This window comes from Bos mutus, chromosome 14 (assembly GCF_027580195.1).
Source record: "Bos mutus isolate GX-2022 chromosome 14, NWIPB_WYAK_1.1, whole genome shotgun sequence".
Lineage (NCBI taxonomy): Eukaryota > Metazoa > Chordata > Mammalia > Artiodactyla > Bovidae > Bos > Bos mutus.
The window spans coordinates 11,486,743-11,558,831 of NC_091630.1; the positions used below are offsets into that span (position 1 = coordinate 11,486,743).

General features: G+C 40.3%; 2 protein-coding genes and 1 non-coding gene across 5 annotated transcripts; 1 reads left to right on the top strand and 2 right to left on the bottom strand.

The window, feature by feature from the left end:
- The first annotated feature begins 2,175 nt into the window (after positions 1 to 2,175).
- Positions 2,176 to 27,560, top strand: CIBAR1 (CBY1 interacting BAR domain containing 1). Its single transcript, XM_070382957.1, has 9 exons — positions 2,176 to 2,348; positions 2,813 to 3,047; positions 5,608 to 5,676; positions 8,819 to 8,920; positions 11,012 to 11,017; positions 12,876 to 12,980; positions 21,856 to 21,969; positions 25,637 to 25,756; positions 27,422 to 27,560. Exons 1-9 carry the CDS (start codon positions 2,323 to 2,325, stop codon positions 27,509 to 27,511), a joined length of 867 nt encoding a protein of 288 aa, XP_070239058.1. The 5' UTR covers positions 2,176 to 2,322; the 3' UTR covers positions 27,512 to 27,560.
- Positions 26,336 to 39,765, bottom strand: RBM12B (RNA binding motif protein 12B). Of its 3 annotated transcripts, XM_070382956.1 has the most exons (4): positions 39,612 to 39,756; positions 39,365 to 39,434; positions 36,136 to 36,180; positions 26,336 to 35,564 (listed from the first exon to the last, which is right to left on the bottom strand). In XM_070382956.1, the coding sequence occupies exon 4, from the start codon at positions 35,534 to 35,536 to the stop codon at positions 32,582 to 32,584; it is 2,955 nt and encodes a 984-aa protein (XP_070239057.1). In that variant the 5' UTR covers positions 35,537 to 35,564; positions 36,136 to 36,180; positions 39,365 to 39,434; positions 39,612 to 39,756; the 3' UTR covers positions 26,336 to 32,581. The 3 variants fall into 3 exon arrangements, with proteins under 3 accessions (XP_070239057.1, XP_070239055.1, XP_070239056.1); XM_070382954.1 differs by lacking the exon at positions 39,365 to 39,434 and having other exon boundaries at positions 39,612 to 39,765; XM_070382955.1 differs by having other exon boundaries at positions 39,365 to 39,762.
- Positions 39,766 to 57,584: 17,819 nt separating this feature from the next.
- On the bottom strand, positions 57,585 to 57,656 carry TRNAC-GCA (transfer RNA cysteine (anticodon GCA)). The gene has a single exon. It is a non-coding gene; the product is annotated as a tRNA-Cys (tRNA).
- Between the last annotated feature and the right edge of the window lie 14,433 nt (positions 57,657 to 72,089).

Genomic DNA, 72,089 nt, shown 5'->3' on the forward strand with positions numbered 1-72,089 from the left:
GGATACGATTTGGAGGTAGAACAGATGAGAACTGCCAGTGGGGAAAAGAAAGTATGACTGCTGGGTTTTTGACTTGAACAGTCAACTGGAGGGTGGTACCATTTTCTGAAACATGGAAGTTGAGGTCGAAATGGGAAGTGGGAAAGGGGGTGGAGGTGGGTATTTGCCTATATCCTCTCTCTGGACTGTCTTTCTCTCTTTCTTCAACTAGTTACCCCCTTTCCAATCTTTGGATCTCAGCTTGTCATTTTAGCAATGTAGTCCTTTTCCCCAATAGTTCAAAACAAACTTCTATATTCAGTATATGCTTGCTTGGTATCCTGTACTTTTTCTTAGTTCTTGTGTCACATTGCAAAAGTGGCCCCTAACACATTGTCTCTACTGCCCCTACTAACAGCCTTCCCATCAGAACACTTGGGCATGAGACCATCCTAGATCATCCAACCAGGAGCAGACCCACCAGCTGACCAGAAAGGTATGAAAGAGCCCAGCTGAGCAGATTCAAAAGTAGAACCACCCAACCTACTCACAGTATTCTGAGTTAGCCAAAGGACTGCTGTAAGCCGCTAGGTTTTGCAGTGAGTTGCTATGTACAAAAACTGCATACAACAGTTGCAGTCTTACATGTTGCAATGTTATGGTGCAATCTTAGTTGCAATCTCACATACATGCATCTGTTTGTTTGATTAGTCTGTCCCTTGGAGGAGACTGTGGGCTCTGTTATTCCGGTTTTCAGTTACCACGCCATACTCAGAGCCAGCATAATATCTGAAACACATCAGGTATTCAAAGGACAACTTGCTGAATGAATGCAGGGGGAGAAGAGGCATACTTCCTAACAGGAGAGAAGAAAAGTTCTGTAAGAAAGGTAACAAAAGACTGGGGACATCCCTCTGCCCAAAACAAACTTTTATCAGCACATATTGCTGAGGATTACAAGACCAAGATTACCTTTCCTCTGCGTCCAAGAGCTCAAAGTCTAAACTGGGAGACAGTACAAAATCAATGGAATATACCGCCCTGGAAGGGGCTCTAACGCTGCCTGCAAGACGGAGGTGTCCAAGTTGTCACAGGAGGGTTCTTGAAAGACAGAAAGCCGAGATTTAGTCTCCTAGTGTTTATTTGGAAGAGGAGAACAAGCGAAGGCCAAGGACATGGGGTTTTGTTTGTTCAGTTCAGTTCCATCACTCAGTTGTGTCCGACTCTGTGTGACCCCATGGACTGCAGCACGCCAGGCTTCCCTGTCCATCACCAAGTTTCGGAGCTTGCCCAAACTCATGTCCATCTGCCCGGTGATGCCATCCAACCATCTCACCCTCTGTCCTCCCCTTCTCCTCCCGCCTTCAATCTTTCCCAGCATCAAGGGTCTTTCCTAATGAGTCAGTTCTTCGCGTCAGGTGGCCGGAGTACTGGAGTTTCAGCATCAGCTGCAGCTTCAGCATCAGTCCTTCCAATGAATATTGAGGACGGATTTCCTTTAGGATGGACCAATTGGTTCTTGCTGTCCAAGTAACTCTCAAAGAGTCTTCTCCAACACCACAGTTTGTTATCTTGGGGTATATCGCTAAGGTCTATCTGTCTCTTCATTAAACTCTAAGGCCCTTTAGGGCAGGTGGGGTGTGAGGGGCGGATTCTTATCTTTGTATTGATTATTATTCCCAGGGTGGAACATTCTCTTTCCCACAAAAGCAGCTCAGTAAACATTTGCTGAAGAAATGAACAGGGCGGAAAGCGCTGCTCCTTGCAAGAGCCTACACTTTCGGACTTTCGGCCTCCACACGGAGACGTGGACAAGCGGAGCGCAGGTTCTACGACTCAGCCGAAACCCGCCCCACCGGCGTTCGGTTCATCTCCCTCCTCGTTACCGGGTCGTGCTCCCGGCCCAGAGTGCGGGGACAGAGGCGGAAGTTTGGTGGCGGGGCACCTCAGGAGGGACAGAGGCCCGGCGCCACAAACCGTTCGCCAACGTTCCAGAGGCTTTCGCCCGCGGGGGACTCCCGGGCGGACGCGGGAGGGCGCGCCCCGCGCGTGCCCGCATCCGGGCCCTTCCCGCGCTTCCGGGCGCGAGTCGCGGGGGACGCCGGGGGTCAGTGGACGCGCGTGGGCGCGCCCGCGCGTGCCCGCATCCGGGCCCTTCCCGCGCTTCCGGATGCCGGCCGCGGGGGCGCGCGCCGCGTTGCCGTGGAAACTCCGAGGCCCTAGCGGCGGCGGCGGAGGCGGCGGTGGCGCACGGGGCGGGCTCTCGCGCCCCGGCGCACGTCCGGGCGCCGAGACCCTGTCGTTGGGTCTCAGCCCGGGGTCTCCGGCCGTGAGCGAGGCAGCATGTTGAGGCGCAGCTTGGAAAACCGGTAACCGCCGCCGGGGCCCGCAGCGGCCCGGGGTCCCCCGACCATACACACACACACACACACACACGCGAGGGCTCGGGTCGGGGCGCGGAGCCTTCCTCCTTGAGCCACCGGACCGAGTTAGGGCCCTCACATCGGGCTCCAAGCAGCGCCCGCCACGCTCTGGGCCGACCACACTGGGCCGCGGCGGGCCCTGGCGGCGCCTCCCCAACACGGTCCCCGGGCGCCGGCCCAACTCTGCCGCTGATCCAGCGGGGCCGCTCGGGGCGCCTGCACTGCGGGATGTGCAGGCCAGGCCCGGGATGGGGGCCCGGAGGAGACGCAGGGGTTGCTTCAAGGTTTGCGCCCGCGAAGCTGCAAACTGCGCCCCCCGGGAATGTTGGCGTCATCACGTGTAACACGAAGATGAAGTCATCTCATCAGATGAGAATGATTTGCCTTTTTTGTGTCTCCTTTCTCTCTAGGGACGCTCAGACCAGACAACTGCAAGATGCTGTCACCAATGTGGAGAAACATTTCGGAGAGCTGTGCCAGATTTTTGCTGCTTACGTGCGGAAAACCGCCCGACTGCGAGACAAAGCGGACCTCCTGGTGAACGAAATCAACGTATATGCCTCTACCGAGACCCCGCACTTAAAGCAGGGCCTGAAAAACTTTGCTGACGAGTTTGCCAAACTTCAAGATTATCGACAAGCCGAGGTATGGAATGAGGTCACAGCGTCCTGTTAATGAGTGAGCCCTGAAGTGGTGGACGGAGCCGTGAAGACGTGTAATCTACCTAACTGCAGTGGCGATCACACATTTGATGATAAACGTGCATTGTCATGTCGGTAGCATTGTGTGAGTCTTAAGGGAAGCTTCCTGTAATTTTTACCGTTTTCAAACTAACCTCTAGGGTGTCTTGAAGTCCTGAATTTCCCCACCTCATTTGCCAGCTTTTAGCCAAAGGGGTGGCTGTTTACAGGGGATAGTAAACATAGTACCCGAGGCAATAAAAGGAGCATGGCTTGTGTCTTGTATGCAGGTAGGTGTATTTTAAAGTAGTATATCTGGAGATGGAAGATATTGGGAGTGGTACTGTGTATAGATAAGTAGTAACTGGACAAGAGATCTTTGTTGCTGCTTCCGTGCACTGGAAAGTTGAGCTGTTTCATTGAGAGGAGGGGGAAAAAAAAGTGCACTGATTTCTTCTACAATCAACAGTGAAATTTTGTGAAGTTCCCCACTCCACCCAGAAAGGACAGGGGGGAAAAGATGGCGTTGTAATTGTTTAAACTGTTAAATCCCATTCACTTTTTAAAATTTTATTTATTTATTTATTTATTTATTTTTGCCTGTGCTGGGTCTTCATTGCTCCCTGGGTTTTCTCTAGTTGGGGCCAGGAGGGCTACTCTTCCTTGGAGCCAGCAGGCTTATCACACGCAGTAGCTTCTCTTGTCGTGGAGATGGGGCTCTAGGCCCAAGAGCTTCAGTAGTTGTAGCAGGCGGCCTCAGAAGTTGGTGGCATGTGGGCTTAGTGGTTCCTCTGTGTGTGGGATCTTCCCACTCCAGGGATGCAACCCGTGTCCCCTGCATTGGCGCCTGGACCCCTATCTATCCCCTGTGCCACCAGGAAAGCCCAGCCCATGACTGTAACACCTCCTTAGCACTTTCACCTGTATTTATGTTAAGGTTCAAGACTCAGGTCAGAAGTTTTCACTTTAACTTTTAACTTGTCAGAAGCTGCCGGGCTTTTGAGCTGTGTTCCTTCTTTTGTGCGTTTGGTCCTTTTTAAAAGCCTAAAACAAATTTCAGTTATCAAAAAAAACCCTTGAAATCAAAAAGAAGATAATGAAGCTATAACTTGAAGCTATAACTGCCAATGATACAGAAATTTGAGTATTAATTACTTTGGGGAAACTTGTGGGTTCTTCTCATATGGTGTTTTGTGTGTAATAAACTTTCAGCTACGTGTAACTGGGAACTTGACTGTTTCCTAGGTAGTTTATGCTCACAGATAATCCTAAAATCCTACTTTAGCCAATAATTTCAGTGCCCCTTGCTAGAAAATCTTTATGCTATTTATCGAATAGCAAAGTGAATTGATTTACATGTGTTCTCCTCTTTATTTCCCTTGCTTACCAAATGGTGGAGGTGCTAAAGAACAATGAACAAAAAAGGTAGGCTACAAAAAGGAGAACAGAAAAAGATTTAGCTAATCTTTACACTGAATAACCAGTGTATGGATTATTTGAAATGGAATAAATAATCCTGAATATTCATGGATTTGTTTTTAGGATTCCTAATATTTAAATGCTTAGTGAGAACTTGATCTCTATTTTCCTAAAATCTTTTAAAATGAAGTATTCATATACATTCTGTTTATAGAAACTAAACAAAAGTCATTTTAAAGTGATATATATACTCACTGATTATAAAAACATGTATCAGCAAAATAAAGCTTTTTTTCTGCTAGAAAAGTAATACATGTTCATTTTAAACAATTAAATATATGTCATCTTGTATTACCTATCCTGAAAAAGAAAATTTTAATGTCCAGGACTTGTTTTTCTTATATTTATACAAATAGCTATATACTTCCCTTTTTTAAAAAAATCCATTTCTTTAGTGCCTCCCACTAGTGCTATTAGTAAAAGGAGAAATTACTCAAACTCATAAATATTGCAATGTTTAAGAAAACTGTTTAGTTCTACATAAAAGAGAGATTGACCACATAGTTTGACAGCTCAGTAACACTGAGACCATTTATCTTGTTCTTTAAGCTTTGATAATTTACAAATGTCTTCCCAGAAAAAAAAAAAAATTACAGTTAATACAGTGGTCTCTAGGCTTTTTTTCTTTTCAGGATTCACTTGTTTTAAATGTTTCCAGTATGCTATATTTTTCAGCTTCGATTTCCTTATCTGGAAGGTTGGGCTGTTACGTTTCAGATATAATGTATGTAAAGTATCCATTCAAGTGGTAAACACACTGAACATTATAGCTGCAATAAAATCTGAGACACCTTAAAACTTAACAAAGCTCTGATTGCTGCTGCACACCTTCACAGTTTTTAATGTATTTGAGTTTAGATTCTGAGTATTACCAATTTCCAGAAATTATTTTTTTACTTATAAATGTTATTGAAATTTTAAAAATTTCAAATATTAATCAATATAGTGATTATGGTCCAGTTAGACAGCATAGGTTTTATTTCACAATTTAAATTTTGATATGTCTATGTTTCTTTCCAGTTATATTTTATAATAATTCTCAATAGGTTGAAAGACTTGAAGCCAAAGTAGTTGAACCTTTGAAAGCTTATGGAACCATTGTAAAAATGAAGCGAGTAAGTAAATTCATTTTTTTCAATTATTATTAGGTATTCTGGCAAAACATACAAGGTTTCCAATAACTGTCCTTTTAGCGGGGGCTTCCCTTGTAGCTCAGTTGGTAAAGAATCTGCCTGCAGTGCAAGAGAACCGGGTTCGATCCCTCGGTTGGGAAGATGCCCTGGAGAAGGAAATGGCAACCCACTCCAGAATCCTTGCCTGGAAAATCTCATGGACAGAGGAGCCTGGAGGGCTGCCGTCCATGGGGTCACAAAGACTCAGGCACAACTGAGCAACCAACACTTACTTCAGTTCAGTTCAGTCGTTCAGTCGTGTCCAACTCTTTGCGACCCCGTGAATTGCAGCACGCCAGGCCTCCTTGTCCATCACCAACTCCCAGAGTTCACTCAGACTCGCGTCCATTGAGTCAGTGATGCCATCCAGGCATCTCATCCTCTGTCGTCCCCTTCTCCTCCTGCCCCCAATCCCTCCTAGCATCAGGGTCTTTTCCAATGAATCAACTCTTCACATGAGGTGGCCAAAGTACTGGAGTTTCAGCTTTAGCATCATTCCTTCCAAAGAACACCCAGGATTGATCTCCTTTAGAATGGACTGGTTGGATCTCCTTGCAGGCCAAGGGACTCTCAAGAGTCTTCTCCAACACCACAGTTCAAAAGCATCAATTCTTCGGCACTCAGCTTTCTTCACAGTCCAACTCTCACATCCATACATGACCACAGGAAAAACCATAGCCTTGACTAGACGGACCTTTGTTCGCAAAGTCATGTCTCTGCTTTTGAATATGCTATCTAGGTTGGTCATAACTTTCCTTCCAAGGAGTAAGCGTCTTTTAATTTCATGGCTGCAGTCACCATCTGCAGTGATTTTGGAGCCCAGAAAAATAAAGTCTGACACTGTTTCCACTGTTTCCCCATCTATTTCCTATGAAGTGATGGGACCAGATGCCATGATCTTTGTTTTCTGAATGTTGAGCTTTAAGCCAACTTTTTCACTCTTCTCTTTCAATTACATCAAGAGGCTTTTGAGTTCCTCTTCACATTCTGCCATAAGGGTGGTGTCATCTGCATATCTGCGGTTATTGATATTTCTCCCGGCAATCTTGATTCCAGCTTGTGCTTCTTCCAGCCCAGCATTTCTCATGATATATTCTGCATAGAAGTTAAAGAAGCAGGGTGACAATATACAGCCTTGACGTACTCCTTTTCCTATTTGGAACCAGTCTGTTCCATGTCCAGTTCTAACTATTGCTTCCTGACCTGCATATAGGTTTCTCAAGAGGCAGGTCAGGTGGTCTGGTATTCCCATCTCTTGAAGAATTTTCCACAGTTTATTGTGATCCACACAGTCAAAGGCTTTGACATAGTCAATAAAGCAGAAATAGATGTTTTTCTGGAACTGTCTTGCTTTTTCAATGATCCAGTGGATGTTGGCAATTTGATCTCTGGTTCCTCTGCCTTTTCTAAAACCAGCTCGAACATCAGGAAGTTCACGATTCATGTATTGCTGAAGCCTAGCTTGGAGAATTTTGAGCATTACTTTACTAGCGTGTGAGATGAGTGCAATTGTGTGGTAGTTTGAGCATTCTTTGGCATTGCCTTCCTTTGGGATTAGAATGAAAACAGACCTTTTCCAGTCCTGTGGCCACTGCTGAGTTTTCCAAATTTGCTGGCATATTGAATGCAGCACTTCCACAGCATCATCTTTCAGGATTTGAAATAGCTCAACTGGAATTCCATCACCTCCGCTAGCTTTGCTCATAGTGATGCTTTCTAAGGCCCGCTTGACTTCACATTCCAGGATGTCTGGCTCTAGTTGAGTGATCACACCATCGTGATTATCTGGGTCGTGAAGATCTTTTTTGTACAGTTCTTCTGTGTATTCTTGCCACCTCTTCTTAATATCTTCTGCTTCTGTTAGGTCCATACCATTTCTGTCCTTTATCGAGCCTATCTTTGCATGAAATGTTCCCTTGGTATCTCTGATTTTCTTGAAGAGATCTCTAGTCTTTCCCATTCTGTTGTTTTACTCTATTTCTTTGCATTGATCGCTGAGGAAGGCTTTCTTATCTCTTCTTGCTATTCTTTGGAACTCTGCATTCAGATGCTTATATCTTTCCTTTTCTCCTTTGCTTTTCACTTCTCTTCTTTTCACAGCTATTTGTAAGGCCTCCCCAGACAGCCATTTTGCTTTTTTGCATTTCTTTTCCATGGGGATGGTCTTGATTCCTGTCTCCTGTACAATGTCACGATCACAAACCTCAGTCCATAGTCTACTTACTTAGTAAAAGGTACAGAGTAGTGTTCAGTGATTCTTATTACACTGAAGCATTATTTCTTAGAACTTTGAGAATAATGAAGTATTTTTATATACTACTATAGCATCATAGCATTATTTTGTTTATTGTGGAAACTTTAAAGTATTTAATATTTATAGTCATGAAGAATATATGGACAGAAATTGTTTTACTAAATATTCTTATATTTTTGTTTTAAAGCAAGCAGTAACATGCAAACTAAAAGTCAATGTGACAAAGCTTTTTTTAAAAATTTTTTCTTGAAGTACAACACAACAATTTGATGTTTGTATATATTGTGAAATGATTAAATAAGTCTAGTTCACATCTGTCACAATACATAGTTAAAAAATTTTTTTCCTTGTGATGAGAACTTTTAAGACCTAGTTTCCTAACAACTTTCAGAATGCAGTACAGTACTATTAATTCTGGTTACCATGGTAGATATTACATTCCAAAAGTTCTGTATTTAAAATCAATTTTATTGAGGTATAATTTACATGCAGTAAAATTCTCCTGTTTTAAATGTTTTAATAAATGTGTATATACATGTAACTACCACCACAAGCAAAAATTTTTATGTGTGTATATACATATATATGTATGTGTGTGTGTGTGTATATATATATATAATTTTGCACTGCAATTCTGTCACTATTTAATAGGATATTAAATACATACATGCAGATAGTCTTACATACAAAGACACACACTGGTAATGTAGTAATAATTCCAGTGGTAATGATGCCTGGATCAAATAGGGAATGTTTTTGCATTCTTAAAGAAGTGTGTATTTTATTCTTAAGTCAGAGATATTTATTAACAAAAAAAATGTCTTTTTGCAGGATGATCTCAAAGCAACATTAACAGCAAGGAATCGAGAAGCTAAACAGTTAACTCAGTTAGAAAGAACACGTCAGAGAAACCCATCTGATCGACATGTTATTGTATCCTTTGAATTTTGGTCGTTAAAAAAATATTTTGTAAGGTATGCTGTACAAAAGTAAATATATATGAAAATTATGCATTTATACTTTAAATGTGCAAAGAATATGAATATAAAGTTTGAAAAGAAACACAGACATTTAAAATGCTTACTATGGAAGTTAGTTAAAGAGAATATACAACCTAAATCAGTCCTCTTGTGTTGTTTTCCACAATAGATATTCAAAATTTAAAACACTCATACGTATAGACGTTTTATAAAGAGTACATACAAAATTCTAAGATCTTTTACATTAAAAATGATTGATGACTAAATATTAATTATAAAAGTAACTTAAAGATCTGTTATTAATCCTAATATATCAATGCCTTCTCAGCCCTGCATTTGAGAAAAGGAACAAACTATTTTTTTCCCAGTAAAATTCTCTTCGTCTTAAAAAAACAACTACTTTGTGAAACTGCAGTTATAACTTCCAGCCAAAGACCCTTAGGATATTCCAAGGTATTGAGATTCACAGCTTGACACAAGTCTTAATAGGCTTGTCTACTGTTACAGGGCTCTTCTGTTAAGAATGATTATTTCTGAAACTTAGAATGAGCCTATTCAAAACTAAACAAAAAAAGAAAAATAGCACCTGATTAATTATAAGCAACTGCGATAGGTACAACTGTATAGAAAGTACTTACTGTGGGGCTTCCCTGGTGGCTCAGCTGGTAAAGAATCCGCCTGCAATGTGGGAGACCTGGGTTTGATCCAGGGAACCTGGATTTGACCCCTGGGTGGGGAAGATCCCCTGGAGAAGGAAAGGCTACCCACTCCAGTATTCTGGCCTGGAGAATTCCATGGACTGTATAGACCGTGGGGTCGCAAAGAGTCAGACAGGACTGAGCGACTTTCATTTCACTTTCAGCTTACCCTGCTGCCTCCTTTCCCCATGCTTTCTTATGTCTCATGATTTTGACAACCTGATACTAGAAAATAAAGGACAGTCTACATATAAATGCATCCACTATATAGCATCAGAGAATATTTACCAGGATGACCCTTAAAATTACTCTGACTATTGAAACACATTAAAGTTCAGTATGTAAAATAAAGAGGTATAAGAGGCTGGGGTGAAGAAGAATCCTAGTACACTACCTGGACCCCTCCCAAGGCCCCTGGCAGCTTCTGAAAAGTTTCCTGCAGCACAGTTTGAAAAACACCAATCTGGCTCACTCTTTTATAGGCCATTTTGCACTCAGACCAATTTCATTAAATACACTGATACCTTTATTCATAAAGCATTATAATATTTTAATCAAAACTATCTCCTACCCAAATTAGTACGTTATATGATTTTGAAGAATTTTCAACAAAAGGAAGGAATACAGATCTGTGTCCACTTTCCTAAAAATAGGTGTGTAACTTTGGGCAAGTAGTTATGTGGAGTGAAAGGATTTGAGACTTCAAGGAATGAAAAACCGTTGTGGAGGGTGGTAGGAGATTAAGATACAGATGTCGCCGCTGTGGCTTCTGCTTCCTACTCTTCCCTAGTTTAACCAGCTCAACCTACCCTTCCAAATTTTAAAATGAAACTGTCAAAAAACGGGGAAGGAAAACACATGTCAAAATTAAGTGGTCATGGTAAAGAATTTCATGAGTCACATGTATTGAACTGTATTAGAAAAATACTCTGCTTGAATATTTTCATTAGTAAAAGGTTAATACACATCATAACATCTAGAAAGTTTTTCATAATAATAAATCCTATGATAGTTATATTTTTAAAAATCCGAAGCCCAGTAATAAAGTGAACTGTTTTCGATTACTGGTTATGATTAAAAGTTTGCATGTAAAATTATGCAGGAAAACTTTACACCCTCTACAGCAAATGTACACACACAGATATATATGAATATGTTTTAAAGCTTAGTTTCTTGAAATTGTATATCTGAATTAACCTAGTTTTAAGAGTATATAATCAATATAAGTTACAATTAATGTATAGTCTGATTGCAAGAGGATATAATTCTGTCAGAGCATATGATTTTAATTTATTGGAATAAATTGTTCTACTTGAAATGTGTTTTTCCTTTATGAAAAATTTCAGTCACAGGTGGGTAATAAAGTGATGTGTCAAGAGATGGATCCCCATAGTAAACCCTTTTACTTTATTTCCATTTATACATTTTCTTAAAAAGAAAGAAAGAGTGTAAATGTTATAATATTATGTGTCACAAAACTTTACTTACAACTGCAGATTTTTTCTATGCAATAATTATTAAAATGATGATATGTGATACTTTTAAGTGAACATAATACTAACATAGGAAACAAAACATTCTTAGAACTTAATCAGAAAATTGGGCCATGTTTTTAAAACATGTTTTATTCAACAAAAAATTTTCAATATTTCTGGACAACTGTTGTCATTAAGGAAGAGATATTTTAAAGAGAAATACATGCCACTAGCTATATATATTGGAGAAGGAAATGGCAACCCACTCCAGTGTTCTTGCCTGGAGAATCCCAGGGACGGAGGAGCCTGGTGGGCTGCCGTCTGTGGGGTCACACAGAGTCGGACACGACTGAAGTGACTTAGCAGCTATATATATGGCTGTTGAGCTCATGAAATGGCAACTAAAATAACCAGCTTTTTAATTTTAATTAATTTAAACGTAAATAGCTACATGTTGCTAGTGGCTACCATACTGATTGTACAGTGTGAATCTAACCAGTATGAGTACTTTGGAGCAAAGCATTAGACTTTCCATCTAATTTATTAGTTACTGGTGTGTATGTATGTCTATATTTTGTAATTAGACTTTCCATCTAATTTATTAGTTATTGGTGTGTATGTATGTCTATATTTTGTAATAAGCATTAACTAAGTAGTAATAGTGCAATGTTACTAGCTTATAAGAATATTCATACTGAAATAAGCATTTGTAGTGTATGTTCTTTGCTGCTGTTGTTCAGTCACTCGGTCATGTCCGACTCTTCGTGACCCCATGGACTGCAGCACACCAGGCTTCCCTGTCCTTCACTGTCTGCTGAAGTCTGCTTAGACTCATGTCCATTGGGTCAATGATGCTATCCAAGCATCTCATCCTCTGTCACCCCCTCTCCTCTTGCCCTTAATCTTTGCCAGCATTAGGGTCTTTTCCAATCAGGCTGTTCACATCAGGTAGCGAAAGGATTGGAGCTTCAGCATTAGTCCTTCCAATGAATATTCAGGTTGATTTCCTTTAGGATTGACTGGTTTGATCTCCTTGCAGTCCAAGGGACTCTCAAGGGTCTTCTCTAGCACCACAGTTCGAAAGCATCAGTTCTTTGGTGCTCAACCTTCTTTACATGTATATTCTACTCTACCTGATTAGGATATTATAGCAGTAGAAACATTTCATGCATTTGGGGAACTAGTATTAGTATTTGAATTAGAATTTGAAAATAGTATTTGAAAATTAGAATTTGAAATTAGAATTTGAACTAGAATTAGTATTTGAAAATACTAAAGTCACAGGTCTTTTGGCAGGACAAAGGGTTAAAGGGGAGAGAGATAGAGGAAAACGAGAGGATAGTAAATGGCAGAGACTGGAAATATGGGAAAGCAGTAGAAAATATAGAAAATAGTTTTACAGTAAATCAAACAAGGGAGATAGCGGGAAAAAAAATGGTTTGTATAAAGAAAGGGAAGGAATTTTGAGATCATGAATCATATAATCTGATAAATTTAAAGTTTTTTATTCTGTGTTTATCATATAGATCGCTTTATTTTATGTAGTAATATGTATTTTTGAGTGATATACACTTATGGCAAAAAGCCAGTCTTGCATTTACAAATGCATTTATAGTACTACATTTACAAAAAGCCAACACTGTATTTACAAAGGTAGCATTTACAGAAAGACTCAATCAAAAGGATTCTGACGATTTTTGTTTTTTGTGTCTTTGGTTGGGGAATACTTCTGTAGGCAGAAACCGAATTACAAAGAGCTACAATGGATGCTACCCGAACAACTCGTCATCTGGAGGAAACTATTGACAATTTTGAAAAGCAGAAAATAAAGGATATAAAGGTAACAAAATAACTATTAAGGTCCAAAATATGTATTCTAAATTAATTTTTTATTTAAATTTATGAAAAATTTAAATTACTGATTTTCTTTAGCACATAAGTCTGTGTGAGAAAGATATAAACAAAATATATCAAATGTTATTTTCTTATGGAAACAACCATATATAAAGGAACTACATTCCCAACCAGAGGCCAGATATTCAGATGTTATCAAAAATACTATTAACCACAGAAAAATAAAGTCTATTATGTTTTTATGTATCAGGTACTAGTCCAGGCACTTTACATAAATTACCTTTTAATCTTTATAGCAACCCCATAGTGTAGCATCTATGTATACTACGTACCAGTATCTATCTCATTCCTTTTAATGGTAGAATAATATTCCATTGTGTGGATATTACCATGAAAGTGAGGTGATTAAGCAAAGATATAAGGCAGTATCACAGCCCACAGTTCAAAGTCTGAACTATAAGCCAATTACATATTTTAAAAACCTGTGCTTTCCATGACTATACAGTATTGTTGCAGGAAGAGGGACCCCTTCCAGGGCCTGAAACTGGGCTCTTGTCTAACTCTCGGAAAAGAACTGTCTGAGGAGACACATGTGCTGGGAAAGCAAGAAGTTTTATTGGAAGGGGCCCGCGGGTGGAGAGCAGCAGGGTAAGGGAACCCAGGAGAACAGCTCTGTGACATGGCTTGCAGTCTCACGTTTTATGGTGATGGGATTAGTGTCCAGGTCGTCTTTTTTATTCGGACTCAGAGTACTCCCTGGTGGTGCCTGCCTTGTTCAGCCAAGATGGGTGCTAGAGAGAAGGATTCTGGGAGGTGGTCAGACATGTGGTATCTCCTTTTGTCTTTTCCTGAACTCTTCCTATTGTGGTGGCTTATTATTATTATTCCTTATCAGGACCTCCTGTCGTAAAACAACTCATGCAAATAGTTACTATGGTGCCTGGCCAGAGTGGGCAGTTTCAGTCAGTGTGCTTCCCCTAACACTATTACTAATTTTTTTTGGCTTGTAGCTTTCTAATTCCTACATTATCAAATAAATAAGAGTAGCTAACCACATAAACTTGCATCCACCATAGTTGAGTGTCACAGGAAGAATAGCCTTATTTTATTGTAACACATCAGTAGACATTCAGGTTACTGGACTGGAGATGGTATTTTTTTAATTGGAGGATAATTGCTTTACAATGTTGTATTGGTTTCTACCATACAACAATGCAAGTCAGTCATAATTATATATATATGCCCTTCCTCCAGAGCCTCCCTCCTAAATCCCCAAACCTAAAGATGGTCTTCAGTGACTTTTTCATCAATATTTTGGAAGGATTTGGAGGATTACTTAAGACCATGTTGTGTCCTTTAAAAAAGTCATCTAAGGATCCCTTTTCACTCACTGCAAGTTCTTCTGGAACAGCTTTTAAAGAGAAGTATTTTTTGTTATTTTTATAACTTACTAACAAGTTATCCTTCTTTCAAAAGTTATGCCCTTATCAATAAAATCCCCTTATCAGTAAAATTAGCATTATCTGCCACTTAATTGCACCATTCCTCTCTGCAATCAATGAAATATTTATTTGTCCCTTTATATTTTTTAATTTCCTATCATAGTTTCATAGGATTCCAGAACTTTGATTTTTTCTGATAGCCAGTCTCAAAGATCTCTACTTTGGTCCTGAAGGTCAAAGAAAAAAAAAGTAAGCCTGTCAATTCAGCACTCAGAGTGTAATGTAGATCGCTACTGAGGAAGAGCTCTGTAGGAGGCTGTCCTGAGACAGCCCTTTTGCTGACATTGGGGAGCACTGGCAGGGCATAACGTAACTGCCGGCATCCTCTCTTAAATTGAGGGAGAAGGGAAGGAAGGTTGAAATAATTAGCTTTAATCTGAAAAAGGAGATTGGAGACTTGTGAGATATGCCTGATTCATTGCCACCTAACGGCTTCTTTAGCGACCTGGGAGCCCGATTCCTCCCCCTACCGCTGTTCTTCATGCCTGCACACTTCTCTTTCACATATGGCAATCTTTGATCTTTGGGCTCACTTCCATGTTCTGCTTGCATGCTGGCCAACTCTACAGGGGGTTTATAATCCCATGAGCACCACTAGTTACAAAACTGGAGCAGAGACAGTGAATGTAGAATTCCCGACTGCAACCTGGGATTTCCTGACACAGCAGGACAGGGCGTAAGGCACTGCACGGTGGAGGGTGCACGGAGGAAAAACGTGCTTCCACGCTCTGCCTGCAGTCTCATGCTCCTAGAAGAGGGAGGTCTTGTGGCAGTCACAAAAAAAAAAAAGAAAAAATAGGAGAAAACCAAAAAAAAAGGAGAGATAATTCATATACCATACAATTCACCATACAGCTCAGCAGTTTCTAATATGTTCAGATACCTACAACCATCACCACTCAGTTTTGGAACATTCTTATCATCTCAGGGTGAGGCATAGGACACTTTAGCTTTTACCTCCCTGCTCCCACAGCCCCGCGGCCTAAGCAACTATCACTAATCTCATGTCTCTTTGGACTTGGCTGTTCTGAATGTACAATTCATATGAATGGAATCATAAGGTACATGGTTTTCATAACTGGTTCCTTTCACTTAGCGTGCTTTCAAGGTTTATCTATGGTATAACATGTATCAGTATCTATCTCATTCCTTTGTATGGTGGAATAATATTCCATTGTATGGATATTACCATATTCTACCTTTTCACTATCATTATTAATGATATAAACATTCATGTACAAGTTTTTGTTGAGACATATTTTCATTTCTCTTAGACATTTTTCACTTTAGTTCAACCATATACCCTGTTGAATTGCTGGCTCATAAGGTGACTCTGTCTTTAATTGTGTGAGAAACTGCCAGACTGTTTGCCAAAATGGCTATGCCACTGTATTTTCCCACCACTATTATATGAGGCTTCCGATTTCTCTGCATGCTCCCCAATACTTGTTGCTCACCAAGCTTTTTCCTTATAGCCATACTAATGAGTGTAGAGTGGTATCTTATTGTGGTTTTGATTTGTATTTTCCTGCTGATGTTTATGGCCATTTGTATATCTTCCTTGAGAAAAAAATGTCTATTCAGATTATTTTAATTGGATTTCTTTTTTATTTCATTTTTAAGAGTTCTTTTTATATTGTGTGCAAATCTTTTATCGAATGTTTTGCAGTTTTTTCCTTCCATTCTGTGAGTTCTTTTCACTATCTTGATGGTATCCCTTGAAGCACAAAGCTTTTTAATTTTGGTGAAGTCCGGTTTATCTTTGGGCTGCCCTGATAGTTCAGCTCGGAGAAGGCAATGGCACCCCACTCCAGTACTTTTCCCTGGCAAACCCCATGGATGGAGGAGCCTGGTAGGCTGCAGTCCATGGGGTCGCTAGGAGTCAGACACGACTGAGCGACTGCACTTTCACTTTTCACTTTCATGCATTGGAGAAGGAAATGGCAACCCACTCCAGTGTTCTTGCGTGGAGAATCCCAGGGACGGGGGAGCCTGGTGGGCTGCCGTCTATGGGGTTGCACAGAGTTGGACACGACTGAAGCGACTTAGCAGTAGCAGTAGCAAATAGCTCAGCTGGCAAAGAATCTGCCTGTAATGTAGGAGACCGTGGTTCGATTCCTGGGTCTGGAAGTTCCCCTGGAGAAGGGAAAGGCTACCCGCTCCAGTATTCTTGGGCTTCCTTGATGGCTCAGCTGGTAAAGAATCCACCTGCAATGTGGGAGACCTGTGTTCAATCCCTGGGTTGGGAAGATCCCCTGGAGAAGGGAAAGGCTACCCACTCCAGTATTCTGGCCTGGAGAATTCTGTGGACTGTGTCATTATCTAAGAATCCATTGCCAAAACTGAGATTATAAAGATTTATCCTGGTTTTCTTCTAACACTGTCATAGTTTTCACTATTAAGTCTTTGATCCGTTAATTTTTATGTTATCACGTGAACTGAAAGTTAAACCCCATTCTTTTCCATCTGTCAGCACAGTTGTTCCAGCATGATTTATTGAAGAGACTGTTTTTTAAGTCCTGGGACTCTTGTTGAAAGTTAGTTGATGTGTTTTATTTCTGAACTTCCATTTTCTTTTATTTATGTATGGTGGTGGTTTAGTCACTAACATATCTGACTCTTGGAGCCCATGGCCTGTAGCCTGCCAAGCTCCTCTGTCCATGAGATTTCCCAGACAAGAATACTGGAGTAGTTTGCCATTTCCTTCTTCTTATTCCAGTACCATACTGTTTTAACAGTGCTTTGTAGTAAGTTTTAAAATCAGGATGTATAAATTCTCTATTTTGTTCCTTTTTAAGATTCTTTCGATTATTCTGAATCTGTTGTAGTTTGATATGAATTTGGGAATCAACTTAGCAGTTTCTACAAGTCAGCTGGGATTCTGACAGCGTGCGCATGTGCATGCGTGGTCACTCAGTCATGTCCTGCTCTTTGTGACCCCATGGACTGTTGCCTGACAGACTCCCCTGTCCCTGGGATTCTCTAGGCAGGAATACTGGAGTACATAGCCACTCCCTTCTCCAGAGGATTGAACCCAGATCTCCTCCATTGCAAGTAGATTCCGTCTGAGCCACCAAATTCTGATAGGGATTGCGTCAACTCTGTGGATCAGTTCAGGGAGTACTGCCTTCTTAAGATGAACTCTTCTAATCCATGAACATGGGCTGTTTTTCCGTTTAGTTAAAGACTTTAATAATGTATGTTTTGTGCTTTTTAAGCTTTTTCCTCAGTATTTCATAATTACTGATGCTACTATAAATGGAATTGTTTACTTAATTTCATTTCAGTTGTTCATTGCAAATACACAGAATTTTAATTGATTTTTGTTTACTAACCTTATATCTTACAACCCTGTAGAAGTCTTCTATTAACTCTGATAGTTTTTTGCATATTCCTTTGGATTTTCTATATATAAGATCATGTCATCTGTGAAAATGTACACTTTTAATACAAACTCTATCAAAATCCCAGAATTACGAGTTCCAGAAATCCAGTCCAGTCTGTTAGGATTATGAATCTCCATTTTCTGTATCTTTCCTCCTTATCTGTCAAATTGTTCCTTTTCAAAGTTAAGCCTCATTTGAGATGTTTTATGATAAGGATGCACAAATCCTACACCCAAAAGCCTTAAAAATCAGATAAAAAGGGCTACTTTACCACACTCTTAGTTCTGATAAAAACAGTATTCAGGTACTGCTATGTTGATGTTAGCATCTCTGACAAACACTTCTATTTATGAGACAAATTCTTGGAAAAAATCATTGGTGCCACTCATATTTTGGGAGAAACAGACACAGAACATTCTTTTTTTTAAAGAGTGTTCTTATTGTTACCTGTTTTCAGGCAACTGTTTCAGATGGAAGCAGAACTTGTGGGTGCTTAAATCTCTCTGAGGATAGAAATGATTGACAGTAGTGAACACTGCTCATAATGTATTAATTATGAGGTGGGGTTTATCAACAAGTCCATCTGAATTTTAGTAGCAGCGTTAATTAGTAAGGTAGCACAATTCTTAGTAAAAGACTTCATACAAACCTTGCAAAGTGTTTGTCTTTCTGAGAGAAGTTGCTATGAACTTAGTTGTACAGAATGTGGAAGAAAACTCAGAGTTCTATTTGTTTCCCATGTAATAGGAAAAGTCATGAGTTATATATGTTGTCAAGGGAATTTTCTGACCTATGAAAAGGATCTTGATCAGGAGTCATTCCAGGGACAGATAGGGATAGCAGTTCAGTACTGGTAAAGTAGCTGATGTGAACAAGAAACATCTTCAAGATTTAGTTTTTATCGGCTTTATTTTTCTTATAAAATTACCATAAATTTTCATAAAATTGTGGAAGAAAACATAATTCCCTACTGAGAAATAATCAGCATCTTGGTTTATATCCTTCCAGACCTTTTTTCTATGAAACATACACAAGAAATATACTAAGGAGAATGACAACAACAGATATTTCTTAAGACATTACCTATGCCACACATTCTAAGCATTTTATGTGGATAAACTCATTTCTTCCTCACAGTGTCTTATGAAAAAGGCAATACTGTTACCCCTATACAGTTATATTTAAGTGGGACCACACTATATGTAGCATCTCTTTTTAAAATTTAATATATCGTGGATATGTTTGTGCTAAGAAAGATCCATATTGTCCTTTTTTGATATTCCCATATAGTATTTTGCTATACTATATGGAGAATAGTATAGCTATATGGATATATTCATATGTTTAACCATCACCTGTTGATGGACATCTAAGATTATTTTTGCTATTATAGATCTCATTGCATCATTAAACATCGGCCTTTTTGCTGGTTCAGTTGTTTTGGGGTGGGGGGGATAAATTACCGGAAGTAGCATTCTGTTCAAAGAGCATACACACTTTCAATTTGGATAGCTATTTATAACTTCTGTCCACAAATCTTTTGACTAATTTACAATTCTGCAGAACATTACACGAGCACCCAGTGTAACAATGTTGAGTAGTAGTATTTTTAATAGTACCTAATCTGATAGTGAAAAATCAGTATCATCTTAATTTGCAGTTAGTACTATTGAGGAAGAGTGTTTTTTCATATATTTAATGACACTAAATTACTCTCACTTGACCTTAGCTTATATTTTTAGTGTGTTGGCATTTTTGGTTAATTTTTAAAAACTCTTCAGACTGAGAAAATTAACCCATTATACTCAAGAGAAGATATGTTGAAATATATTTTCCCATTTTGTTGTTTATGGTATGTTTTTGCCACCTTATGGTCTTATTTTTGCTGCCAGATCTATTAGTCTTCTCTTTCTGCCTTGGTGTCATGTTTAGAAAGAAGTATTCATCCCCAAGTTTATATAACTATTTGCTGTAATTTCTTCTAGTCTTTGTATGATTTTTTAGTATTTTAAATATTTAAATAGCTTATGCAGTTGGATTTTACATATGGTCTGAAGCAGCTATGTCTAAATTTATTATTTTCAAATGAATAGAAAGTTCTCCTGAAATCATTCAATGAATAGCCTTTACTCTGGAGAGCTGTCATTGTACCTTTATTTGCAAAAATTGTTAACAAGACCTTTAATGACTTTTTTGTTAAATATTCTGCTTTCCAGTTAAACCAGGATGGAGGTTTTAATGTTACATAAGGAACAGTTTCTCATTTATCTGGCTTACTTGTTTAGCAATAAAATTAGCTAACTTGTGCTGAGCACTTACTCTAAGCCAGTAACCATACTATACTTTTACTTGGATTACATTTAATCCTTACGGCAAAACCTATGATTTTGAAATTAAGGAAGAAGAACAGATAAAGTGCTTAATATTACACAGCTGATTTGTTTCAGTCTTGATTTGAAGTCGTGCTAAGTCACTTCAGTCGTGTTCGACTCTGCTTCCCCGTGGACCTAGCTCGCCAGGTTCCTGTCCATGGGATTCTTCGGGCAAGAATACTGGACTGGATTGTCATGACCTCCTCTATGGGATCTTCCCTACCCAGGAATTGAACCTGCATCTCTTATGTCTCCTGCATTGGCAGGCGAGTTCTTTACCACTAACGCCATCTGGGAACCCCTGATTTGAAATCAGGTTTATCTTAATCCAGAGCCCCTATTTTTAACTATTGTACTACCTGCTTTACAGAATACTTGCCAATGAGTAGAGAATTCCATTAACTTCCCCACCCCCCACCAATAAAATTGAAGTACCCACCCAAATGGCCTTCTTGTCAAACAAAATAAAATTGAAAAGCGGAGAAACGAAACTCCTTGAATGCCTGTCTCTTACCATACTGACCCATTGCTGATTAGCACATTACATGTGATCACTGAAAGGTGTATTTATTTGCGGAAAATTATTTCTAAACATGATACTACAAGATAGCTGTATGGCTATCTTCCAAGGTGCAGGACCACTCCTATCTGGGTGGTTAAGACAGGAGAGCAGAAATGAAGGAAATGAGTATTTGACTATTGCTTTTGAGCCTAACCCATTTCATCTGTACTGCCCCTTTAAGGACAATGCTTGCATATTTTCTATCCTATTCTTATTCTGTCCACTTCTCCACGTTAATGCTCCAATTTTTTTATTTTGATAAGAGACAAGATGATAGAAGCATGAGATCCAATTTTTTGAAAACGTATCTGGCTTACATACTTTCCCTGCCTACCAGTTCTCTCACCCCTGCTTAGATCAGTGTGCACATCCTCATTCATTCTCTTTTCTCATAGCCTTCCCGACCAAAAGTTGTCAACATCTTGCTGATAAGAGTTTACCTGCAGTGTATTTGCCAAGGAAATAATTGAGTCCAGGGAAAACAGCACAGTACAATGAGCAGGAGCTATGGCCTTGAAGAATCAGACCCAAGTCTTAATATTGTAGCTATGAGCAATACTGAGCATGTCATATATTTGTAAACTGGAAAGCTCTATGCAAATGTATCGTGCTGTTTTCGGGAGTAGGAATTGTGGCTGGAGAATACAAGCAACATATAAATATGTTAGGATGGAATTCTTGCCTAAAAACATTCTTTTAAACACCAGTTGGAGTTGCTAAAAAAACAGGTTCAGAACTGAACTTCTTTAGCTAATAGTGACATTTAGTGATGTAGTGACAAACATCTTTTTTAAACGTAAATATCTAATAGAAGAACATACTTAAAAATGGAAGTAAATAATAAGATACTAAATATTTTGTGTAATTTTAAAGTTTTGCTGCAAAAGATATTTGCAACTATTTTTATTCCAATTATCGTTTGTACTTCATTTTCCCTGTTGAAAAACCTCTATTTAATAAAATGTCAAGACTATAGTAGAGAATAACTCTACTAAATTCACGAAGCAATTTGTTTACATTCAAATCCTTGTTTTTTCAGACTATATTTTCAGAATTCATCACTATTGAAATGTTATTTCACGGCAAAGCTTTAGAGGTCTACACTGCTGCCTACCAAAATATACAAAAGATTGATGAAGAAGAAGATTTAGAGGTAGGACTGTGTCTATCTAAGCTCAGTTCTTCTATTGATATGGAAATATTTAAAAGAAACCATTTTAGTGTGGGTAAAAATGTCTTAAATTACACTTTGTGGTTTAGATGTCATTTTATGCAGTTCCAAATAGCTGAACCTTTATGACTTTCTAGTTAACTTTTCTAATTAACCATAGTTAAGTTCGAAGAATTAATATCTAGTAAAACATAGAAACAAAGCCATAATGTGAAATAAGGTATCGTTTTGACTAATGGTGTAAGTCACTTATGTGTGTTAAAAACACTCTTTATTGATTTAAGCCAAAATTTGAGTGTTTATGCCACGCACAACACCGAAAGCTTTGCATGGATTTTCTCACTCACTCCTGTAACTCAAGTGCTGTGAGCATTCATTCATTTACAACTAAAGCAGGTGTAGAGGCTTTAGGTAACAACTTGCCCTTGACCACTTAGCTAGTCAGAGAGCAGAATCTGGCTTCTAACTAGTTTTGTGAGACTTAATCTGTAACCTATGAAATGTGTAGATCTGTATATAGGTGGAGGGGAGGTGGTGTCTGTGTGTGGCTGTGTGTGTGTAGGCAGGGGGTGGGTGTGTTTCACTCAGTCGTGTCCAACTCTTTGTGACCCCATGGACTGTAGCCTGCCAGGCTCCAATGTTTGGGATTCTCCAGGCAATACTGGTTCTCCAGGCTTCCTTTGTATTGATAGTTAAATGCAAATATTAACTCTTAAATATTCAAGATGTACTTTGTCCATATATCTCTACAGTAGAAGTGAGAACAGCCATGTATTCTCAAGATACAGCCAAAATTTTTTAATTATATAAGTTAATTCCATAATTTTCAAGGATCCATTTATTTTTTAAGTAATTCTATCTATCGAGATCCCCCAAGGCTTCACTTCCCACTACTCCACTGGTTTCAAGAAACGTGAATTCAGTAAAACCAGACTATACAGCTTGGCCAAAATGAAGTACATGTTTTAGTATATGTTTTCCAATGCCAAAATCTGATCTCACTTTTACCTCAGTAAAGCATACACAATCATATTTCTATTTGTTAATAGAATGGTTTCTATTCCCTACTAAAGCTTTCTTAATTTTCACTTTTTACATCCTATTTTTTTAAAAATTATCATCAAGCTTTTAACTGTTAATTTATAAAATAGCAAATGTTTATAGTGATTACTTTAACCAGCTACTGACCTGTGCATTTTCACTGTATTATTTTAATCCTACCATGAATTTTAATAAAAGTACTTATGTCCTCATTTCTACGGATGAAAAAACTGAGGCAGTGAGGCTAAGGAACTTTCCAGAGGATCCCATAGCTAGTAAAATAGCTGGAAGCCAAACAGTAGTCTGACTACAGACACTGTTTTTATCCTATCTGTGCTGCCAGAAGCATGGTTCTTGGTGAGTGAGATGAACTATTTCCTGTAAGAAACACTGCATTGAGTGGCAGGTTTAAAATTGATCCCCTACTTTCCCTATAAGGTTAAAGTTCCCATTACAAGTATTTTCATTCTCCACTTTCTAACACCCTTGACTTAATGCAGTTTCAAGTTCCTCAAGCCCTCTGGACCCAAAGATTTTCTTTCTCGTTCCACAGGTCTTAGGTATCTTTTTTTGTCACAGCATTTCCTTTACCACTTCTCTTAACACTATTCTTCATCAGCTAGCTAGGTAGCTTGTAGGAGAGATCCATAAACACTCAAAATCTCAGTGTTGTCTAGATGTGTTTTTGAGTATCAACTTGCCCCCTTTTTCCAATGGGGCACTACTGAGCAAGTTAATTTCTTCACACTTCATTGCTTATCTCTAAAACGGAGACACTTGTGTACATTCGTCAACTGTTTACTGAGCATCTGTTATATGCCAGACACTGTTCTGAGTGCTGAGGCTTCAGCACTATAGAGTTGGTCCAAGTTGTCAAAAAGCAGAAACTTAAAAAAGGAGTTCAGGCATTAAAAAAAGATGTTTCATAATATGAAGGAAAAAATGAGAGATAACATACTGTTGTGCAAATGAGTGTATGTGATGGAGGATCCTATCTGGAGAATCAAAGAATGATCTCTTAATCAGAAGTTTGAGGGACAGTTTGAGGGATATGTCGAATCCCTGTCTACAATTTCAGGCAGAGTACAGATAGTTATACAAAGGTCCTGAGGTATAATGCATTATGATACCGTAACTTGTGGAAAGGAGAGGAAAGCAGTCTGGGGAAGAGTTGTGTGGGATAAGCCAAAGTAAAATTACATCAGCTACTAAGGAGAGGAAGGACCCTTTAAATACAAAGTCTCTTGGAAACAAGTAGAGAAAAGATGCAGAGAGGGACAGAGAAATAATTTCCTATTCTTAGGTAGTAGTCCTTACTACATGAGAATTGCTGATTTATTCAGATAGCAGCTAGTATTTTACATCCAGTTATATCAGAAACCATCTTAACTGATTTGTTCTTCACATTAAAAGTACTATCATATTCCCCTTCAAAAGATCACCTCTGTACATTCAGTTCAGAGCATATTCAGATCTTGAGACTCACTCCTAGAAAAGATCTTGGACCATATATTGGAAAATGCAGTATTGCCAATAAATATTCCTGTAAATATGTTCTTTTGCAATAGATTTAATATTTAACTGGTTTAGACTTTTATCCCAAGGGTGGTATATTATCTTCCATTTCCCACTTTTATCTTTGTTAGAAAATCCAAAGAATGTTGTTTTAACAAAAATGTATTTCTTCCAAATACCAGTGACTTCAGTCATCCACTTTTGATATCATACCAGGATGGCAGGGTCCACGTCTAGCACCAAAATATAATTGGGTCTTCAGTAAAACTGTTAAATAACCTAATTATCAATATGCCTGAATTGCCCTAAAACACAAGTCTTAACCTCTTTTGTTAAGTTTCATCCCTTGATTGCTTTTATATGCTGTACTTCTTTAATGTTTAAAAAAAAGGCAGAAAAAAGAGCAAGCTTTTGTTTGTTGAAGTTTTAGCTAAGGGGAAAATGCACTGTTGGAGAGTCATAATCACATTTGCTTTAAAAAAGCAAAATGATAGCATAAAGAGTTGAGGGGAAAATGAGGGAATATGAAGAAATTCACATTTGATAGACTTGCCTGTTTTATGTTACAAAGTGGTATAAAAGATAAGGAAGCTTAAGAGTGCAGTAATAGTTGGACCTACTTTCAGGAAAAAGAACTGACAAGCAATGGCATTCCAGATGCTACTGAGATTGGAATTTCATAGAATGGCTTCATTTACTCTTCTGTGATATACTGGGACAGCACTGTAGTGAATTTAAACTGTTGAGTTGAGGATAGGCAGAACAGAAAGAATCAAAGGTGTGACTTACTGTCTCACTGGCTTGCATGCTCTTTGAAGGCAGGAACTTTTCACGTTTCACAAGTAAAAGCTCTTAAGTGACTGTTTCAGGACCCATCATTTTACGTGGTTCAGTAGAATTTTCTAGCTTACATCTTTTCAATGTAAAATATTTTTTTAATATTTGTTTTAAATTTACAATAAATTAAATAATGTCCCCAGGGCAGGATTGGGGAGGGGAGTTGCTTAAACAAATTCTGAACTAAAGGGAATGTGACTTTCTAGATTTCCAGTTTAGTTATCTAATGTATAACATTGTTTTATCATTGCAACAGGTTTTCCGACATTCTCTGTATCCGCAAGATTATTCATCCCGTTTAGATATTGTAAGAGCAAATTCGAAGTCACCTCTTCAAAGATCATTGTCTGCTAAGTGTGTATCTGGAACAGGACAGGTGAGCTAGAAACAGTAATTTTAAGGAATGTAAGCTACTGCCTTTTGAATTGTTCAGTACTAAAAATGTTTCCCTTAAATCATAGGATCTTGAATAACCTGCTCTTCCCCTCTTCTATATAAAATGATGTAAAACTGCATTAGGTTCTGCTCTATTATTGATATTTCTTTTATTATCTGAAAGATAAATGACTCTCTGAAGCAGAACATTTGGGAGCAGAGGTAGAAGGGATAGGAGAATGCTAATTTACATTTGTTCTGTGCTATAATGTGAAGATCACAGATTGTGAAATCAAGCTGCCTAGGATTTGAATCCCACTAGCATGGCTTACTGGAAATTATACCTAAAAAGGACCTTTCCTGAATGTTATCATAGATCCAGAAGCACGTATCCTTAGGTAAAGCATCAATTTTCTCTTTTCTTCTATATCCAGAAAACCTGAGGTACCTGATATCTAGAGTAGGATAGATAGTAGGCCCTTTTTTCTCAGGGGCCACAGAGAAAATACCAGGTTATGTGGACCACATAGTCTCTGCCCCAACCAAGAGCAGCCACAAATAATACATTAACAAATCAACATGTTGTAATAAAACTTTATTTATAGCAACAAGACAAACTGGGCTTTAGCTTGCCAACTTCTGATTTAGAAAGCTATGATCTTTTGCATATCTAGTCTTCAGAATTTAAAATTGAGCATTCAGTTGTAATGTGACCCAGCACGTTGTTTTATCTTCTAAGCACTTATTTACTGCTTTTAACTTACACTTCTCTCCCCCTAACCAAATTATACTTTTATTATTCCAGTACTAAGTGCCTTGCACATAAATTCCATAAATCTATAGTATATAGTACATAGAGAATTTTGACTATTTAGAGCTAACAGTATCACCTAGGTTAGCCAAGATCTGTGTAACACTTTAGACTACATAATGCCAAGGTTTCTCAACCTCAGCACTGTTAACTTTGAGCCAGATGATTTGGGGCGGAGGGGGCCGGGGCGCGGTGAGGGATCTTGTCCTGTGCATTGTACAGATGCTGAGCAGCATTCCCAGCTTCTACCCACAGTTCAGTAATGCCCTTACCCTCCCCCAGTCGTGACAATCAGGTGTCTCCAGACACTGCAGATGTCCCCTGGGAGGCATAGTCACCCTCTGAAAAGTGCGAAGCAGGATGACCCAAGTGGCAACAATCAGAAATGAAAGCCATGTCATGAATTCAGATTCTCATCTCATTAATTTTAAATCACACTAGGTTCAACGTTTAATATTTTTGCCTAGTTGAAATATCCTTGTGTTCTGCCATCCCTTTGAGGACTCTCATGTTTTTGTGACCTAAGAATTATTTAACTTAAAATATTTTTAATATTTATAATGTACTTTTCTCTGGAAGTATGTTATCAAAGTACTGATATCCAACTGGAGTTCAAATAGCTAACTTCACACTTTTCTTCAAAAAAATAACATGAATGAAAAAATTTTGTGATTGTTTTTAAACCTTTAAGGACAATTCATAATTTAGAATTTTCATTACTAAAGATTATTATTTATGGACATTTTTCTGATATTTGTTCTATGTACTCTTATCTATCAGGGCATTAAAAAAGATACCAGGCATGTAAAAATATTTTTAAGTCAGTGATTTTTAAAACATGTTAACTTTTAACAGGTATTGACCTGTCGACTAAGAAAGGATCACCAAACAGAAGATGATGATGAAGAGGATGAAGACTTAGATGTTACAGAAGAAGAAAATTAAATTACTTAAGTAAATTTTGCATTTCCATTTTCATCTTAAATGACCTGGAATCCAGAATTACTAAAATTACAAAACATAATACTGGCTTGATACGTTAAACCTCAAAATTAAATCCTATTGGAAATGTAGAAATTATTAAAGGAAATTTATGCCAACCAAAAATGGAAGTTTTAAAAAACATCAGTCATTTCAACATTTCTATCTAGCATCATACTATCTTTTTTATAGGTTCCATTGTTTTTAAAAAACAATGTATTTTGGAAGTATTTCACATACACTAACCGAGTTAAATCACAAAAAGAGATTTAACGATTCCACTTCCTTTAGATTAAGACGCCATGCTTTCAACATCAGAAAAGGGTCCTAGGTAGTCATTCTGATTAAATACAAATTTTATTCCATAAAGCTTTCATCAAAAAGACAAGTGTTCTTTTTCCTTTCTTTTTCACTTTTACTATAACCTAAAGTTTCATTATTCAGTATATAAATTTACTCTTCAACAAGAGTATTACAGTCACTCTCAAATAATAGGGCACCATCAGTGTTTTACAACTATACATAAGCATAAATTTTAGCTTTAAAAAGCTACATTCAGCTTAATTCTGGTTTTAAAACAAAACCACTGTCAAACTAAACCACTATATATGGCACCACAACTTTTGGAAAGCTAGAATTTGGTGGAATATTTCCCTTAAAGAATATAGCCAATCATAAATCGGTAAAAAATTATATATTTTATCAGCCTACCATATAATCAGTAAGAGTACACAGTCACTCTCTTTCCTGAAAATAGAAAACAATTTAATCAGAGCCTTTCAGTATATCTGATGCTTTTACTTCTTTGGATGGAGAATTGTACTTCTCATTATTTCATAGATCCAAGTCTGGCATATAAAAATCAGGAAATTGATATTATCTGGGATTACCACAAAAAGCAGTTGTTCATAACAGAAAATACTTTTCTAGAATGCTTTTCTGACTTTTGTTATTCATGGTCTGTTCTTAACAAAGCATTGCTTCCTGAAAATAGCCCTAAGTGATATAGTTACTTAATAAAATACTCAAAACATTTTAAAACTGTAAATAAATATCCCAGGTGGTACTAGTGGTAAAGAACCCACCTGCCAATGCAGGAGATCTAAGAGAGGTTGGTTTGATCCCTGAGTTGGGAAGATGTCCTGGAGAAGGGAATGGCAACCCACTCCAGTATTCCTGCCTGGAGAACCCCATGGACAGAGAAGCCTGAAGGGCTACAGTCCACAGCATCACAGAGTCGGACACAACTAAAGTGACTTAGCACACAGCATGCACAAATAATTTACATTCATAAAAAACTGAGGATGTCATTGCATTTTCTGTATTTAATCTTGGTATTGTAACTAGGCAAAAAAAACAAGGTTGTAGTATTTCTCTTGCAGATTATGATCGCAACTCACTTGAGCATCAGTTGCCCTATTTGTAAAATTAAAATAGTGTCTGATATTTAAAGCAATCAAATTATGATATAAAATGTATGCTCTATTTAAAAAAATATTCTAAGAACAAAAGGACTATTACATGTAATACTTTAACTGTATAATTAATTTTTAGGCCAGCAATAGGTTGGCCAACCTGAAAGCGTTGCTGTTTGGTCGCTATGTTGTGTCCAGTGTTTGTGACTCATGGACTGTAGCCCACCAGGGCTCTCTGTCCATGGGATTTCCCAGGCAAGAATACTGGAACGGATTGCCATTTCCTTCTCCAAGGAATCTGCGTGGCCCAGGGATCAAACCCATATCTCCTCCATTCACAGGTGCATTCACAGGGGGGTTCTTTACCACTAAAGCCACAAGGGAAAGTCTTAAAAGGGTTATAAAGTAACTATTTCTACAATTTGTGAGCTGGGACAGAATCAAGGCTATTACATAGATACTTAGGTAACCATATTTTAAAATATAAAAACCTCTTTTTAGCTTCTTTATAAAAAGACAGGCAACCAGTCTGACTAGTTAGTTGGTTATAGGCTTCCATTTGTCTCCAAAATAGATATATTAGGGTTACTGGAACTATAGTTAATTCATATATAAAGATCATGTAGTACCTATTACAGTTCACTAAATATTAGCTAACATTTATGCGGAGATGGAGGTGATGGGGTCACTGCTTAATAGGTGATATATGGACCAAGAGCCAATGCTCATGACAGTATTGTCAGTAAGTGTGTAAGTGTGCACTCCTAAGGAGTCTTACTATCTCTTGGTTATGAGATTAAGCTTACTTTCTAGGCATGATCTATATTTTTCAGATGCCTCAAATCAAAAATGTTTGGCTTTAAGATAATTAAAATGCCACTGGGTATTAAACTTGATAACCAATATGCCACTATAATACCTAATAAATCTAGGAGAGGAAACACAACTGGCTATGAGATTATTATTGAAGCTGGGCAATGGGTTAATGAGGATGTAGTGCACTGTTCTCTTTTATGTGTTTGAAATTGGTGGTGTGTTGGTAAACTGGCTCACTGCGGTGGAAAACACCCTAATATTCTGCACTTACCAGTTTCCATAGTGTAAATACTCCTACCATGGCCCATTTAAGTTACCAACATGTTGCTGAAGGCAAAGTTGTGAACAGATGTGGAGAAATGGCTCCCAAGCAGTAGAAGCCAGTTTTGTGTAGCAAACTTAAAGTTAAAAAATATACTAAACTGAAGATCATGGAGTAGAATTCTTATCAATCCAGTAATTTTACAATCAAAATACAAAGCCTGTGCTTATTGTTAGCCTTTTAATTATCACCACCATTCCACCCTAGCCTAGACTGAGAAGCAGTTCCATATTAAGTTATACTTCACCTTAAGTTTCATCATAGCTTTCATTTATTTATATGTATTTGAGAAGCATTTTTAGGTCTTCCAATACACTTCAGTAAGATTGATCAAATCAACCATACAATCTGAGCACTTAAAAAATCTTTTCTTCCTAGTGTCATTTTCCTAGCTTGTGAGCTTACTAGTTTCAAGTGCCATAGTGATGTGCTTTTTTGAACCAAATTTACCAGTTAATTCATTTTACTGCCAAGTAGGATGTTCAACATAATTAAAAACACAGAAACTTCAGTTGGTTTTTCTTAGACTTCTTTAGATCACTAAAGATGAGTATTGCGGTACTAAATGGCTAAATACTAAAAAGTGTTCTACAATACCCTCCAAAGTACTGTATATAAATTCAAATTTTATTATTTGCTCAGTGTGGGGAAGTATCTATCACAAAATTGAGGGAAATCAACTGTTTTATGTAAATTATAAAAGACCAATCAAAATCAAATCATGTTTGATAAAATGAACAATTTTAAATTAGAAGCCAATATATATTGTCTGTCTCATAAAGAATCCCTGGATATATAGTAACTTCTAGTTACTTTGTCTTTTATTCACAATGTTTGGGCATATTAATTTTATCTTTTTTTTAATGCTATTTTTAAAGCAACAATGGAGGTAAAAAAATATCCTTTACTCTTGAATTATATTTTTAGCATGGTCTTCTTTAGTCGGTAAGTCGTGTCAGACTCTTTTGTGACCCCATGGACATAGCCTGCCAGGTTCCTCTGTCTGTGGCATTTCCCAGGCAAGAATCCTGGAGTAGGTTGCCATTTCCTTCTGGACCCATGGATTGAACCCATGTCTCCTGCACTGGCAGGCGGGTTCTTTACCACTGAGCCACCAAGAAAGCCCAGCATGGTCTTACTAAAATTAAAAACTACCATTTAACAAAGTTGGTAGGCCAAAGTATTAACAGCATGAACTGGAGTGAGTAAGTCTGTCAGGGTTGAAATTGGCTTCATGATTTTTAACTATGACTTTAGGCAAGTTACTTAAACTCCGAATTTATCTCATTTGTGAAATAAATACTTGTAAGCCTCTTAAGGCATATTAAGATGACATTATGCATGTAAAGCACTTAAACTGCCTAGCGTATAGAAAGTACCCAATGTTAGCATTATTATTATGGTATGAAAAATCAAATCCAGTATTTGCAAAATCTCTACAGTGTCAAATATCAAAGAAGTAAAAATTTAATCTCACAGAATTCTTGTTATATTTAGTCATTGAATCTCCAGATAAAAAAAGTTTTGAAATTATGAATAAACAACCACAAGTTATATAAATCATAAGTAAATTCTTCCTATAAACACAAACTATGTCCATTTATCAGATTCTTCCCAGCAAGAACCTGAAGGTCCCCTTGTACCTATAATTACTTTTTTCTCTTTTAAGTATTGAGTAAATCTTATCAGTCTGGTTGATGAGATGTTGGAATAAACCACAGAACTACACAAAGAACTCATATACTATTATAGAATGTCTGGTCCCTCCTGTCATATTATTTAATATAGCTGTTGAAAACCTTCACAAAAGAAGCTGTAATTCTTTTTTCTATATATACAAATACAAGTTAATTAGTTCATCTATTCAGTTGCAATTTTTTTATTTTTATAAAAACTTTGAAAGTTAATTTCCTAAGCCTTTTACATAAGTAAACTTCAAGTTCACAGTCTGTCAATTTTGAGCTACTTATGATTAAGGGGAGGCTTAACACAGTAATATCTCAGACAAAGAAGAGGGCATTAATTCTGCAGGCAGTTAGCAATAAAAATGCTAACCCTGAACAATCAGTCACTGACCATTTCCTTATACAATTGGAGTAGAAATGTAGACTACAGAATGGAAACAAAAGTAAACATAAAACTTGTCTTCCCCAAACACAGTTTTCTACTTTATACAAGTCTTGACATTTACCCATGACATCAACAAAAATTACTGCACTCAGGGAATTAGTTCTCCCCCCAACCCAACCCACCCCACCCCCATCAAAAAAAAAAAAGCATATATATTTTTAAGTTAGAAAAAGTGAATGGCAATTTGCAAGCAAAAGAAAACCAGATTCACATTCTACTATTTACATTTCTTCTGTTCACAGGTCAAAATTAAAATGTTTCTTTTCATTAGATAATTAAAAATAAACACTTAAAAATGCATTTTACTGCATCAATACTGTGGGGAGATAATTATCAATTTAGAAATGCTCTCTAGAGCAAAATTAACTTAACCTTGCGGGGGCCAACTGGTCTATCATTCAGGTCTTTAATAGCAGCCATAGCTTCATTGTAGTTTATCATGGCAACAATGGCTTCCCCTGTGGGTAATCCTTGCTCATTATACTGTATTGAAACTGAATCAGGTATGATTCTATAACCATGGAAGAAATCTAAAATCTCATTAACATTAGCTTTAAATGGAAGATTCATTATCTTAATAGGTGTTACTCTACCTGAATTACAATTTAATTTCGGATCAGGCATAAATCTCCCCTCAGGAAAACTTCCCATATTACGCTTTCCAAAATCAAATTTGCCACCTTCTGGGCGACCAAAATTCACAAAAGGACGATGACTTCTAAAACCAGGGGGGCTCCTAAACTCCTCACCAGGAAGTCTAAATCTGTCAGGAACTCTGGAGTCCTCCTCTGGAGCTTCCCTGAGGTCTTCCTCCGGGAGCCGCCTGAAGTCCTCATCAGAAGGGCTTCTAAAATCTTCCTCCTGAGAACTCCTGAAGTCTTCTTCAGAAGGGTGCCTAAAGTCTTCATCCGGAGGGCCCCTGAAATCTTCATCCTGTGGGTGCCTAAAATCTTCCTCTCGGGGGCGCCTGAAATGTTCCTGGGGTGGCCGCCTGAAAAGTTCCTGAGGCGGTCGTCTAAAATGCTCCTGGGATGGCCGCCTGAAGTGCTCCTGCGGTGGCCGCCGGAAATGCTCCTGAGGTGGTCGCCGGAAGTGCTCCGGGGGCAGCCGACGGAAGTGATCTGGGGGCGGCCGTCGGAAGTGCTCTGGGGGCAGCCGCCGGAAGTGTTCCGGGGGTGGCCGTCTGAAGTCCTCGGGAGAACCTCGAAAATCCTCCTCAGGAGACCGCCTGAAGTCCTCCTGGTGGGGTCGCCGGAAGTCCTCCTCAGGAGGGCGCCTGAAATCCTCCTCCGGGGGCCGCCTAAAGTCTTCCTCAGGCTGTCGCCTCCATTCCCCTGGGGGAAGCCGCCTGAAGTCTTCCTCAGGAGGCCGCCTCCAATCCTCCTCAGGTGGCCTCCTTAAGTCTCCCTCTGGGGGGTGCCTCCAGTCCTCCTCCTGGGGTCTCCTGAAGTCTTCCTTGGGAGGTCGCCTGAAATCCTCCTCAGGTGGCCGCCTCCAGTCCTCCTCCCTTGGGTACCGGAAATCCTCCTCCCGAGAGCGCCTGAAGTCCTCCTCAGGAGGCCGCCTGAAGTGTTCCTCCTGAAGGCGCCTGAAGTTTTCCGGGGACCGCCTGAAATCCTCTGGGGAATGCCTAAAGTCTTCTGGAGGGCGTCTTTCAGGTGGTCGGAAATCCCCCTGAGGATGCTTGAAATTGTCCAGTTGCCTCAAGTCCTCTTGCTGATGCCTAAAGTTTTCCGAAGGGCCACCTGAGTATACTGGTGGATCATTTGGGTCAAACGAATGGGAATGATCATCTCTATCACAAGACTGTGAATGGTCATGCATTCTTTCACTAGACATTGAAGAAAAATTTACACCAAACTCCTGCATTTGTGCCTCAGATATGAGCCTTAGCAACACCTCTGTCCCCAAGAATCTCCGTCGGTTTAAACGTTCAGCTTTCACGGCCTGTTCTTCTGATGTGAATTTCACCAACGCTTCTCCTAGACCAACTCCTTTGTCATCATAAAGCAAGCAAATGTCATCCTCAGCAAGAGAAAAGTCAGCAAAGAACTTCTGCACTTCAACTTTTGTAACATCAAATGGGAAATTTCTTATATATATGCACAATTTCTGGCCAGAGTAGCCTTCTTGAGAGTGTTTTTGTGAGACCTGTCCAAGTCTCTCTTTCTCTGTTGATGCTGGTCTTTTCTTTTCATAACATTCAATGAACTTCAGCATCTGTTCCCTAGAAACTGGATCAATATAAACTGGACGATATTGTAAAACAGTCTTATGTAAACCCAGAGCAGTGTTATAGTCTTTCAGAGTCTTGAACATCACAAAGGCATATCTTGTTCTTCTTTCATCTTTATATAAAAACCTAATCTGTTCATTTGTCAGATCAGTATCTCTAAAAAAATTTCTTAAATCTCTTTTGTTAATACTTACAGACAGATTTTTTAAGTGAACATAAAATCCCAGAGGAGAACGGGAACATGTTCTTCTGGGAGATTTTGAATGAGATCGTTTCCGAAAATGTCTATCATTAATTCCTCTTGGTGGTGTATGTTCTTCAGTCCTCATAGAAATGTCACCTTCCTTAATTAAATTACCTCCAAAATCAATCCACTGTTTTTCTGAGCCTTGCATTACTTCAATAAATCTTGAACCCATAAAACTTCTATGACATTTAAGACCTCCTGAAGCATCAATACATGAGGCAAATTTTACTATGGCATCACCATTATTTCGGCCATCATGATGCTTTAAAAAAATTACTCCATCCACACACAAACCAGAGAAAAAGACACGTACATCATCTTCATTTACTAAGTACGGCAAGCCTCGTAGAAACAAGTAAGGATTCTCAGCTGTCAATGGCCGTGTCTTTCTTGGCCTTAAATCACCATGTCCTGTACCGTTAGTATGAAACCCAGCATCTTGATTAATCGGAGAACCATATCCAGAATTACTTCCTTCTTCTTTAATAGCCTCAACAAAATTAGATAAGCTGCCAACCCCTGATGCCCCAGATCCTGGTCTCTCTCTTCCCATGCGGTCAGTTCTTTTCATTTCTATAGTCTTCTGCATTTCTGCTTTACTACTAAGAAAGAGCTCTACAGATGAATCCTTGATAAACCCTCCTGAACGACTTACGGCACGTCTTGCATCTTCATCTGTTGCAAAAATAATAAAAGCCTCCCCAATTTCCCCTCCAATTATATGCACTCCTCCATCAGGAATAGTCAATCCCGTGAAGAAGTGACGGATATCCACAGGCCCCGCAATAAAAGGAAGCCCCAGTAAACGGATGACTACAGCCATGCTGAGCGCAAACCACAGCAATAATGACCTGCAGACAGAAAGGTACACATAATAGCAAGTCTTATTTTTGAAGTACCTAATCCAAAACTAAACTTAATAATTACTGGTCCCTACCTTCTTCAGCATTTATAAATGAAAACAAGATATGCGTTCACAACGATATTGACTGTATCTAATTCTTTAAACAAATGGAATAAATTTTCTCCCAACTAAACATACAAATAAACCAGCTACTTTGAAGAAACATTTCCTATCACCTATCCTATACAGTGTTGAGTAGAAAAAAAGGTCACATCTCTGTACATCTGCCAAGTGCTACTTCACAACAAGACCAAACTATTTTCAGACATATCTGCTAGTGAAACATGAGAGAGAGCTTTGTAGATTAAAGAATTTTACCAACCACAACAAATTTTACATACTTATAAAAGCCATCTATGGACAGTATATAATTTCTGCTCATGATAATAAACTGCCTACCACTAGTGCATTACTGGCCAGACATAAAGTACAGAAGCCATGCATACCCAGGTGTACTATTCTACTTTTTTTTTTTTTGTCAAGCCTCTGTGAAAAGCCTTAAGCTCTGGATATCTTACCTTTTTATTTCTTGCAGACCTGTTAATTCTGTAAAAGCAACTTAACTGTGGAAAGAAAATGAAATATAATTAATCCTTGGACCCTGTAATTGACCTTAAACAACGCCAGATTAGGATATTCACTTCACAATTACCTATTAAAAGTGAAGCAATATAAAAAGGCACAGCTAAGAGTATTACAAAATGGTTGTCTTTGTTCCAAGGGGAAAATAATCATCTTTTAGCAAAAAGGTAGAAATTCCAAGGAGACCTCTGCAAATTATTTAGAAACAAAAAACCTGAAAACTTAACAACTGGTCCTTAATTGAAAGTGGCCCCAGAAAAAGGTGACAGAAATGTTATATATTCTGATTGGACTATTGGTTACCTGGGAGTATAAATTTATCAAGGCTAAATGAACCTATCCTTAAGTAAGGTCTGTGCATTTGACTGTATGTGAATTTTACAACCAATTTTTAAAAATCTTTTCTACAAGTAAAAATGACAATTTAACACCAAAAATTCCCGAAACCCTATCTTCCACTTGAAAAAACCAATATCTAATTCATCATTTCCAACTCTCCTGTAAATCTTTCAAATCATAAGAGCAAATCAAATTAATAAATGATACAATAAATGAAGAAAACCATTTTTAAAGCAATAAATCCAAACCAATGGCTACCATCTGGACACAATTTTAAGTTCTACATAAACACCTCACACTTCCAAACATGGAACCCAATTTCCTGACTCCACTAAGACAAATAGTAAAATATCCCTAAAATCTAAAATCTCAATTACTTATACTCAACTATTGCTACTCTGTATCTTAAACTCAAATTTTATTACGCTAATAAGTTTACCCCATTTTGAATAACTGTCCTGCCTTCTGGGGAAACCCAAATGACTATACAGAAAGGTAGAAACATAGTAATACATTAATTTGGAATATTTGGGGATATCAGTATTAACTATTGAAAAATCTCAAAATTCCTTACATCAAATACTTTCAGAGATACCCAAACTAAGTATTCTTACCAAATATGTTTTTTAAGACCTGTTAATGATTATAAATTATGTCTTTAATGAACAAATGTTTTAATTCAGTACTTACACTTAAATAACACTCATCCACAAAGTGCTGTCTGAAAACATGGTCTTTGAGGTCTGCAAGGTCTATTTTCCTTTGAAAAAGGTCCACTGACTACTTTTCAAACTACAACGATGATATCAAGAAACTAACTGGCATTTTTTACGCATTTGAATTATCAATGCCAAATTGATATTAAAAGTATTAGTGAGATTTGTTGCTAAGTCGCTTCAGTCGTGTCCAACTCTGTGTGACCCCACAGACACCAGCCCAGCAGGCTCCCCGTCCCTGGGATTCTCCAGGCAAGAACACTGGAGTGGGTTGCCATTTCCTTCTCCAATGCATGAAAGTGAAAAGTGAAAGTGAAGTCGCTCAGTCCTGTCTGACTCCTAGCGACCCCATGGACTGCAGCCTACATGGGATGTTCCAGGCAAGAGTACTGGAGTGGGGTGCCATCACCTTCTCCAATTAGTGAGGTTTACTATATAATATTAATGCATGAAAATGGTGGGGCGGACATAGGACATATAAAAAAATCTTTGTACTTTCCACTCAATATTACTGTGAACATAAAAAATAGTTCTAAAACTTAGTCTATTAGACAGTATCTGCCTGGTACCCCCCAACCACCCCAAAAATGAGTATAAGCTTAACTTCTTCAACAAACCCACACCAACATTTTAATAAAAACTACAAATGGCTTCTGGATGTTCACATTAATATTCCAAGACTCTTTCCTATGCAAAATGACTTAGCTCCTGTTACTTTTAGAAAGTCGTGTAAAACATTTTATCCCTGCTAAACTTTTAAAAATGTGAAACATATCTACAAAAATAGTCGAGAACATTTCACAAAATAATTACCATCAAATTTTAAGAAGTCTTATAATTTATCCTAATTTGAAAACAATATTTTAACTAAGTAGTTTCATGAGTACAAATTCATGAATTCCAATTCAAGAATATAAAAAAAATTTTCTTCTAATTTGCCACAGAGAAACATAACTATTGCTTAAACTTTTTTGCCCTTGAAACAGAAGGGCAATGTACTATTTATCCCTCTACAGAAATACACTTAGGAGATCACCTGTAAGAAACCAGATATCAAAATGAGCAACTTTCCTGTGGTTTCCACGTGATTTGCCTAAGCAAATACCCCAGAAATTCTATTCTTAGAACGCTACACAAAAAGCAAAAAACCCTACTCTACACTTAAAATATTTCTTACGAATGCAACAAAACCATCGTTATAGCTGTGTTGATTTAAAGACTGAGCTATTAGAACTTCTAACTTATTAAAAAAAAAAAGGGAACTGAATCCTTAAAAGCTCATTTACGGGTAAGTGGCTGAAATTAACAAGCTCATTTTAAATAACTTAGCTGATTTTATCCAAGGACTCATCCCACTTAATCATTATCACAAAAACCCCATGAAATGCTTATTTTCTAATCAAGCCTTAGAGGGAAAAGGGAGGAAAGCTAACTTGAAATGGTATTATCTCCGATCCATTCATCTTAACTAGAGAATAGCAAGTCATTTGCCAGACATGGTGAGAGAGAGATAACTGCTACTTCTTAAAACCTAAAGTTATGATGAAGTGCATTTAAAATGCAAGAGTGAACCCTGCAGAAAATAATCTACCCCACTCCGTAAGGATTCTTTATGACGATTTGCCTCTTTATCCTTTTATAACGTAGATGATTAAAATCAAAAGCCAAAGGCATGACGACACAGAGCCAAGTCCCCAGTAGAAACTGGAAATGAAGGCGAATCCACACGGCACAGGAATTCCCATTAACATCCATCCTCCTCAAATGGGGATCATCCGAAGGCATTGCTTCTATAGCTCAAAAAGCCTTTGTCCAGACTCCCAGGGGTCAGAGCTTCCTTCTTTTGCTCCAGGCCAAAGTTCCTACGTGGGATCCGATGCTCTTGCCAGACCTTCAGCCAAATCAGCCTTCAAATCAACCTGGACCACCCAACCTCCGTGCCTTTCCGTTACACCGGCTCAAGGGCAAACATTCCACCCCGACTCGCCCAAGGATGAGCTGTCCCTACATCTAAACGCTTGGGCTCCCCTCAAGCCTAAAACTAGCAGGGCCTCCAAGCGCTTTTCCTGCCACCACTGACTACGATGACATAGCAAAGAAAAACAAGTACCTATGGAATCCTTCCAGATCTCCACTCTCTCAAGCCGACTGACAAGGGCACGCACAACACCACATGGAGGCTGCCGGGGAAGTTGGGTGCGTTTAGCAGGGGAAAAGAGGGTGCCCTGACGGCAGAAGCTAAGCTCGCTGCTGGCGCGGCCCCGCCTTTCCCTGTGCTTCGGTCCGGGCCGCCAAGCCCTCCCCACGCCCGACGCCCCTGCGGTAACTGCTTCGCACTAGGGCGATCAAACACACACCGCTGCCGCCGAGTCGGAACCCCAAGGCTGGGGGCGGGGAGCACTCCTCGTCCGCAGCAGCCTCCCCAGAGCCGGGAGAGCCCTCAGCGAACCCAGAAGAAGATGGCGCCCACTCTCTCCCCTCCGATCCGGACAAACGGACGTACGGTGGCTCTGCCCATGCGCTCTGCAGGCGTCCCCCCCACCCCCACCCCCTCTCCCGCCGCCCCGGCCCCGTCTGCGCACGCGCCCTAACGTTCGCAGACTTCCCGTTGTCAAGCGGGAGGGAGGAGGCGTCAGGGCGCGCGCTTGCCCGGGGCCAGCGGGATCGAGCTCTTGCGCATGGTCAAAGCCCGCACTGCGTGGGACTCCACAGTGCCGGCGGAGAGCTTCCGTTAACAGGAGTTTGCGGTCAGCACACGGCTGTGATGGGAAACGTGTGTAACAGCCGAAGTACACTGGACGAACGTTCGTGATTCCCAAGGGCTACGAAAAGAGTCGCAAAAGCAGAGGAAACACTTTTGGATGCTGACCAGCGCCCCATGGGACTTCTGGGCGCGGAGGCCTTTTTGTCCCCTTTTTATTTGGCTTCCCTGGTGGCTCAGACGGTAAAGCGTCTGCCCGCAATGTGGGAGACTCGGGTTCGATCCCTGGGTCGGGAAGATCCCCTGGGGAAAGAAATGCCAACCCACCCCAGTGCTCTTGCCTGGAGAATCCCATGGACAGAGGAGCCTGGCAGGCTACATATGGTCCGTGGGGTCGCAAAAGGTCAGACATGACTGAGCGACTTCCCTTTGTTTCTTATAGGCAAGACTCCAGCCTCCATGATCTCTCACTTCCAAAAGGCAGCCGTCAACATCAACAATTAAGAGTCGTGTCTGACTCTGCAACCCAATGGACTGCAGCCTACCAAGCTCCTCTGTCCACGGGATTCTCCAGGCAAGAGTACTGGAGTGAGTTGCCATTTCCTTCTCCAGAGGATCTTCCCAAGCCAGTGATGGAACCCAGGTCTCCTGCATTGCAGGCAGATTGCTTTCTCCTGCACTGTATAAGGCAGGAACAGTTCCTAATCAAAGGAGGAACAGCAACGAAATCACCACAGGCAGGATTTAAGGACCAGAGAAGCTCACCAAGATTAGGAGACTGGAATATTTTGGCTCGGACCTGTGCCTCCTGCGTCCTTCATTGGCAGGCAGATTCTTTGCCGCTGACCACCAGGGAAGCCCCGCGTCACTCCTGATCATGCACAAAGCTGTTTTCTTGGGGTCTGCTTTCCTCAAAACGGTTCACCACTTTCTGTACAACAACTTTATTTTTTCCAATCAGTCAGCTACTGTAAGTCAGACCGATTTCCTTTTCCCTCGATAAAATTCAACTCCATTCCACATGCCATCTTTACTGATAACTTACACCCTGCTTTCCTATTGTTTGCTGAAAATTTTTTATTTCTGTTAGCTTTAATCACATACCTAAATTAGAATCCTCATCTCTTAAAACCTTCATTTCCTGTGGAAACTAAGCAGTAAGCAATTAATGTCCTCTGCATTAGTATTTTGGAGACTAGTAACAAATACCGTGATAATTTCTAAAAAAAACCAAAATACTTTCAGATTGAGAACATCGCAGGGCAGCACCAAACACATTCATTAATAGTTTTAAATATCTTTAGTTTCTCTGTAAAAGTAAGTCAATGTTCAGTAATTAATGTTTCAGTATCTTATTTGAGAATGACCCAGCTATTCAATAAACTTTCCTCACTTAATTTAATGCAATTCCAGAATTTTAAGTTAGCAAAATTGCAAAGACTATTTTAGAGACTTCTAAAGCATATTCATTCTTAACAGTTTATCTAAACGTTCTAATCTCATTTACATTTTCTATCCCTAAAAGTTTCTTTATATTGAATAAGGTGATGGCACCCCACTCCAGTACTCTTGCCTAGAAAATCCCATGGACAGAGGAGCCTGGTAGGCTGAAGTCCACGGGGTCGTTAAGAGTCTGACATGACTGAGCAACTTCACTTTCACTTTTCACTTTCATGCATTGGAGAAGGAAATGGCAACCCACTCCAGTGTTCTTGCCTGGAGAATCCCAGGAACGAGGGAGCCTGGTGGGCTGCCATCTATGGGGTCACACAGAGTCGGACACGACTGAAGCAACTTAGCAGCAGCAGCAGAGCCACCACCAGCTGATGGATATCTAACCTAGATAGCATATTCAAAAGCAGAGACATTACTTTGCCAACTAAGGTCCGTCTAGTCAAGGCTATGGTTTTTCCTGTGGTCATGTATGGATGTGAGAGTTGGACTGTGAAGAAGGCTGAGCGCCAAAGAATTGATGCTTTTGAACTGTGGTGTTGGAGAAGACTCTTGAGAGTCCCTTGGACTGCAAGGAGATCCAACCAGTCCATTCTGAAAGAGATCAGCCCTGGGATTTCTTTGGAAGGAATGATGCTAAAGCTGAAACTCCAGTACTTTGGCCACCTGATGTGAAGAGTTGACTCATTGGAAAAGACTCTGATGCTGGGAGGGATTGGGGGCAGGAGAAGAAGGGGACGACAGAGGATGAGATGGCTGGATGGCAGCACTGACTCATGAGTCTGAGTGAACTCCTGGAGTTGGTGATGGACAGGGAGGCCTGGCGTGCTGCGATGGGGTCACAAAGAGTCGGACATGACTAAGCAGCTGAACTGAACTGAGCTGATGGGTGTGTCGCTTATTTTGCTGATCTGTTACAAAGAGCATACACTGAGGCTCTAGAACTACTCAACCATCTTGGATCTATTTGCTTCTTGGTCCTTGGGTGATGTCTTTCTTTCAAAAATTGTGCCCTGCCCCCTCCCCTCCTGTTTTATTTCCCACTCTCAGATATTTTACTCCCACATTCTTATGGGAAGCCGAGGGGTGATGGAAACCTCTCCTAGCCATCATTGTGATGTGGAAATGTTGTGACTGCTTCCTTAGCCCTCTTTTGAATCTCCTTAGTAATGAATCCCTTTTTGTAACAGCATCAGAGTACAAAAGTGTATGTAAATAACAAAAGATATGGTAAACATCTGATAGATAAAGAAACTTTGTTACAGTAACCAGAATTATGAATCATTACATTTAACCTACAAAATAATTCTAGTTAAATATTTCTCTGTAAGAGACCTTTGGGGCACTCGAAAGTATCCCAAAGTTAGCTGGAACTCAAAAGAAATTTAATTACAATTTGATATTTGGGAAGCTTGTCAATAAGTTTTAAAACAGTTGGTCAAGCTAAATCATTTTAAGACAATACTCATTGCTTAGCCAAAGTAACCAGAGATCTCAAAAGCAAATATTAATACAAATACCATAAAGGCAAAGATATTTACATAGTCTGTAGTAAAAAGCAGTGTTTCAACAATACTGGAGGAAAAAACAAAAACTGTTTTACAGAAGAAGCCAATTCTGACTCTATGTTTCTTTGACTTGCTTTTCCTTGCTTTTGTTATTATGATCATACCTAAGGGCCTGCTTCAGAGGACTCTGTCTCTCGCCTGAGGGTAAACTGAAGTGACTTTGTTCAGTTCTCAGATGATCTGACCCTGCCCACCCGTGAATGAAAAGAGATTAACACTTCCGAAGGCTGGTCATTCCCTAGGAGATGTTTTGCTAGACTGAAGACCCTTTCACTTTACTTCCCCACTGCCTCTCCCTCTCTATTCTGTCTTTTGACTTTAGTTCCTCCTGGCTTCTTTCTCTTTCACTCTATGAAAAGAACTTCTCATCCAGACCCCAATAAGATGGTTATTTTGAGGCAATAACCTGCCATCTTCTTGGTCAGCTGGCTCCTTTGTCTTAACCCCTCATCTCTCAAACTTACTGGCCTATCGTGCGGCAAGCAGAGCAAGCTTGAACTCAGTAACAGAATGACAGAACCAGGGATTCAGGGTTGATGGCGTTCTCAAAGGAGAAAAGTTAGAAAAGAAGGCAGCTTCATCATGAGTAGAGGGACCATGGTATCTCACACTTTATCTTTTCCCAGGTGGAAGTGGGGCCAGGCAGGGATAGTGAGATGTCCCATACATCAGGTGACTTGAGAGGGAAATTGGGGAGCATCCTTGTTAGCAGGAAAGATCACTGAAGCCAAGACTGAATGAATGACATGGTGGCTTCAAACCCAGCTGGGATCCTGGCCTTACTGGAACGAAATGCTACAAGGGCTTATGAGCAGATAAAGAAGACCAGAAAGAGGAAACAGCATTATATTTGGAGTCTCACCCAGTGGAGAGGACATTTTTTAATACTGAGGGCCAATAACCAGAGAAAAATAATCAATTGATATAAGTTATATAAGAAAAATTTCCTCATAATTTGGCAAGTTTTAAGATAATTATATAATCAGATCAGGTCAGTCGCTCAGTCGTGTCCGACTCTTTGCGACCCCATGAATCGCAGCACGCCAGGCCTCCCTGTCCATCAACTCCCGGAGTTCACTGAGACTCACGTCCATCGGGTCAGTGATGCCATCCAGCCATCTCATCCTCTGTCGTCCCCTTCTCCTCCTGCCCCCAATCCCTCCCAGCATCAGAGTCTTTTCCAGTGAGTCAACTCTTCGCATCAGGTGGCCAAAGTACTGGAGTTTCAGCTTTAGCATCATTCCTTCTGTCACAGTAGTGTATGTTCCTCGGTTCTTTGTCTCGTCACAAAAAGATTTGGAGCGACGGACATTAAAGCCCTCGGCGCGTCACAGCTCTTGGGTCTTGGACAAACAGTGCTACAGCTCTTAGGCAAATCAGTGTTACAGCTCTATTTTATTTAGAAGATGGCAGGAGAATCCAAGACTTGAAGAGAAGAGAGTTGAGGAGTGCATGGGGGAAGGTGGGGAGAGAGAGTGGGGGGAGAGAGAGAGAGAGAGAGAGAGAGAGAGAGAGAGAGAGAGAGAGAGGGAGAGAGAGGGGGAGAGAGAGAGAGAGGGAGGGAGAGAGGGGGGGAGAGAGAGAGAGAGAGGGGAGAGGGGGGAGAGAGAGAGGAGAGCACGCGCTCATGCACGTGGGGGAGAGAGTCTGAGAGAAAGCGCTTTGGCTCCTCCTTTTATATGTTATTTTCCTCCACCTGGGCCTGCCCTATGCAAATTGGGCTTAGCCAGGAGTGCTGTTTGTTCTGCCTGAAGTCTTCACTCTGGTCCTCGGACCTTCCTTGTCTTTTAGTCACCGCCATTTTGGACTCCTTTTCCCTCTTCTACCTACCTAACACTTGCAAAGAAATCCCAGGGCTGATCTCCTTCAGAATGGACTGGTTGGATCTCCTACCAGTGGTTTGTAATATTAGTAAAATATGTACTGCAGTTTGACTCTAATGCTAAAAAAGATACAGAGACAGAGCAAATGTATAGAAAGACAGAAAGTCAAAAGACAGAGATAAAAACAGGGACTAGGAGAAAGAGAGAAACAAGCTTGAACTTGGTAACAAAACCAGTCTTGTTCCAGCCCATTTTTAACAAAATCCACTTAACCAACTAAACTCAAGCCAGTCTTAGAGAATCCTGATCATGCATAATTTGGTATCTTTTATTCCTTATACCTTCCACTGAAAATATTAAGGAATCCAAGCTTGATCTGCTCACCACACAACAGGCCAATGAATCCGAAAGACAAGGTGTTGAGGCAAGGAAGACACTTTAATTGAGAGTCAGCAGACCGAGAAGATGGCCAGCTAGCACCTCAAAATAACTATTTTATCGGGGTGTGGATGCCAAGTTCTTTAATCAATCAGAGAGAAAGAAGCAATGAGGAAATAAAGACAAAAGGCAGAACAGAGAGGGAGATGCAGTGGGCAACTAAAGTGAAAGGGTCTTTGTTCTACAAAACAACTCCAAGGGAATGGCAAGCCTTCAGAAGGGGTGTGTTAATTTCTTCTATTCACACATGGGCAGGGACAGACTATCTATCCATCAGCTGGACAAAGGCACTTTAGCTTACAGTCAAGCAGAGGGTTAGCATCTTCCAGGCAAGTCACTAAGTATCATTATAATAATAAAAGCAAGTCAAAGGAACAGTTTCCAACATGGAGTCAGAACTGGCTTCCTCCCTACAACAAAAACTCACCTAGAGCCAGACATTCTGGAATATGAAGTCAAGTGGGCCTTAGGAAGCATCACTATGAACAAAGCTAGTGGAGGTGATGGAATTCCAGTTGAACTATTTCAAATCCTAAAAGATGATGCTGTGAAAGTGCTGCACTCAATATGCCAGCAAATTTGGAAAACTGAGCAGTGGCCACAGGGCTAGAAAAGGTCCATTTTCATTCCAAACACAAAGGCAATGTCAAAGAATGTTCAAACTACTGCACAATTGTACTCATCTCACATGCTAGCAAAATAATGCTCAAAATTCCCCAAGCCAGGCTTCAGCAATACATGAACCATGAAATTCCAGATGTTCAAGCTGAATTTAGAAAAGGCAGAGGAACCAGAGATCAAATTGCCAACATCCACTGGATCATCGAACAAGCAAGAGAGTTCCAGACAAACATCTACTTCTGTTTTATTGACTATGTCAAAGCCTTTGACTATGTGGATCACAACAAACTGTGGAAAATTCTGCAAGAGATGGAACTACCAGACCACCTGACCTGCCTCTTGAGAAACCTGTATGCAGGTCAGGAAGCAACAGTTAGAACTGGATATGGAACAACAGACTGGTTCCAAATAGGAAAAGGAATACATCAAGGCTGTATATTGTCACTGCTTATTTAACTTGTATGCAGAGTACATCATGAGAAATGCTGGACTGGAAGAAACACAAGCTGGAATCAAGATTGCCGGGAGAACTATCAATAACCTCAGATAAGACACCACACTTATGGCAGAAAGTGAAGAACTAAAGAACCTCTTGATGAAAGAAGAGAGAGAAAAAGCTGGCTTAAAACTCAACATTCAGAAAACTAAAATCATGGCATCTGGTCCGATCACTTCATGGCAAATAGATGGGCAAACAATGGAAACAGTGACAGACTTTATTTTTGGGGGCTTCAAAATCACTGCAGATGGTAACTGCAGCAATGAAATTAAAAGACGCTTGCTCCTTAGAAGAAAACCTATTACAAACCTAGACAGCATATTAAAAAGCAGAGACATTACTTTGCCAACAAAGGTCCATCTAGTTAAAGCTATGATCTTTCCAGTAGTCATGTGTGGATGTGAGAGTTGGTCTATAAAGAAAGCTGAGTGCCAAAGAATTGATGCTTTTGAACTGTGGTGTTGGAGAAGACTCTTGAGAGTCCCTTAGACTGTCAGGAGATCCAATCAGTCCATTCTAAAGGAAATCAGTCCAGAAAAGTCATTGGAAGGACTGATGCTGAAGCTGAAACTCCAGTACCTTGGCCACCTGATGTGAAGAGCTGACTCGTTGGAAAAGACCCTGATGCTGGGAAAGATTGAGGGCAGGATGAGAAGGGGACGACAGAGGATGAGATGGTTGGATGGCATCACCGACTCAAGGGACATGAGTTTGGGTGAACTCCAGGAGTTGGTGATGGACAGGGAGGCCTGGTGTGCTGCGGTCCAAAGAGTCAGACAGGACTGAGCAACTGAACTGACTGCAACAAAAACACATATCTTGCTTTCCTTAAGTTTTGTGGATTTTTTTATGTTGAGATACTTTTCTTGTTGACAAATCTGTAACAGATGGAATAAGGTCTTATTTGACATCTAGAAATCAGATTGATTATATTCTTTGCAGCCAAAGATGGAGAAGCTCTATACAGTCAGCAAAAACAAGACTAGGAGCTGACTGTGGCTCAGACCATGAACTCCTTATTGCCAAATTCAGACTGAAATTGAAGAAAGTAGGGAAAACCACTAGACCATTCAGGTATGACCTAAATCAAATCCCTTATGATTATACAGTGGAAGTGAGAAATAGATATAAGGGCCTAGATCTGTTAGATAGAGTGCCTGATGAGCTATGGAATGAGGTTCATGACATTGTACAGGAGACAGGGATCAAGACCATCCCCATGGAAAAGAAATGCAAAAAAGCAAAATGGCTGTCTGGGGAGGCCTTACAAATAGCTGTGAAAAGAAGAGAAGCGAAAAGCAAAGGAGAAAAGGAAAGATATAAACATTCCAAAGAATAGCAAGAAGAGATAAGAAAGCCTTCTTCAGCGATCAATGCGAAGAAGTAGAGGAAAACAACAGAATGGGAAATACTAGAGATCTCTTCAAGAAGATCAGATATACCAAAGGAACATTTCGTGCAAAGATGGGCTTGATAAAGGACAGAAATGGTATAGACCTAACAGAAGCAGAAGATATTAAGAAGAGATGGCAAGAATACACAGAAGAACTGTACAAAAAAGATCTTCACGACCCAGATAATCAGGATGGTGTGATCACTGACCTAGAGCCAGACATCCTGGAATGTGAAGTCAAGTGGGCCTTAGAAAGCATCACTATGAACAAAGCTAGCGGAGGTGATAGAATTCTAATTGAGCTATTCCAAATCCTGAAATATGATGTTGTGAAAGTGCTACACTCAATATGTCAGCAAATTTGGAAAACTCAGCAGTGGCCACAGGACTGGAAAAGGTCAGTTATTATTCCAATCCCAAAGAAAGGCAATGCCAAAGAATGCTCAAACTACCACACAATTGCACTCATCTCACACGCTAGTAAAGTAATGCTCAAAATTCTCCAAGCCAGGCTTCAGCAATATGTGAACCGTGAACTTCCTGATGTTCAAGCTGGTTTTAAAAAAGGCAGAGGAACCAGAAATCAAATTGCCAACATCCACCGGATCATCGAAAAAGCAAGAGAGTTCCAGAAAAACATCTATTTCTGCTTTATAGACTATGCCAAAGCCTTTGACTGTGTGGATCACAATAAACTGTGGAAAATTCTCTTTGATTTCTTTCACCAGTGTTTTATAGTTTTCTATATATAGGTCTTTAGTTTCTTTAGGTAGATATATTCCTAAGTATTTTATTTTTTCCGTTGCAATGGTGAATGGAATTGTTTCCTTAATTCCTCTTTCTGTTTTCTCATTATTAGTGTATAGGAATGCAAGGGATTTCTGTGTGTTGATTTTGTATCCTGCAACTTTACTATAATCGTTGATTAGTTCTAGTAATTTTCTGGTGGAGTCTTTAGGGTTTTCTATGTAAAGGATCATGTCATCTGCAAATAGTGAGAGTTTTACTTCTTCTTTTCCAATTTGGATTCCTTTTATTTCTTTTTCTGCTCTGATTGCTGTGCTCCACTAATAGATGGAGAAATATACCATGTTCGTGGATTGGAAGAATCAATATAGTGAAAATGAATATACTACCCAAAGCAATTTATAGATTCAATGCAATCCCTATCAAGCTACCAACAGTATTCTTCACAGAGCTAGAACAAATAATTTCACAATTTGTATGGAAATACAAAAAACCTCGAATAGCCAAAGCAATCTTGAGAAAGAAGAATGGAACTGGAGGAATCAACCTACCTGACTTCAGGCTCTACTACAAAGCCACAGTTATCAAGACAGTATGGTACTGGCACAAAGACAGAAATATTGATCAATGGAACAAAATAGAAAGCCCAGAGATAAATCCACGCACATATGGACACCTTATCTTTGACAAAGGAGGCAAGAATATACAATGGATTAAAGACAATCTTTTTAACAAATGGTGCTGGGAAAACTGGTCAACCACTTGTAAAAGAATGAAACTAGAACACTTTCTAACACCATATACAAAAATAAACTCAAAATGGATTAAAGATCTCAACGTAAGACCAGAAACTATAAAACTCCTAGAGGAGAACATAGGCAAAACACTCTCCGACATACATCACAGCAGGATTCTCCATGACCCACCTCCCAGAATATTGGAAATAAAAGCAAAAATAAGCAAATGGGACCTAATTAAACTTAAAAGCTTCTGCACAACAAAGGAAACTATTAGCAAGGTGAAAAGGCAGCCTTCAGAATGGGAGAAAATAATAGCAAATGAAGCAACTGACAAACAACTAATCTCAAAAATATACAAGCAACTCCTACAGCTCAACTCCAGAAAAATAAATGACCCAATCAAAAAATGGGCCAAAGAACTAAATAGACATTTCTCCAAAGAAGACATACAGACGGCTAACAAACACATGAAAAGATGCTCAACATCACTCATTATCAGAGAAATGCAAATCAAAACCACTATGAGGTACCATTTCACACCAGTCAGAATGGCTGCGATCCAAAAGTCTACAAGCAATAAATGCTGGAGAGGGTGTGGAGAAAAGGGAACCCTCTTACACTGTTGGTGGGAATGCAAACTAGTACAGCCACTATGGAGAACAGTGTGGAGATTCCTTAAAAAACTGGAAATAGAACTGCCTTATGATCCAGCAATCCCACTGCTGGGCATACACACCGAGGAAACCAGAAGGGAAAGAGACATGTGTACCCCAATGTTCATCACAGCACTGTTTACAATACCCAGGACATGGAAGCAACCTAGATGCCCATCAGCAGATGAATGGATAAGAAAGCTGTGGTACATATACACAATGGAGTATTACTCAGCCATTAAAAAGAATACATTTGAATCAGTTCTAATGAGGTGGATGAAACTGGAACCTATTATACAGAGTGAAGTAAGCCAGAAAGAACAACACCAATACAGTATACTAAAGCATATATATGGAATTTAGAAAGATGGTAACAATAACCCTGTGTACGAGACAGCAAAAGAGACACTGATGTATAGATCAGTCTTATGGACTCTGTGGGAGAGGGAGAGGGTGGGGAGATTTGGGAGAATGGCATTGAAACATGTGTAATATCATGTATGAAACGAGTCACCAGTCCAGGTTCAATGCACGATGCTGGATGCTTGGGGCTGGTGCACTGGGATGGCCCAGAGGGAAGGTATGGGGAGGGAGGAGGGAGGAGAGTTCAGGGTGGGGAGCACGGGTATACCTGTGGCGGATTCATTTTGATGTTGGGCAAAACTAATACAATATTGTAAAGTTTAAAAATAAAATAAAATTTAAAAACTAAAAAAAAAAAAAAAAATGTGGAAAATTCTGAAAGAGATGGGAATACCAGACCAACTGACCTGCCTCTTGAGAAACCTGTATGCAGGTCAGGAAGCAACAGTTAGAACTGGACATGGAACAACAGACTGGTTCCAAATAGGAAAAGGAGTACGTCAAGGCTGTATATTGTCACCCTGCTTATTTAACTTGTATACAGAGTACATCATGAGAAACGCTGGACTGGAAGAAACACAAGCTGGAATCAAGATTGCTGGGAGAAACATCAGTAACCTCAGATATGCAGATGACACCACCCTTATGGCAGAAAGTGAAGAGGAACTAAAAAGCCTCTTGATGAAGGTGAAAGAGGAGAGTGAACAAGTTGGCTTAAAGCTCAACATTCAGAAAATGAAGATCATGGCATCTGGTCCCATCACTTCATGGGAAATAGATGGGGAAACAGTGGAAACAGTGTCAGACTTAATTTTTCTGGCCTCCAAAATCACTACAGATGGTGACTGCAGCCATGAAATCAAAAGACGCTTACTCCTTGGAAGGAAAGTTATGACCAACCTAGATAGCATATTCAAAAGCAGATACATTACTTTGCCAACAAAGGTTTGTCTAGTCAAGGCTATGGTTTTTTCTGTGGTCATGTATGGATGTGAGAGTTGGACTGTGAAGAAGGCTGAGCGCTGAAGAATTGATGCTTTTGAACTGTGGTGTTGGAGAAGACTCCTGATAGTCCCTTGGACTGCAAGGAGATCCAACCAGTCCATTCTGAAGGAGATCAGCCCTGGGATTTCTTTGGATGGAATGATGCTAAAGCTGAAACTCCAGTACTTTGGCCACCTCATGCGAAGAGTTGACTCATTGGAAAAGACTCTGATGCTGGGAGGGATTGGGGGCAAGAGGAGAAGGGGACGACAGAGGATGAGATGGCTGGATGGCATCACTGACTCGATGGACATGAGTCTGAGTGAACTCTGGGAGTTGGTGATGGACAGGGAGGCCTGGCCTGCGGGGGTTCATGGGGTCGCAAAGAGTCAGACACGACTGAGCGACTGATCTGATCTGATCTGAAACTTAGGTACAACAGAATTAAACTTAACATAGATAACTCTAAGGACATGTCTATGTTAATCATACCAACAAGCTTCAGCCACCTTCAATAGCAGATATCAATTTAGTACTGAATATTTCCCAGAATATAGGTCCTAATATTTATCTTGGCCAATTTTCTATATATTTAGATTTAATTTCTCAGTGCTTGCTTTCAAGTATCAAAATTCAGAACTTAGAGATACCAAGGAAATATTTAATGAAAACATGAGCAAAATAAAGACAGAAATGGAAAAGACCTAACAGACTCAGTAGAGATTAAGAATGGTAAGAATACACAGAAGAGCAGTACAAAAAATGTCTTTATGACCTGGATAGCCAGGATGGTGTAGTCACTCACCTGGAGCCAGACATCTTACGGTGTGAAGTTAAGTGGGCAAAAAAGTTAACAAAGTTAGTGGAGGTGATGAAATTCCAGCTGAACTATTTAAAAAGCTAAAAGATGATGCTGTTAAAGTGCTGCACTCAATATGCCAGCAAAGTGGAAAACTTAGCAGTGGCAATGGGACTGGAAAAAGTCATTTTTTATTCCAATCTCAAAGAAGGCAATGCCAAAGAATATTCCAACTACTGCACAATTGCACTTATTTCACATGGTAGCAAGGTCATGCTCAAAATCCTCCAAGCTAGGCTTCAACAGTATGTAAACTAAGAACTTCCAGATGTACAAGCTAGATTTAGAAAAGTCAGAGGAGCCAGAAGAACCAATCCAATTACCAACATCCATTGGATCATAGAAAAAGCTAGAGAATTTCAGAAAAACCTGCTTCATTGACTACGCTAAAGCCTTTGACTCTGTGGATCAAAACAAACCAGAAAATGTTTAAGGAGATGGGTGACCACCTTATCTGCCTCCTGAGAAATCTGTATGAGGGTTAAGAAGCACCAGTTAGAAACACACATGGAACAACTGACTGGTTCAAAACTGGAAAAGGAGTATGACAAGGCTGTATATCGTCACCTTGCTTATTTAACTTTGATGCAGAGTGCATTGTGCACAATGCCAGGCTGGATGAAGCACAAGCTGGAATCAAGATTGCTGGGAGAAATATTGACAACCTCAGATATGGAGATGATACCACTGTCAACTAAAAATATATATAACTTGAGATTTGTGAGTTAAGTTTTATTTGGGGTGAAATGAGGACCGCAGCCCAGGAGGCAACACCTCAGATAGCTCTGAGAGATTACTCCAAAGAAGGAGTCAGGGAAGGTCAATATATAAGATTTCAGTGAAGGGGAGCTGAGTGCAATCAAGGGCTTAGTTTACAAAAGTTTTGTCACAAGGAGCTGATCTGGAAGGGATTAAGTGATTTTCTAGATTTGAAGAGGTGCAAACATTGGGATCATGAAATCAGTTCCTAAAAATATCTAAAGACCTGTTCCACCAGATTCCCTGGAGCACAGAGGGCCTCACTCCACCCTGAACTCCTTCAGAGGGTGTTGAAGGTCAACAGCTGCAGCAACACAGGGTTCAGTCTCCACAGAGGCAGATGGCAAATGCCCTTGTTGTTGTCAGTCTTAAAGGAAATCAGCCCTGAATATTCGTTGGAAGGACTGATGCTGAAGTTCCAATACTTTGGCTACCTGAAGCAAAGAGCCAGCTCATTGGAAAAGAACCTGATGCTGGGAAAGATTGAAAGCAGGAGAAGTGGGCAACAGACGATGAGATGGTTGGATGGCATCCCCCAATCAATGGACATGAGTTTGAGCAAACTTCAGGAGATAGTGAAGGACAGGGAAGCCTGGCATGCTGCAGTCCATGCGGTCGCAAAGAGTTGGACATGACTGAGCAACTGAACAACTTTCAAGTCAATTAGAATAGTTCATTTACAAAGTAAATTTTACATAAAGGCCAAACCAGAAATCTCAGTTTTTTATGCTTGAGTTCTAAACGCTTTTTCCTGCTTCCCACTTTTTCCCCAAAGGGCCTGGGCACAAGGGGAGAGAAACTTCAGTCCAATTTCACATCCTGTGCCAGTAAAGGTCTAATTGTTAGTTTTAGACCAATTTTTTGGCTTTGAGTGAGTGTCTGACTCTTTGCGACCTCATGAATTCTAGCCTGCCAGGCTCCTCTGTCCATGGAATTCTCTAGGCCAGAATATTGGAATGGGTAGCCATTCCATTCTCGAGGGGATCTTCCCAACCCAGAGACCTCACTTCTTCAAGGAATCTTCCCAACCCAGGGATCGGACCCAGGTCTCCCACATTGCTGACAGATTTCTCTACTGTCTGAGCCACCAGGGAAGCCTATAGGTTGACCAGTCATTTAAAACTTTTCCAAAAGAGTTCCCTGGTAAGGGGGTGGGTAGAATCTTAGAGGAAGCGCTTCCTATTTTAGCTCAAGCAGTTTGTACCAGATGCCTGCACACTCAAACCAATCGGCAGGCTCAAACCAAAGCAACCAAACAAAAGTGAAACCTCACCAGCTGGAAGTCATACTCAAAATAAATGGCAAAGAGATACCCAGAAATCAAAAAGCCAAATGGTAAAAATGCCCCAAGAGGACAGCAAAGAGATGCTCAGAAATCAAAGCCAAATGGCGTGAATGCCCCAAACAAGATTTACCACTCCCTCTAGACCTGTGACCTTGTCCAAGGTGTGCCTTACAAAAGGAGTTCCCCTTCACAGGAAGAACTCCCCCAGTTGAAATCAAAGTTCTCCAGATTGCCACCAAAATTCCCCAGAAGAGGCAAGGTCAAAGAGGTCCTGGTGTACACTCCATGAGACTTACCAAATTGCTGGCAGGTGTGTTGCAATGTACCAAAGGCATGCTTTCTAATCCTCCAAAAGTTAATGTCTTCTCAGAGTAGAAGTCTTCAAAGAAAGGCAAAGAAAGCCTGGGCAGCTGCTAGGGCGACCTCTCCCCTGTTCTCTGCAGCAAACTTGGAGTTCTGTAGCCCAAAAGGAAGAGGGGATGTGATCCCAGCACAGCCCTACAGCAGGGGAACCCTGAGGGCCTAACCTCAGAGAAATCTTCCAACTCTCCTAGAGGAGAGAGGCTGGGGTGGGGAGAGATCCAAAAGTGTCCAATCAAGCTGAGTGGCCCTGCGGGGCCACCTGCCCACGATCAGATCCCGGACGAGTCCACAAATTTGTAGTCAGAATCTTAGCTCTCTGTGCACCAATGCCAAGCAGAAATACAGAGATAGAATTATGGAGGAGATAGAGTGGCTTTGTTACTTTGCCAGGCAAAGGAGGAACACAGTAGGTTAGCTAGTGCCTGGAGTCAGGAACTTCTCCATGGTGAGTAAGAAAAGTTTATATACTCAGGCAGGAGTATGGGATAAGGATCAAGGCAGTAACACTCTTATATTCTTTCCAGTTTCAAAAGGGTGGGGCTGTTGACAAGATTAGGGTGTGTGCAAGTTCCTAGGGGACCTCTCCTCTGTTCTCTGCAGCAAACTTGGAGTTCTATAGCCCAGACAGGGTGTGACCCTGGCACAGCCCTACAGCAGGGGAACCCTGAGGGCCTGACCTCACAGAAATCTTCCAACCTTCCAATTCATGTGTTTGAGTAAGCTCCGGGAGTTGGTGATGCACAGGGAGGCCTGGTGTGCTGCAGTCCATGGGGTCGCAAAGAGTCAGACATGACTGAGCGACTGAACTTAAGTGAACTGAGGGTCCTAGGGGGTCCATCTCCTAATCCTTTTGTTTTAGTTTATGTATTTGGCTATGTCAGGTCTTGTAGCATGTGGGATCTTCATTGCTTCATGTGGGATCTTTCATTGTTTGAACTCAAGTGGAAAAAAACTGAGATTTCTGGATTGGTCTTTATGTAAAAGTTAACTTGTAAATGAACTATTTTAACTGACTTGAAAGTAAGTGCTTATAAATTAAATCTATAGAGAACTGGCCAAGATAAGTTTTAGAACCCATGATCTGGGAAATATTCTGTACTGAACTGATATCTGCTATTGAAGGTGGCTTAGGCTTGTTGGTTTGATTAATATAGACATGTCATTAGAGTGTTGAGTGTTAAGTATAGTGTTTCTGTTGAATTTAGATTTGCTAGAGGTTAAATAAGACCTTACTCCATCTGTTACATATTTGTTAACAATAAAGGCAACTCAATGTAAGAAACCAAATTTTTAGGAAAATAATATATGTGTTTTCAGTAGAAAATGCAAGGAATAAAAGATTGAATTATGCTTTATCAGAATTTGTAAGATTGGACTGTTTAGTTAGGTAAATGGATTTTATTAGAAATGGGCAAGAACAAGACTGGTTTTGGTTTCTTCCTCTAGTATTCTTGAGATGTTAACTACATCTGTATGAGATGAGTTTCTTTGCCTTTAAGGAATTTGTATTAATATTTGCTTTTGAGATCCCTGGTTACTTTGGTTAAGGAATGGGTATTGTTACACAATGACTGATCTTGATCAAGTGTTTTAAAACTTTTTGACAAACTTCCCAAATATCAAATTTTAATTAAAGTTCTTTTGAGTTCCCTCTATCTTTGGGATACTTTAGAGGGCCCCCTAGAATTATTATAGAGCTAGCTCTTTGCATCAGATGGCCAAAGTATTGGAGTTTCAGCTTCAGCATCAGTCCTTCCAATAAATATTCAAGAATGATTTCTTTTAGGATTGACTGGTTCGATTTCCTTGCAGTCCAGGTGACTCTCAAGAGCCTTCTCCAACACCACAGTTTGAAAGCATCTGTTCTTCAGTGCTCAGCCTTCTTTATGGTCCAACTCTCACATCCATACTTGACTATTGGAAAAAACCATAGCTTGGACATTTGTCAGCAAAGTGATGTACTTTTTAATATGCTGGCAAGGTTCATCATAGCTTTCCTTCCAAGAAGCAATCATCTTTTAATTTCATGACTACAGTTACCATTCTTAGTGATTTGGGAGCCCAAGAAAATAAAATCTGTCACTACTTCTTTTTTCAGTTCAGTCGCTCCATCATGTCCAGCTCTTTGCGACCCCATGGACTGAAGCACACCAGGCTTCCCTGTCCATCACCAACTCCCAGAGCTTGCTCAAACTCATGTCCATCGAGTCGGTGTTGCCATCCAACCATCTCATCCTCTGTCGTCCCCTTCTCCTCTCGCCTTCAATCTTTCCCAGCATCAGGGTCTTCTCCAGGAGTCAGTTCTTTGCATCAGCTTTCTTTATGGTCCAACTCTCACATTCGTACATGACTATTGGAAAAACCATAGCTTTGACTAGACAGACCTTTGTCAGCAAAGTATTGTCTCTGCTTTTTAATATGCTGTCTAGTTTTGTCATTGCTTTTCTTCCAAGGAGCAAGAGTCTTTTAATTCCATGGCTGCAGTCACCATCTGCAGTGATTTTGGAGCCCAGGAATATAAAGTCTCTGTTCCCAGTGCTTCCTCATCTATTTGCTGGGAAGTGATGGGACCGGATGCCATGATCTTCAAGAGCTGTCTTGTGCCTCAGGCTCCTAAATCAGGTATCCAGAGATTTTTATTCCCTGACAGGCAGCATCGATGCCTCTACTCAGCCTTGCAACAGTTACAGAAGGTGGATATCACCCCTCTGCTTCCCATAGGAATATGGGGGTCAAATATCTTCAGAGGGAAATGAAGCAAGAGAGAGGGGGAAGGCACAAACTTTGAAGAAATGACATAGCCTAAGGACATGACATAGACTGATTAGAAGCAAGTAGGTCCAAAATAGTTTACTAGTCCTTGCTCTTTGTAACAGATCAGCAGATCAGCAAGCTAAGTAACCTGCTGCCAGTGAGTGGTGATGTAAAGAAACTTTTAAGGATAAAGTGAGTAATGTGAAGTCACCCAGTTGTGTCCAACTCTTTGTGACCCCATGGACGGTAGCCCACCAGGCTCCTCCGTCCATAGAATTTTCCAGGCAAGAGTACTGGAATGAGTTGCCATTTCCTTCTCCAAGGGATCTTCCCGACCCAGGGATCGAACCTGGGTCTTCTGCGTTGCAGGCAGACACTTTACCATCTGAGCTACCAGGGAATCCCTAAATGCGATAAGAGCTTATAGATAAACTGTTAAGAATACTTATGTTTTGGAAATGTCTGTCTCTCCAGATATTAGTAACTTGAAATTTTAGAGTTGCAAATCAAGTGAAGGAAATTTATTGAAAAGCCAGGTCATTCTCAAAGAAAATAAGATACTGAAACATAAATGACTGTACATTGGCTTCCTCTTACAGAGAAACTATAGATTATTATTAAATAGAATTATTAATGTTTGGTGCCATTCTGAGATGTTCTCAGTCAGAAAGCAAGTTGTTGTGTTTTTTTTGTTGTTGTTGTTGTTGTTTTTTAGAAATAATCACTGGTGTTTGCCTACCAATCTACAACATACTAATATAGACGATAGTTCATAATTGCTTACTTCTTAGTTTTCACAAGAATTTAAGGTTTTAAGAGATGAAGACTCTAATTTAAGCATATGATTAAAGCTAACAGAAATAGTAAAAAACATTCAGAATAAAGAAGAGAAACCTTTCTAACATGGGAAGTACAATTAAGCAGCGTATTCCAACAAATTGGACAATTGTTAACCACTATGCATGAGTTTGTGTTCCATGGGTCTCTCCCTTTCCTGGATGCTCCCTAACATCCCTTCAAAGCAGGAGACTGGGAACTGCAGAAATTATGGAAAAGAACAATGTGTAAGCAGCAACTTGAAGAAAAAGGGAAAAGATTCTATGCTCCTCAAGACTGAGGAGTATCAAACAGGTAGGTAGAATAGGGAAAAGGAGTCCAAAATGGCGGTGGCTAACTTTATTTTTCTGGGCTCCAAAATCACTACAGATGGTGACTGCAGCCATGAAATTAAAAGACGCTTACTCCTTGGAAGGAAAGTTATGACCAACCTAGATAGCATATTCAAAAGCAGAGACATTACTTTGCCAACAAAGGTTCGTCTAGTCAAGGCTGTGGTTTTTCCTGTGGTCGTGTATGGATGTGAGAGTCAGACTGTGAAGAAGGCTGAGGGTCGAAGAATTGATGCCTTTGAACTGTGGTGTTGGAGAAGACTCTTGAGAGTCCCTTGGATTGCAAGGAGATCCAACCAGTCCATTCTGAAGGAGATCAGCCCTGGGATTTCTTTGGATGGAATGATGCTAAAGCTGAAACTCCAGTACTTTGGCCACCTCATGTGAAGAGTTGACTCATTGGAAAAGACTCTGATGCTGGGAGGGATTGGGGGCAGGAGGAGAAGGGGATGACAGAGGATGAGATGGCTGGATGGCTTCACTGACTCGATGGACGTGAGTCTCAGTGAACTCTGGGAGTTGGTGATGAACAGGGAGGCCTGGCGTGCTGCGATTCATGGGGTCGCAAAGAGTCGGATACAACTGAGCGACTGATGTGATCTGATCTGAAAAGACAAGGAAGGTGAAAGGAAGGTCGGAGGACCAGAGTGAAGACTTCAGGCAGAACAAACAGCACTCCTGGCTAAGCCCAGTTTGCATAGGGCAGGCCCAGGTGGAGGAAAAAACATATAAAAGGAGGAGCCAAAGCGGGCTCTCTCTCTCTCTCCCTCTCTCCCTCTCTCCTCTCTCCCTCTCTCCCTCTCTCCCTCTCCCTCTCCCTCCCCCGCGTGCTCCTCCACTCTCTTCTCTTCCAGTGGTGCACCCTTTCTCTCTCTCACTCTCTCTCCCTCCCCTGCGCGCTCCTCCACTCTCTTCTCTTCGAGTCTTGGATTCTCCTGCTATCTTCTAAATAAAATAGAGCTGTAACATTGATTTGCTAAGAGCTATAACACGCTTTGTCCAAGACTCGAGAGCTGCAACACGCCAAGGGCTTTAATGTCCGTCGCTCCAAATCTTTGTTGTGACGAGACAAAGAACTGAGGAACATACACTTGCGTGACAAAACAAAAGGTGGGGTTGACGCTGAGCAGGGCCCTGTGGAACGCCTGGACATGGAAGCCTTTTTGTCCTTCATTTCTTATAGGCAGGGGCTTCCCTGGTGTCTCAGCTGGTAAGAATCTGCCTGCAGTTCGGGAGACCTGGGTTCAGTCCCTGGGTTGGGAAGATCCCCTGGAGGAGGTAAAGGCTACCCACTCCAGTACCTGGCCTAGAGAATTCCAAGGACTGTGTAGTCCATAGGGGTCGTAGTCATAGTTGCTACTGAGCAACTGAACTGACTGACTGATATGGGACTCTGGTTATTGAACAGTTCCATGAGCCTTTAGTGTATCAACATGAAAACGTAATCATTTTTGAGAACAGAGAGGACGGTTCTGGAACAACAAAATGAAAGTAATTATCCCCTGAAACATAGGAAGCACACAGAGGCATGGCCATTCTGGGGCTCTGCCTGGCCAACTAGTCAGCTTTGCTAAGCATGTTGCCACCATGATAGCTCTCCCTACCCTCCTGCATGTTTTTTTTTTTTTTTTTAGGCAAATCAGTGTTACAGCTCTATTTTATTTATAAGATAGGAGGAGAATCCAAGACTTGAAGAGAAGAGAGTGAAGAAGTGCGTGGGGAGGGAGAAAGAGAGAGAGAGAAAGACAGAGAGAGAGCGCGCATGCACGCGGGAGAGAGAGTCCTCCTGCATGGTTTTAGTATCATACAGTTTTCAGTTGTCCCTCCTAGCTCTCAACATCCACAAGAACAGCCTTGCATCACTTGGTCTCCAGAGTTCCTCCATCTTCTACACTCCACGGACCCTCTTGCAAATCCTGACTTCCATGTAATTCAACCGACATTTATTGAGCATGGACTGTGTGTCAAGAATCCTGCCACAGTTCCTGAAAGACAAAGCTGAATAAATCATAGTCCTCTTTTCTCAAGAAGCTCTTACTGTAGCAGGAGAGGGAAGCCCACATGGGCAGCCTGTCATCAGGAGGACGTGGAGAGCATAAGACTATCAAGGCCATGGCTCTTGGATGATGCAGATCCAAGTCAAAATCTCAGCTCTGCTGCTTCAAGACTGTGGACAAATTCCTTATTCTTCAGCTTCTCCATTTGTAGAGGAAGCTAATAGTACTGACCATGCAAGGCCATTATGAAATAATGAATGAAATAATCCCTGTACAGCACTTAGAACAGTCCTGCTGCTGCTGCTGCTAAGTTGCATAAGTCATGTCCAACTCTGTGTGACTCCATAGACAGTGGCCCACCAGGCTCCCCCATCCCTGGGATTCTCCAGGCAAGAACACTGGAGTGGGTTGCCATTTCCTTCTCCAATGCATGAAAGTGAAAAGTGAAAGTGAAGTCGCTCAGTCATGTCCAACTCTCAGCGACCCCATGGACCGCAGCCTACCAGGCTCCTCCATCCATGGGATTTTCCAGGCAAGAGTACTGGAGTGGGGTGCCATGGAGTGGGGTGCCATTGCCTTCTCCGAGAACAGTCCCTAACACACAGTAAACTCTAGTACAGTTGTCCCTCAGTATCCTCAGGGGATTAGTTCCAGGCCCTAATACAGTGATATTAAGTCAAGTCCCTTATATGAAATGGCATAGTATTTGTGTATAACTTATGCACATCCTTCTGTATACTTTAAATCATCTGTTCAGTTCAGTCTCTCAGTTGTGTCTAATTCTTTGCAACCCCATGAACTGCAGCATGCCAAGCCTCCCTGTCCATCACCAACTTCCGGAGTTTACTCAAACTCATGTCCATTGAGTTGATGATTCCATCCAACCATCTCATCCTCCGTCTTCCCCTTCTCCTCCTGTCCCCAATCCCTCCCAGCATCAGAGTCTTTTCCAATGAGTCAACTCTTCACATGAGGTGGCCAAAGTACTGGAGTTTCAGCTTTAGCATCAGTCCTTCCAAAGAAATCCCAGGGCTGATCTCCTTCAGAATGGACTGGTTGGATCTCCTTGCAATCCAAAGGACTCTCAAGAGTCTTCTCCAACACCACAGTTCAAAAGCATCAATTCTTCAGCGCTCAGCCTTCTTCACAGTCCAACTCTCACATCCATACCTGACCACTGGAAAAACCGTAGCCTTGACTAGATGGACCTTTGTTGGCAAAGTAATGTTTCTGCTTTTTAATATGCTGTCTAGGTTTGTAATAGGTTTTCTTCCAAGGAGCAAGTGTCTTTTATTTTCATGGCTGCAGTCACCATCTGCAGTGATTTTGGAGCCCCCAAAAATAAAGTTTCTCACTGTTTCCATTATTTGCCCATCTATTTGCCATGAAGTGGTGGGACCAAATGCCATGACCTTAGTTTTCTGAATATTGAGTTTTAAGCCAACTTTTTCACTCTCCTCTTTCACTTTCATCAAGAGGCTCTTTAGTTCTTCTTCACTTTCTGCCATAAGGGTGGTATCATCTGCATATCTGAGATTATTGATATTTCTTCCAAAAACTTAGTATAGTATGAGTGCTATGCAAATAGTTGCCGTGCATGTGTATCAGTAGCTCAGTCATGTCCCACTCTTTGCAGCCCCATGTCACTGTAGCCCACTAGGCTCCTCTGTCCCTGGGATTCTCCAGGCAAGAATATTGGAGTTGCCATTTCCTCCTCCAGGGGATCTTCCCAACCCAGGCATCAAGTCCGAGTCTCCTGCATCTCCTGCCTTGCTGACAGATTCTTTACCGCTGAACCACCAGGGAAGCTAAATAGCTGCCAATATGTGGCAAATTAAAGTTTTGCTTTTGGGAACTTTCTGGAATTTCCCCCCAATTAATTCAGTCTGCAGTTGGTTGAATCAATGGATGTGAAACCCATGGATACAAAGGGCCAACTCTATAACTTACATATCAAGAAGGTAGGTTCAGAAATCAGAATACCACAGTTCAAAGCCTAAATCCAACACTTGCTAACTGTATCATTTAAGTTGCTAAACCTCTCTAGTTTCTTCACCCATCAAATGAAGATGGCAATAAAAATGGGTAGAGTAGCTGTCTAAATAAAAGCACCAAGAAAAGCATATAACATGAAATCTTACATGTCGCTTTGGTGGCCTGCATGTTCCTTTCCAGTTTGTCCCCTGCTGTAGTTCTCAGAAGCACAACTACACAACCTCTAGGGATCACTGGAGCACTGTTTAGACACTACTGATTCAATGAAGGAAGTGGCTCAGTTGTGTGTGACCGAAGTCAGATCCGAAAGACTTAACAGAATCAATGGATGACGTGTGGTCAATCAGAATTGAGGAGAACCCCTGCATTCTAACTTGGATAAGCTCTTGCCTGATGTAAGTGAGAGTCTTGTCTCCACTGTAGAAATATGGAGGTGACTGAGTTCTAAATAGTCCGTAGATGCTATAGCTTAACTCTGCAAGGAGTCATGCAGAAAGGGTGCTGGATAAAATCTCTGGGTTTTACTGATGAAGCTTCAACCCTGAATCTCACTGTAGAACCTATTTCTAGTAAATAGGCAAAACCATGTGTGAAACAAGATGTCTCCTTCTCCTTAGGCTTCCTTCCCCTGGATTCCATCCAGACCTAAGAATGCGAAACAAAAGGAAGAAACAAGAGGAAGATCTAAGAGTCTATATTGAAATTCCAAAGGGAGGACATAAGGAGAAAACCAAAAAATAAAAGAGAGAGAGAGAATCCAGAAGAACTTTAAATGGAAAAGGCAGTCTCATGGAGCCCCACTCAGCTGCATAAAATGAATCTTGGGTCTGGAACACTTCCTTATCAACTGCTAAAGAGCTCATACAGACTATGTCTGGTTTATTACCTGTGTGGGAAAATCTTTCTTTGTTTTAATCTCAATGAGTACTCTCATCTCTGCTTAAAACACATGTGTCGCATGATACCTGGCCAATCCTAACTGTTATGACGTCCTCTGAGGTGAGGGAACAGGGTTCCTTTCACTGGAGCATGAATGGGTGCAGTGCCTGGCTAATTGCCCTGTGTTGGCAGCTGGGAGAGACCCGCTAGCTGTGGGGTACAGATGCCCACTATTAAAGCTGATCTCATTCTGCCTCTTCTCTGTGTAACTAAAATGCTGTCCCATCTAGGGCTTGACTGCATTGTATCTTTTTTTGGAAAGTCCAGTCAATACCGAGATGCAAGGGGCTGAAGTGTTTGGAGATTTCCCCTAGGATTCATCACCAGGGCACCATGCTCTGCTTAACACCATGCCGTGTGGACACCAAAAATTCTATCCCTAAGGACTGTGACCAGAGGCTTGGTGGTCTAGGTCTAACCCACGTCCGTCCTCTGGCCCCTTCCCAGGGATGAAAGGAGAGGAGAGAGCACCGAGCTCCCCTTAGAGTTTGGAAGGTGACAATAAACCAGAGACTGAGGAAAAGAAGCGAGTTTTGATCTATTCTTTTTCAGTTCAACAAATGTGCTTTAAATGCTTATAATGTATGACACGCAATTCCACGAGACATGCATGCATGCATGGTAAGTGCTTCAGTCGTGTCCGACTCTGTGCGACCCTATGGACAGCAGCCCACCAGACTTCTCTGTCCACAGGATTCTCTAGGCAAGAATACTGGAGTGGGTTGCCATTTCCTTCTCCAATTTCATAAGACAATGGTGAACAAAAATGGACATGGTCATTGCTCTTGTGAAGTCTGTAAGTCCAGGAGAAGAGAGACAAACTAATGAAAGAATTACTCAGCTAAATGTAAATTTACAACAGGGATAAGAGTTACGAAAGGGAACTACATGTTCTTCTAAGAGCATTTCATAAGAAGGCCTGGCCTGGTGGTGGAAGGCAGGAAGAGAGGCAGTAGATGAGCTGGAAGAAAAGGATGAGTTAATACGGTAAAGGGAACTCGCTGGGAAGGGGAGAGGAGGAGGGGTGATGCAGGCAGAGAAGTGCACAGGCTCAGTGGCTGCAGAGAACTGAGAGACCAGTGTGCGCAGTGTCCAGGACAATGAGAGGCTGCAGGAAGAAGTCAGGCCCTGCTAGGGGTTGTGGTTCATGGTAAAGACTTTGAGCTTCCCACTGGAAAACCAGTGAACTATTTTCAGTAGAGAGGTGACACCGTTAGAGTTGCATTTCAAAAGATGACTCCCGCTGAGTTCCGGAGAATGGTTTAGACGGTGGCAAGAGTACGTACCTGTAAAGAGAGGTTAACAGGTTATTTTGACTTCCAGTTTAAGGTGACAGTTTGAACTGTATTTACTTTCACTCCTTTCAGAAGTCCTAATAAAACATCAGGAAAGGAAGTTTTACAGGATTTCTGACAAGAATGAAGAAGATAGGGTAGGAGACAGCAGCAATAAAACTTTGCAAGCTGGAAGCAGATGGATAGATTATCATTTCTTTTGTGAATCCAAGAGGAATCTGAATTGACAGTGGAGAAAGCTCAGATATGACCTGATATTCAGCAAATAAGTTCTCAGAGGCTTAAGAGGCTTCAATATCTTCCACTGGGGAAGGAGGTGAAGATAGCTGATTGAACATAATTTATAAAGCACTGAAGACACACTCTCAAGGCTCTTTGCTACAAGAAACCTGTCTCTCTCTCCAGACTATAGCTGAAGATCGAAGGTTTATTCTCTGGAGAGAGTACGACTAGGGGACAATGAGTATAGATGAGATCAGGGGCTCGATATAGAAAAGAGGATATCGTGTCAATGATGAAATTGAATGATGAAACACTCTATTTCCCCACTAAACCTGGCAGCCAGACATAAATCCTTCAGGGAGGAGATTATTTCTGGAGAATTCGATCAGCACACAGCGGGGAAATTACCAAGTGTGGGGGAAGAGTAAAGATGTTTTCACACACGCAAGTTCTCTAAAATTTACATGCTATGTACCCTCTCAGGAAGCTGCTGAAGTATGTACTTTGCCCAAACAAGGAAGTGGACCAAAAAAGAGAGGATATATATAATCCACTAAATTTGAGATCTCTCTTTTCCTCTTCCAGCCTAATAGATTGTGTATTCTTTTTAGTCTTGGTTTATTCCCTTGAGGAGGAATCACATAACACAGTGGTTAAGAACATGGGATGCCTGAGACACTGAAAGCAAAATAAACTCGTGAGACTAGATAAAACTAAAAAGTCTTCTGCACAACAAAGGGAACCATCAACAAAATAAAATGAAAAGGCAACCTACCAAATGGGAGAAAATATTTGCAAATCATATATCTAATAAGCTTGCTCCTTGAAAGAAAAGCTATGACAAACCTAGGCAGCATATTAAAAAGCAGAGACATTACTTTGCCAACAAAGGTCTGTCTAGTCAAAGCTATGGTTTTTCCAGTAGTCATGTATGGATGTGAGAGTTGGACTATAAAGTAGGCTGAGTGCTGAAGAACTGATGTTTTTGAGCTGTGGTGTTGACTCTTGGGAGTCTTGAGTCTTGAGTCCCTTGGACAGCAAGGAGATCAAACCAGTCAATCCTAAAAGAAATCAGACCTGAATATTCATTGGAAGGACTGATGCTGAAGTAGAAGCTCCAATACTTTGGCCATCTGAAGCAAAGAACTGACTCATTAGAAAAGACCTTGATGCTGGGAAAGACTGAAGGCAGGAGGAGAAGGGGATGACAGAGGATGAGATGGTTGGATAGCATCACCGACTAAATGGGCATGAGTTTGAGCAAGCTCCAGGAGACGGTGAAGGACAGGGAAACCTGGCATGCTGCAGTCCGTGGGGTCTCAGGGTCAGACACGACCGAGCAACTGAACAACAAATATCTAATAAGAGTATCTAAAATATATAAACTACTCATACAATTCAATAGCAAAGCCCCCAAATAATCTGATTTAAAAATGGGTATAAGATCTGAATAGACATTTTCCCAAAGAAGACATACAGGTGGCCAACAGGCACATGAAATGGAGCTCAGCATCACTAATTATTCAGGAAATCCAAGTCAAAATCACAATGGGATAACATCTAATATCTGTGAGAATGGTTATCATCAAAAAGACAAGAAGGAAGCATTAGCCAGCATATAGAGAAAAGAGAACCCTTGTGCACTGTTGGTGGGAATGTAAATTGGTGAGCCGTTATGGCAAGCGGCATGGAGGTTTCTAAAAAATTAAAAATAGAACTGTCATATGATCCAGCAATTCTACTTCTGGGTATTTACCTGAAGAAAATGAAAACACTAGTTCAAAAAGATGTATGCACCTCTATGTTCATTGTAGAATTTACAATAGTTAAGATATAAAAAATGACCTAAGCATTCATCAAGAGATGAATGGATAAAGAAATTGGGAGATAGATATATATTTATTTATTCATAATGGAATATCACTCAGCCATCAAAAAGACTGAAATCTTGCCATCTGCAATAACATGAATGGATCTTGAAGGCATTATACTAAATGATAAGTCTGACAGAGAATACCATATAATCATATGATTTCACTTATATGTGGAATCTTAAGAAAAAACAGAGATCATAGATACAAAGAACAAATAGGTGGTTGCCAGAGGCAGGAGGTGAGAAAACTGGGTGAAAGGCTTCAAAAGGTACAAACTTTCAGTTGTAAAATAAGTCATGTGGATATAATATATAGCATTGTGTGTGTGTGTGTGAGTCACTCCGTTGTGTCCAACTCTTTGTGACCCCATGGACTGTAGCCCACCAAGCTCCTCTGTCCATGGGATTCTCCAGGTAAGAACACTGGAGTGCATTGCCATTCCCTTCTCCAATAGCATTGTGAACAGAATTAATAATACTGTATTGTACATTCGAAAGTTGCTAAAAGAGTAGATCTTAAAAGTTCTCATCACAAGAGAAAAATTGTACCTTTGTGTGGTGACAGATGTTAACCAAACTTATTATGGTGATCATTTTGTAATACATATAAATATTGAATCCTTATGTTGTACACCTGAAACTAATCTAAGCTATGTGTCAGTTATACCTCAATAAAAATAAATAAATAAAATAAATTTATTTTCCTAAAAAGAGAAAAAGAATATAGATGCCCGGATATTGCCTTGCTCTGTTCCTAAATTTCCTCATTTGTAAATTGGGGATAACAAGACCTGCTTCAAAGGGCTACTAATAAAGATCAAAACCACTGGAGGAGAATGTGGCACAGAGTAACGGTACTGAATATACTTAAAGGAGAATCATAGTCCTGAGGAAGAATTGAGGACTTTTTAATGAAGCAAAAGATCATTAAAGAAGCAAAGAAGACACTTATTCAAATAAGAGAATGATAAACATCATGGTATGGTGGGTGAGATAAAGTCGCTCAGTCGTATCCGACTCTTTGCGACCCCGTGGACTATAGCCCGCTAGGCTCCTCTGTCCATGGGATTCTCCAGGCAAGAATACTGGAGTGGGTTGCCATTTCCTTCTCCAAAAGAAGCAAAGAAGACACTTATTCAAATAAGAGGACGATAAACATCATGGTATGGTGGGTGAGGTGAAGTCGCTCAGTCGTGTCCGACTCTTTGTGACCCTGTGGACTGTAGCCCACCAAGCTCCTCCGTCATGGGATTTTCCAGGCAAGAGTACTGGAGTGAGTTGCCATTTCCTTCTCCAGGGGATCTTCCTGACCCAGGGATCGAACCTGGGTCTCTTGCATTGCAGACAGAGGCTTTCCTGTCTGAGCCACCAGGGAAGCCCTGGTATGGTACATGACTCAAATGTGAATAGCATTTAAGTAGTAACAGTAGTGTAAAAAGTGATTACTACTCCAACTGAAAATGTAAAATAAATAATATATATATTAGAAAGATGGAGAGGTTCAGAAAACGTGATAAAAAGCAAATCTTCATCTTTCATAGCAGGCAGACAATGGAGAATGCCTACAGCTGAAAAATTAAGTTTAAAATAGGCTGCTGCAGTAATTTAGAGGAGGGGAAGGTTGCACTTAGGGTGGCAGTGATGATAGAGATTAAGAAAAGTAAGATTCCAAAGGATATTTGAACAATAAATTCAAGAGATATTTAGAAGATAAAAACCAAGAAGTCTTGCCAGTGTGCCGATATGGTAAGTTGAAGAAAAGAAAAGCATCAAAAGCTACCCCTAGATTTGTGGCCTTTTTTATAGTTTGATGATTGCCATCAACTGAGATGGAGTACACTTAGAAGAGGGAAAGTTTGGGGGCTGGGGAACGGGGTGGAGATCACGAGCTGCTTTTGGACATCTGGGTTTAAAAATGCTTCATTCCAGCCAAATGGAGTTTTTCAAGAAAACAGTGGAAATACTGAATCAGAGCTCAGAAAAGTTATTTGTCCTGAATTTACATACATATGTGAGTCATCTGCAAAAAGTAGTCATTTAAATCTTGGACATAACTTTCCCCAGGAGGGGAAAATCAAAGAATGAGAGGAGTCAAAAGTCTATGGCTGCGATCCCAGGGATTCCATATCTAATGGCTAGGTAACGGAGTCAGAGAGCAGGAATAACCAGAAAGTTTGTTCTAGGAATAACCTGGAGGAAAACCAGAAGAGTGTTCTATCATGGAAGTCAAGTTCCATTTAGAACATACTGAATGCAAAGCAGCAGTTGTTTATATCTATTTGTTTATAAGTAAGAGTCTGGAGATTGGGAAAGAGTGCAGTACTCACCACACAAGATGCCCCAGCTGAAGGATCTTGACCTAATTCCTCTTTGGACCACAACCTCCACTTTTGCACTTTGAATTTGGTCTTCACATTCTTTGCAATATTTTAATTCATTAATCCTCTCATGGGCTCACTTGCTTTTTCCTTTTGTTTATTAATGCCCAGGAAAGCACAGCCAGGGATTCAGAAGCATGAGTAAAGAGTCAGAGTTAAAAGCATGGGCTCTGGTGTCAATTGCCAGGGTTAGAATCATGATGTGAGTGTGACCCTAGAAAATCACAGATCTTTCTATGCCTTGGTTTTCTCACTGTAAAGTAAAGGTGATGATAATGGTTCCAATTTAGTGTTAAATGAGATATTGCAGTGCCTGGCACATTGAAAGCAAGCGATTAATATCAATTATTTCGATTATTATCCATGGTCCTAACTCCCACCAACATACTAGAAAATTCCTGTAAATTGAATTTCTACTGTAATTTTTTTTTCATTTGGTGAAAAGCCTTTATCTGCCCCAAGTATTTTCGATGTTCCTTTAATGTCACCATCCACCCAGCCACCTAAATCAGGAAACCTGGAAATGATCCTTGTTCCTGTTTCTTTACTTCCTCCATCCAAGCCTAAAATTCTCACAATAGTTCCTCCTAAAACAGCTCTTTCATTTATCTTCTCCTGCTTCTTCCTTCTTCCCCTGGCCTTAGACCCTAGATTTCTGCTTTAACCTTCCAAGGCATCTCTACATCTTGGAAGTAGACGTAGAGGTTTCCATATGCTTTTTCTCTAGGATATTTTCTAAAATGCAAAGCTGATCAACAGTAGAAGACAAATAACAAACATTTAAGAACCTTCATTTTTATTTCTTCTTACCTTTCTAGCTTCATCTCCTGCCATTGACCACACACTCCCCACACCTCAGGCACACTGACATAATTGTCATCTGCCGGTGTGCCTGCTCACTGGTGCCTCTGGTTCTGCTCTGGTGGAGCCGCGACCTGTCCTGTCCTTTGTATCTTCACTGATCTCCCTCCTGCCCAGTAAGGCAGGGGTAATAACATCTGCCAGTTGCACAGTCTCAAAGACAGCATTTGTTTGAAAGTAATTGTTTCTGTGTCTGCTTCTCTACAAGATTATGAAGCCGCTGAGCGAAAGCACCAGGGATAGCTCTTGTCCCCAACAAGTATCTACTCATGTATGTGTACACTCAGTCACTTGGTTGTGTCCAGACTCTGTGTGACCCTGTGGACTGTAGCCCACCAGGCTTCTCTGTCCATAGAATTTTTCTAGGCAAATATGCTGGAGTTAGTAGCTATTTCCTCCTTCAGGAGATCTTCCTGACTCAGGGATCCGAGAAGTGCTCAACATATGTTTGGAAAATTCTCCACCAAAGAAGAGCTGCCTTCTGACTTCTCACCTCAGGCTCTCTTGCCTCGCGATTCTGCCTCTCTTAACTCTGTTTAAGGATTCAAATACACAATAGTCTTTGGGATACTCAAAATGATTTTCATTTCTGGTTCCAAACTCTTTATCAAGCCCGAGACCATCACACCCATTTTTGTTATACCTCTCTACCTGAGTAGGCAACTTGCTCAACATAATCAAACTACACTCATCTTCTCCGTAAACTATTCATTTTGACCCTAGAACCTTCCTAACCTACCCTCTATCTGCTCCCACTCCGACATGATTCAGCTTTGTAGGTAAGATCTAGAGTTGCTGCCAACTTTCAACTCTAGATGATTTCCCTTCCAATTGTCTACTCTATCTTTTCAAAGAATTTCTTACTTTTACCTATGTTCTTTACTTAGAAAACTGATCTTACTCAACTTCTCTAATCCTTAGTCCCAGATTTCTGGATGGCTTCACTCACCTTTCTCTTTTCTTCTAGTCTGAGAAAGAATGACTCTCTTCCGATTACGTGATCCTTCTCCCAGTCTTACATCTAAGTCTTTGACCACTTCCCAGAAGCTCAAGAGAGTCAATTATTCCTTCTTTATTTTGAATCTCTCTTCTACTACTCCTTTACTTTCCTCTCCACTTATAGACATATTCTTATCCTAAGAAAAAATTTAAATTGTTTTAGCTCAGTCCCTTCTTTTGCTTTCCTTTCATTGTCAAAATAATCTACATCTGTTGGTTACTCTTAATACTGCTCTGTGACTTACTTCTACCCTTATCACTGTAATAAAGCTGTGCTGTAAAAGATAACTAATGATCCCCTAATTGCCAAATCCAAAGACTTTTTCTCCATCCTCAGCCCCTTGCCTTTCTGTAGCATTTATATTGTTAGGACACACAGCATTGTGATTAAGGAGCCCTGAGAGTTAAACTGCCATAATTTAAAGTTACCTCTGTAGATTGAAATTTTTGTATTTTGGTAAGTTTGAAAAATCTCCTTGTTGCTCCATTAATCTTCTATAAGAAGAGATGAGAATAACGGTATAGGTTTCATAAGGTTGTTGAGTGGATGATAATCTTGGTAAGGCATGTTGCAGTGCCTATCTCATTATAGATGTTCAGTGAGCAATTGCAAGTGTGTTTGAATTCACCCTTTCACTTTAGGGGGGTAAAGTTCTTCCTAAGCTTATTTAAACCATGTTCTTCTTCTCATCCACTTCTATCTATAACTCTTTAACTTCTTAGCTGGGTGATATTGGGCATGTCTTTAAGCCTGATAAATGGAGATTATTACTTATTCATAAAAGATTGAAATGATGCATGTAAGAAGTGTAACTTTAGCATAACATCTGGCATTCAGAAAACACTGGCTTTCCTGACTAAAGAGACAGAGAAAACATCTCTGATTCAGTAACTTTCCTTCTTCTTGTCTTAAATCTGAATGTTGATTTCTGGCATAAGGCAACCACATGGCAACTAGGAGAGAAAAACCAAGAGAACTGCAGAGATGACCATCTGATATCGTTGAATAAACATCAGCAGCCTCTATGTCAGAATTTTCATGTTTGCTTTTGTTAAGCCATTGTGAACTGGCTTAAACTATGTGATTTGCTATTACTTGCAGTGA

Bases quoted from the DNA above. Each gene is read 5' to 3' on its own strand.
- RBM12B (XM_070382954.1), bottom strand. From the start codon at position 35,536: ATGGCTGTAGTCATCCGTTTACTGGGGCTTCCTTTTATTGCGGGGCCT.
- CIBAR1 (XM_070382957.1), top strand. From the start codon at position 2,323: ATGTTGAGGCGCAGCTTGGAAAACCG. The intron at 2,349-2,812 runs GTAACCGCCGCC...CTTTCTCTCTAG, and splicing joins AGGCGCAGCTTGGAAAACCG to GGACGCTCAGACCAGACAAC. The intron at 12,981-21,855 runs GTAACAAAATAA...TTGTTTTTTCAG, and splicing joins AGAAAATAAAGGATATAAAG to ACTATATTTTCAGAATTCAT.